The 72089-nt window shown below is 44.7% G+C and overlaps 3 protein-coding genes and 1 pseudogene across 3 annotated transcripts; 2 read left to right on the top strand and 2 right to left on the bottom strand.

Moving 5' to 3' along the window:
* The first annotated feature begins 21532 nt into the window (after positions 1–21532).
* On the top strand, positions 21533–31572 carry LOC136526381 (GDSL esterase/lipase EXL1-like; annotated as a pseudogene).
* Positions 31573–47870: 16298 nt separating this feature from the next.
* On the top strand, positions 47871–48481 carry LOC136529943 (SKP1-like protein 1). The gene has a single exon (XM_066522991.1). It carries the CDS (start codon positions 47871–47873, stop codon positions 48405–48407), a length of 537 nt encoding a protein of 178 aa, XP_066379088.1. The 3' UTR covers positions 48408–48481.
* Positions 48482–51875: 3394 nt separating this feature from the next.
* On the bottom strand, positions 51876–55095 carry LOC136526701 (uncharacterized). Its single transcript, XM_066519285.1, has 9 exons — positions 54897–55095; positions 54660–54777; positions 54085–54269; positions 53842–53987; positions 53594–53685; positions 53156–53403; positions 52709–52778; positions 52362–52424; positions 51876–52278 (listed from the first exon to the last, which is right to left on the bottom strand). The coding sequence occupies exons 1-9, from the start codon at positions 55052–55054 to the stop codon at positions 52090–52092; spliced, it is 1269 nt and encodes a 422-aa protein (XP_066375382.1). The 5' UTR covers positions 55055–55095; the 3' UTR covers positions 51876–52089.
* A 1861-nt stretch (positions 55096–56956) lies between these two features.
* Positions 56957–62514, bottom strand: LOC136526700 (probable serine/threonine-protein kinase PBL17). Its single transcript, XM_066519284.1, has 6 exons — positions 62045–62514; positions 60714–61024; positions 60287–60422; positions 59350–59486; positions 58029–58152; positions 56957–57914 (listed from the first exon to the last, which is right to left on the bottom strand). Exons 1-6 carry the CDS (start codon positions 62091–62093, stop codon positions 57274–57276), a joined length of 1398 nt encoding a protein of 465 aa, XP_066375381.1. The 5' UTR covers positions 62094–62514; the 3' UTR covers positions 56957–57273.
* Positions 62515–72089: the final 9575 nt, after the last annotated feature.

Genomic DNA, 72089 nt, shown 5'->3' on the forward strand with positions numbered 1-72089 from the left:
ATTCAGGTGGCCAACCGACGCCACGCCATGTAGGGACAAACCCAAAACCTGGGTCTGACCCCATGTAACAGACAAGCCACATGACACACACCCACAAACTATCAGCTATTGCTCGGATGCGCGTGCATCCAAGGAAGCGGACTCTCCGAACACACCACGCGCCGTGACGAGCGGATCGAACAACGTTGCACTCAAAGGCAGCTCCCATAGCAATAGGTCACGATGTCTCTCCGTCGAGAGCAAAAACTATGCCTAGAGGCAGGAACGTGATGACAACGATGTCATCGCACTGGGTGGGTTCGAGCATCGGAATGCATGAGCTCCTCCGGCCATAAACTACACCAAGTCGGACGCAAAGAGGCCTTCCTCGGGGGCTCGCGGGCCCATCGAGGATATTGAGCCGGCAAGGAATGACCCAAGGCTGCCCGAGGGGTCGATCCTCGCCAGCTATGACAACTCAGAGTGGTGGAGAAGCTACGACCACCCAGGGCCACGATAGCTCCAGCGCAAGCAAGCGCTCGGGAGCTCACAGTGCCTCGAGCAGCAACTCCACTATGAACAGATGCTTGAGGGCTTAATGCGCCCTGAGTTACGATAGCTAGATCCGCAACGGCTTCTGGCACATCAGTTAGTAATGTTATCTATGGCTCTAGCCGCTCTACCCAAACACATCCACATACACATGAAGGCTCAGCTCTAGCTTTAGAAAACCATGACCAACTCACGGAGCAAACCATGGGATAGTGCGCTCGAGCACTTCATCTAGGAGTTGCCGAGATCCCCGAGTGACCTGCTTCGGCTTGCGCCAGCAGCCGGACACGAGTCACCGAAGGAGGACGCATGCGAGGACACATATATGTGTCCCACGACGTAGCACTACTTGTCACCATCCCAGTAACCCCTTTCCCGAGCATCTTCTGATCGCTCCCCATGCCGCGATGAGCCAGTAACCCATGTCCTAACCTCTCGCTCGGGATGCCCGGCCAACCCAACGGACTAGCTCCAAGGCAAGGCTAGGCACCCACGCAAGAGCCTGAGAGGAAATGGGAAACCCATTTGCTCAGGACTAGAGGAGCAAAAGGAAGAGGGGCTCATGTCGTTCTCTCGCTTTCTTCTCGCATCATGCCAGATCCACGATCTTCCTCCGCTGTCCTGTTGTTCTAGCGGATCGTGCACATTTTAGCCCCATAGGCTAGCCCTCAGGCTAAGACATGCATTCGTAGGCACAGACCCTGGGGGATGAAGCACTTTCCAATTCGGATAGAAAGTAAGTAAAAGAACAGCGTAATGACAAGTGAATACGCCGATTGCACTCTAGGTGCAAAGACCCCAATCACCATCTATCGTTAGATGAGAGACCTGCTTTGAGCTTCTCCATGTATACCCGTGGTAGGATAGAACAATGAACTGTTTCCCAATCTCCCCACCGCAATGAGACGCCTCTTAGACCAAGCTTCCTAGACCAGCTCTAGGGCAAAGTCAGACACTCACATGGATAGGGAGTGAAAGGAAACAGAGCGCTGCTCTACCAAAGTGGGTGGAATAGGGAAAATCGAGGCCTACACTCTCTACTCGCTTTTCCCCCTTGCATCAAACTGGATCGGTGACCTGACCCTAATGCCCCGACCGCAACATCGGGCCACATAACGTTCAGCTCTATGGGCCAGCCCCCAGTCTAGAACATGCACCCACGTTCACAAGGCTAACAGAGAAGGAGCACATTCCAACCTGAACAAGAGGGACACAGGCAACAACACGACAATGTGGGATCACACGCCAACAACATCACATGTGGAAGCAGCAAGCATCGCAACAACCAAGTAGCCCTCAGCGCGCGTAGCGCTCGAGCAAGACGGCCTGCCCCAAGCTAGAAGCACACAGTCGCTCACAGCTGACCCCGCACATTCAAGAAAAGAAGACCGAGCAAACGACCTCGGCAAGAGCAAACCCCGCATGATGAGCTTGATAAGGCCTGAGTCAGTAGACGTGATTCATCTGCAAAGCATTTGCGCTCGCCCAAACGACCGCGGTGGACGCGTCATCTAGTCAAACGAAACCGTTGAGGACCCCTTATGATTCCAAGAAACATGACCCACTCGGGAACGCCAAGCGCCTTGGCGCACACCCAAACGGTCTACCAAGGCCACCTCATCTAGGTCTGCGGCAACCGCTCCTCCGAAAGGAGGCCTAGTGAGGAATGACAAATGTGCCGCCCCTCTCGATTGCGATGGGGCATGCCACAACACATGAACATGAGTTCCTACAATCTGACAACGGCTCCACGATGAGCCTAGCTAGACGGAACGATCCATGATAATCGACAACACAAGGAGCGAATAACTTGGGCAAAAACCCATCACGCCAAGGATCACTAAGATAAAATTGACATTGGCAATAACAAGGGGGAAATTTGAAAAAGTAATGCATACATCGGAGCCTCAAGGACTCATGCCCTTGCTGATTACAACACTGTCCTAAGACGTTAGTATCACCGGCTTTTAAAGCCACGAACAAAGATACCTAGTCTAGTGCATTACAAGACTAGATGGACCCGAGGTTACAATAATCGTTGGATCCCCTCCCACTCGCGATGGACATCTCATGAAGCGAAAAGACCGGTACAAGGTGTCTCTAGCCTTCAGAGCTACACCATGAGCAAGAGAGGACTATTGAAAGAAGCCTTAGGGATGACCGCCTCGCGGAGCTTCCTCTAACATCTAAGGAAGAGGAGCCCACCAGAAACTACTCTGATGTCGCTTCTGGTAGAGCGAGGGGTGAAAGACCTAGCGACGAGCCAGCGAGCAGGCCCCCGAGTCAATGCTTGAATGCTCCCAGACCTAGAGCTAGGAGCCACGTGCCTGCCAACCATGGGGGAACCTAGCAACCTGGGCCTCCCATGGCCACGTTCCTCTCCATATTTGTGGAATTTCCTCTAACACCAGTGGAGGACGAATGCGGTAGGGTGCAGCAGAGCCTAATCTCTGAAGATCCCTCCTAGGGCGGTGGAGCCGCTGGGACGGACCGTGAGCCATGGCGCTCAAAGAAGACAGTCGTTCTCTCATTCAAATTGGAGGCCAAGGAAATTTTAGAAGTGGGAGGAAAAGTGGGGATGAGACTCGCTACCCTCCTCTCCCTTGACTTAAATAGGCAGCACGAAGACAAAGGCAAAGAAGGCGGCGGTCGACATTCAAGACGAGCGCAAACCCTAAGACGCACTCGCAATCAAGAGGCAGAGGACATGGCGGTTCAGCCTCCTAGGCGGCATAATACCTAGCAACGGTCGTAGGAGGTACATCAAATGCATGCGATTTGATCCTCCAACTACTAACCATGTTCTCGCAGCGCAGGGGAGGTGGCTGGACGGGAGATTGAGCAGTGGGCACCAACATGGCAACATATCCCGAGTAAGCCTCGAACCTTTCCCCTTCATTATCTTTTGATTCACATGCCCGTGATCTATGGTGCACGACCATTTACAAGAGGGCATCTCCAAGACGCGACGTGGCCAGGGGAGGTCGACAACCCCTCAAGTTTACACGCTGAGCAACCCTCTGCATCCATGACCTTGCATTGTACTTAGGAAGCACACTCTTTGGCTAGTCCTTAGAAGGGACCAAGGCCACAAAAGGGATAGGGGCAGGGAGGAGATGGGCCCCTATGGCTCTAATCAGTGGTGCGGAGCCACACGACCATCTCTCCCTGTGTCTGAGTCATCCGCTTCAAAGTCTTTCGGGTTGCCCCCCTCTAGAGGGGAGGCATCTTTCCCTCTGGCCGCTGCGGAGGCGGTTGAGGACCAATGGGATTGATGGCTGATGATTTATGAGATGTCTCACATGAGGCACAACTGAACTCCACATCAATTGGGAAGGATATTGGGTCCCACTCGGATTACCCAAAGACACCAACGAGGCATACTGCTCCAAACATGTGGTTACGACAGACATGCCTCTCCCTACATGGGGCAAAACCAGACCCGCCTGTTACAAGGCAACACGACCTCTCAAGGTCGGCAAGGATGCCAGGGAAAAATAGAGTAGGGTCCCCACGACCCCAAAAGAGGTCATGGCCAAGCCCCAACCAACTCTGCCTTGCATCCTGGGTCTCAGACCTAAGGCCTGCTCCGGAGACTCACAAACCGTTCGGAGTCCATGACCTCCTCAGGAGAGATCAATGAAGAAAGAGGCCAGGGTGATGTGCAATATGGAACCCAAAGCATGATCGTGGCTCAGTCCCGTGAAAGAGACAGAAGGTCCAAGACCTATGAGCCAAATGGATGTTCGCAAAAAACCTCATGACCACAAAGGAAGAGGTCGAGAAAATGCTTTCTCACCGTGTGAGGTCAGGAGGATCGTGGCCCTCACAAAGGCAGAATTGTAGAAACATCGATAAGACTAGCCGATTTCGCTTGGGTCATAAACCCTGATGCACGACGCACTGGCAAGGCAAGGTTCAATGGTCATGAACCACAATGCCAGGACATCCTAGCAAAGCGGAACACAATGGCCACCCTCCACATTAAATGCGTTGGCACGCAAGAGGTCGAGCAACAAAGCTCGAATGGGCCACGATCACACGCCCATGTTCTGTCCAAGCACACACATCAGCGCTTTCATGATCACTTCATGATTGCAAAAATGCTTGGGGGCTACTATTAGGGTTATGACCTGAGGGTGTCTCAAGGCGCCAATTAGTTGGCAGGCCACGTGGCCTGCAACTCATCGGGTTAACATTGGCCTGAACGACCGAGGCCAAGCTAGGACGAGCGCACCAAGCCAACGCCTAGGCCAAGGTCAGCCACGACCCTTTCTCCTACCTCAACCACACGAAATACGCTCATCCTCTCCCCCATCACGACCCCTAGGTAGGACGAGGAGAGATTGAGCTCGGCTTAGTATGCTTGCTCTGACAAGAGCTAGCATGCCACACTGACCTCACAAGGACCGAGGGGACGGCAGTCACTGTGGTCTAGTCAAACGCCATCCCTATGCCACGCCGTACCAACGAGACAACACCGCACAATAATGGCAACATGTATGAAACCCATCGTCCGAATACGGATCGACGGGACGCGTGTACGATCCCACCCGCTATGGGATGGGATCCATGACAAGGGTCTCAACTTAGGGACCTTCCTAGCATGCGCTATGGGATGGGATCCATGACAAGGGTCTCAACTTAGGGACCTTCCTGGCTGGTGGAGTGCCATGATCCCAACAATTGGGGTTGTGGACCTTAGCCCCATGAAGCAACGAAGAGAACAATGACCTGAGGTGGCAACCTACTATAGGTATGATGTTCTGGGAAACCCGGAGATGATGACAAAGACCATGATGGATGCCATGTTGCACAAGATGGCTGACGAACCACCGATATGCCTATAGTGCCCACCACAGTTGGCACAGTAACACCACATCTCGTTCTACCGCAACATGGCCACAAGACCATGATGATGGCCATGCTCGGATGGACACTAGAAGATAGTGTAGCTTGCAAGCCAAGTTATTTAGGACCTCCCTCAGGCTCATGACCCTTCAGTCAGGGGAACCTCCTCTTTGTATCAAGCCCTAGCCCCAAACTCTATATAAGAGCAGCCAAGGCACCCATCTCGGGGGAGAGGGACACATTCTTCTTCATCCTCTATCATTCCATCCATAGTAGTAGGGCTCCTAGAGCTTCTCTTCGGGCTACCCCTCGTCTAACATAGGTTCTACCACCTCTTTCACCATTCTTGCATCCCCCATTGTAAGAACTTCAGAGCATTCAAGCGAGGAACACGCACTCAATCATCTTTGAGACTGGGCATAGGGCTCTAGCCTAAACCAGTATAAATCCTTGTGTCTATTGGATGCTACCATCGTCTTCCTAGAGTAGCGCGACAATCGTATAAATTTACTAGTCTAGTTTACGAAACACCGACAGTTATCTAGTAGTAATAGGTTTGGTCATTTAGTCATTTATGCATCCTAGTAGTATTAGTTAGTCAATGAAGAAAGAATCAAAGAGCCACCAGAAGACATTCCAACCTAGGAAAAAGGCAAGCTTGGGGGAGACATCTCTCCCCGCTCAGGTATGAAAAATCTTAAACTCTCTCTTTACATTCATGTTTGTTTTATAAGTCAATATCCATGATCATAGAATGTCGAGAGGAGTGCCTTGAAATTTATCCTAAAAGAAACTCTGCTCTAATAAATGATGATAAAGTTAATTGGAGATGATGAATAGTTGCTCTGTGATACTTTGCAAAAGCTTGTCATACAACCTGATACTTCTTAAGTTTTGAGCATGATAATGTAGAGTTTATCTTAAGTTGAATGTTTTTATGGGTTGCACATGCTAGAACCAAGTCAAAGTTCTTGTGAGATATGTTGTAGTTAAAACTAGAGTTAATCTTTGAACCTATCTAAGGAATGGTAAAAACAACCTAGAGTTTTGTTTTGCAAAATGCTAAAACTCTCTTGCTAGAAGTTCCTCAATGGTGATAAATTCCTAGTTCACTATTTGTAAAATTCATGAATTTTACCTTTGCTCTCTATGTGAGTTGCTTTGGGTAAAGAAAGAACTAGGAACCAAATATGGATCTTGGATGATCATAAGAGCTCTAATCCACCATGAGTCATCAAGTGAAGAACTATGGCTATCCAAATCATCAAGTCTCACTTATGATGGTCATATCAATGTGGTGATCTATCTACCTTGGTGGTGGTATGTTTCCTTGGCATAATTTCAATTGTTGCAAATTTATCATGCCATGGCCAAGATATAGGATGAACTCCACTTGACTCTTAAACCAATTCAAGTGCACTTCACAAAGTAATTCGAGTACTTGATGCACATATTAAGGGGGATCCCATTCTATGTCTTGTATCTTTTGAGAATAATCTTTTCTTCTAGTTAATTTATGTAGTCTCTTGGTGAGAATGAGTTTCTCATGGGTATGCTACATTGACTCAATCCAAATTGGTAAAGTTATCTCTCATATTTATTTGGATTGTAATTTTATCTCTTGTGTAGCTACCCTCCATAATATAGCTTAAATTCCCTTGTTTGGACTTAATTGACCAAAAGTGCATATGTTCTTGCCTTCCACATATATATGTATGCACTATCAAAATGGGGGAATTTAGTCTATGTTATGAGGTTTTGCAATTAGTGATCTACATGCCTTCCACATCCAAAATGATCACTAGTTGTGAAACTCTAACTTGTGCAATTTAATGCTATCTCTTGTCTTTATAAGCATTCCCTAGGTGACATTATGAGATACAAGAGTCCATTCCAATTGGCATCAACTTGTGAAGACTCTCCTTCAAGTGGTGTCAAAATAGTGAAGATCATATTTCAATTGGTATTAGTGGATAATCTTTCAATTCGATATATCAAGAAATATGTCTTTAGTTGGTATCTCAAAATGACAAGAAGAGCTATCAATGGACTTTCAGACGAGATCAAGCACAAGTTTGTGAAATCTTCATGAAGGTCATGATTAAAAGAGATGGGCACAAATGAAATCTTTTTGCATTATGCCAAGCCCATCAAAGCACTAAATCCAAAAAATCATGATCACGGTGGAGATTATGAGGCTTAGAACAAAGGTATATCGCTCCATGAACTCTTGCACTACTTTTGTGCATCTAGGCCCTTACATGCTAGTGTGTGCATGTGTATGCAATACTTTGAGTCACACCATGAGTTTGTTCTTATGGTGATGATTAGAGAATTATTTAGATATTTGGGTGATATCTCCTATGGTGATGTCATAAGTCAGTCTCATGTTAAAGGTGTCATCTAAGTGAGGTAAGAGCCAAATATGCTGACTTCTCAAGAATCTTGACTTAACATGTTGCATACTTTGTTTGGTAGAAAACTCAGGAGAGAAATCCTATACGCTGAACTTTTACCTACCTCTTGCCCTCATTTGTCTACCATTATTTCCTCCTTTTTGTGGAGAGATCTTTTTTGGAGATTAATGCCAAAGGGGAAGAAATATTGGGAGAGAGTGTAAGGGAAAGAGATTGATATGAGGATTTAAAGGGGTAAAAGGGAGGCATATAAGATTTTTTCAATTTTTATTGTGTTGTGTGTGCAAGGATAGTTTAAATTGATGCTCTTGATAAGGAGCATATATGCTAGTGTGTGATGTTCATGCTTTGAATGATATGTTGTTTATTTTCTCTGACTGCCTCGTGCGGCAGTGCCACGCTCACTCGCAGAAGTGCCACACATGACAACTTCAGAAACTTCTTAAGTGCATGAACTGCCATGAGCATCACGTTTATCATGATGACACCTTGCACCCCACGGATGCTAAGATATAGGAGAGTTTCCACACTTTATCTTGAATATGTGCATTTGACATTTGAGGCCAAAATTTGAATTCCTTTCAATGCACACATTTAGGGGGAGCTCACTATATCATAGAATTCAAAACCTTATTATTTATCAATCTCTTGTAAGATTTAATTGTGTTGTCATCAATCATCAAAAAGGGGGAATTTTGTAAGTACATCTAGCCCTTTAGTGGGTTTTGGTGAATTGAATGACAACACCATTAAAGGTCTAACAAGTTTGCTAAGTGTTGAACAGGAAATTGAGTTTATTGCATATACTTGTAGATTGTGGAATGAGAAGTGTATATAGGTTCAACAAGATGGCAAACTTGATGATATGCCACATAGTGTTGTAATGAAGGCCAAATTGTATATTGTTGTATTGAAAGATTGTGGAAACAATCTAGTTCAAGCAAAAGACAATAACGCAAATGGAATAAATGAAATGGCTTTTATGTTGTGGGATATCATGACATCATGTGAAATCAAGCATATTTGGTAAATGGCAAATGAGACATGAGTTGATGATTTTGGATTGGTCTCTATAATGGCTTGCTTTGCATGAACAAGAAGAGTTGGATAGTGGACTAGCTTTAATCAAGGATTGAATAATGAATCAAGAGTGTATAAGTGAACAAATGTTAAGCAAAAGTGAAATGACAAAGGAGACAATGTATAATGGATATAAGATGTTCTCTACATTGGTTTGCTTGTATGGATAAAGATTTGAAAAATCACTTTGCATTGACTTGATCAAGCTAGAAGTATGAAGATAGATATTGAAGTGAGTATTAAGAGTGTCAAGCCAAAATGAAGAGGATATATGGAATCGTGAATTGGCTTGACCATATTGATGTTGATTCATATATGTCTTTATGTGAATCAAACTAAAGCTTGATTGATCTCAACACATTCATATCTCGAAGATATTCAAGAAAGGATCATACTATTGAAGAAATGGTTTTTCAATGGATACTTAATATGATGTGACTTGAGTATGGCTTGATAAGGTGAAGATAGCAAGGAAAGGGCTTCGAGGGACTAAGCAAAGGTGAAGGGCAAGCGATGGCTTGAGGACCGAGGTACCATGGCTAAGGTGAAGAAGAGAGTACTTGCATTGAGTCGAGGAACTAATCGAGATATGAGTAGTCATATTATGTTGAGGATCAAATCATTAGTGAAAGTGACTTAAAGCCATTGAGGTGAACTCATATGTATGGAAATGGTTCAAGTCACATGCTCAAGGTGTATTTGCTCGAATAGATGAGATAAAAATGATTGCAACCCCTTATGAAGTGATATTGAGAAGAAATGGCATATGAAGACATTGAAGACTCAAGTGGTTAAAATTTTTCAAGTCACATGCTTAAGGCATAATGGGAATGAGGACAATACATTCGATGGTGGAGCCCCCTATTATAAAAAGGATGCGGTGACCAACTCAAAGGTGTTTAAATTCTTTGATATTTTGAATTTGAGTATATAAAAAGTCGTACTATAAAGAGGGACACAATGCTTTAGCTAACATGTGCTACTAAGTACTCAAACTTACACATGCATCCTTAGATTCACATTCAAGACATCCAACACTTCACTCTTACCCTTGTTGTCTTGCCTGGTGCGGCACTGCCGCACCTAAAGAGAGGCACTGCCGCGACTTAAGTGACCATTGGGGCTAGGGGGTATTTATACCTTTCCCCTTCATCCCCAACGTCTCTCTAGAGCACTCCACTCATTTAGCTCATCCAAGAATAGAAGAGAGCAGCTCTCTCTCTCCCTCACTCACCATTGGAGCCCCTCAAGCTTCTCCCTTTGATTCCCTTCCAAATCCAAGAGAGTTTGAGCCTCCAAACTGCATTAGAGAGCAGCCCCAACTGTTCTTCATCTCCTAGAACACTTGGTTCATGTTTTGGTCAGTGGTTGTGTTTATTACTCTTGGAGCCTTGCTCCTAGCAAGCTAGAGTGTCGCCCATGGAGCTTGCCAACTTGTGTGGCAGCCCTAGGAGGTTTGTAATCACCCCAAACAGCTAGTGAAATCACCCCTCGTCTCAAGAGTTCATTCTCTTAACTTGAGAACGAGGAAAGGGTTGAATGAGACCCAAAGCCTTTGTGGCAACCTCAACAACGTGGACATAGGCAAGCCTTAGTGGCGAGCTAAACCATAGGATAAATTGGTGTCTCACTTGTGTTCTTATGATTTGCATTGCTATACTTGTATTTGTGGTGATTCTAGGGTTTGGTCCCGATCTATTTGCTCGTGCACTTCCGCCAACATCCAGGTGGTGGAATAGGCTCTACACTACCCTAGGAACATCAGTAATTTGCTCGATCTACTTTTCCTTGGGCAGTTTTTGAATTGTAGTTCGAGCTTGTCTGTAGGCGCGACAGTGCCGCACTTTTGTGAGGCAGTACCGTAGTGCGGCAGTGCTGCACCTTGGGAGCAATAGTGCCACACCTAGAATTTAACTTCCGCTGTGAGTTTGTGTTAAACAGGCCTATTCACCCCCCCTCTTCGCGACATCAAGGTCCTTTCACTACGAAAAGAGAGAGAGAGAGAGAGAGAGAGAGAGAGAGAGAGAGAATAAAGAGCAAAAAGCTCTAGTGTTCAAAAGAGAGAGAGAGTGAAAAAAAGTAGCCATGCCCTCTTAAAAAGTAGCTAGAGAGAAGGAAAACTTCTCAAAGGAGTACCACTTCCACCAAATATACCACACACATGCACATCTTGATCAATTAGTATGATTGGTTGCTCCTTGTGATCCAAGTGTTTGACTTAGCAATAAATTCAATTCAAGTAGGCTATGCTTTTATCCCCTACCTTGAGCTCCACATAAGCTTTAGGATAGATATTAAGGCTAAGACCCATGGCCTTGGTGAGGTTTCAAACACAATTGAGTGACTTGAGTGTACCATCTGAGGAACTTAGGCAAGTTTTCTTTTCAAAATCTATTGAAAACCTCCAGGAAGTTTGAGCTAAACCAAAGTAAGGGAAAAAGTATCTGTCTAGCTGCACAATCTTGCAATTACTTGTGTCAAGGTGAAAGCTGTAAGTCCCACATTGCTAAGACTGATGATGGAGTTCTAAATGCTAACATGTTCAATTCAAGAGATGGTATATGTTTGTATATAAATTTTTGCAAAGCAGCTCCTGATCCGACACCTATACCATGCTAAACCCACATCTTTGCTCAGTACGAGCAAAGGGGTAGCTTGGGGGAGCTTGTTGACGGTCACTAACACATGTTTTGACCATCAATATTTCACCCAAAAGCATGTAAAGTGAGGTAAAACATCATCACATGTGTTGCATTTTGTTTATAATTCTTCTAGTTCCACTTGTACTCGTAGAATTATTTGTATGCAGGAATTATAGCAAAATTTGTGCAAAGTGGTGACAAAAATAGACAAAGGGAGCAAGTGGACATGGTAGGGGGGCCAGGGGCCCACATGCCACGTCGGCCAGCCCCATAGGGGCCCCGCTCGGGGTGCCAAGTGGCCCTGCCATGTCACTGATCCATGGGAGCTGCTGCACAAGCCTTCCTAAGCATCCATTCAACGTCGGTTTGCATCAAGGGATGAGATGGAGTGGCCTTGGTTCCATGGGCCCATTGTCATACACATAGAGGCCTCCAACCAACCTTCTGCCTGAATTTTGACATGTGTTGCTCTTACAACTACCTTTGGGAGCCAACCAGCACCGTAGGATGCAAAGGCGGTGCATCCTAGGGCTGGCCGGTGCCCTAGGGTGGCCACCGACCTCCTGGCTGCCTACAAGTCCCCCTGCCTCTCTACACTATAATAGAGGGTGTGGAGCTTGGTGGAGAAGTGCCTCATTCAATTCCAAGCTTCTCTAAGCTCTCTAGCTTAGTAGCTTAATAGTAAAAGTAGTCTAGTAGTGGAGGAGAGCAAGAGCGGAGCTTCTCTCGGAGTCCAGAAGAGTCTTTTGGGTCTGGTATAGTTCCTTTGTAATTCTTTCATTTCACATTTACTTTATTCAGTACTTTATTTAGTAATTATTGCTTTGCTTAGTCCAAGTTCTAGTTCATTATTGTTCATCATTAGTGAGCTTAGGTGCTTGCTCTCGGCATTAGTAGCATAGGTTATCTTCTAATTAGTAGTCTTTTGTTAGTACCGGTTCCACCGTCTGGCTAGGGTACTTTGATCCAATTTCATCGGAGCTCAGATCAAAGTAGTAAGCCTTAAGCGAGGTGCTTAGGATATAGATTACCTGTGGATATGGCTAGGCCTCCGGATAGATTGTGGTAGTCGGCAAGTGGTGATAGCCTTCTCCATCCTCTATATTCCACCATGTTAGGTCTAGTTATTAAATCGTAGGACTCGTGGCAGACCTTATCTATTTAACTCTCCTAGTTAGTAGGTGGGCTGTGCCCCGAAGTACTAGCGCGTTTCTCCTAGTCATTTGTTTACCCTTTATTACTGATCCCAACACCCCTCTAGTAGTCCTCTCTTGTACTTAAGGCTCCTAGAGCCGCCACTACTCAGTTGGGTTTTGTTTCATCGAGTTAGCCATTGCTACCGCCTTTCAGCGCGCATGTTGGATAAACAGCCCATCTGATTGTATTAGGAACCCTTCATCTTGTGTTTTAAGATCGAAACCTTCATATTTATCTTGCAATTGAGCGCTTGTTCAACTTGCTCTTGCTTGTTCTTCGATTGCTTGCAGGACGAGTGCCCTCATGGCCAGGTCGTGCACCACAAGAACGCAGTGATCCTTGGAGTCGGTGTATCGGTTGCTAAGGCGCACTATCCCTGGTCGGTTGTAGTCGGATTGTGAACGTCGTCTCCGTCCACTAAATCAAAGTTATCCCTCTCCACTGAAAGATGGGGACACCCTTACCCTTATCACCTTACCACTCATGCGATGCGTTGGAAATCCAATCCCATGCGCATCGCAACATGTGTGTGGACATGTGACTTGCTTTATATATTGCTTAAACTTACAATAAGTGTTTACAGCAGACAACAGTTTAAGTTGAGTCAATCTACTACCAGTTTCCCATGCAAGATTAATCCTTTGTTATAGTAGCATTAACCATGGGCCTAGAAATTTATATATTATTTTTAAAGTTCAGCCAAGTCTAACTAAATACAACAAAAATATTTAGCTCATTATCATTGGCAGGAGCACTGGTGCAACTAATTGCACTTACTTCCTCACCGCATCACTAGATCTAACATAATGCATTGTTAGCCCTCACTTAATGGCACTAGATAACCATATTTACCAAAGACTTCCCCTCTTTATAGTATGACTACATATCCTAAACTCGGCAATTCTCTTCTCTACAATACCTTGGCTGGTAAAAGCAAAGCCCTACTAGGTTATACCTTTGCCTTCAGGCTTGCCTACATTTCCATCATTCCATCACCTCCATCTCCATGTTGAGCACTTCACCTCCACATGGTCCTTGCCACCACTTCTCACGGCTCAACTTCACTCGCGGACTAAGTATCTATTCATCTCACATGAAAATCATTAGCCCACTTGATATTGTCACTCAATTACAAAAATCAAATCGGGACTTGCACCAGCTTTTTCTAATAGTAGCATCTCCTCCCTCTACATAAGTGCTACCCTTGGTTCATTTGAAGCTGCTCTTTAGCCCAAACAAGCTAGCACTTAGATAGAGAGAGGTCTATGAAGCAGTTGGAGAGCGACCCAAACCAAGAAGTGAGATCGAGTGTTAGCCCAAAGTGTTATTGGTGTTCTTGCTTGAGTTTTCTAGAGTTGAAGCTTGAAGACTTGTTACTCTTGATGGTCTGGAGAAGCATTTGGTGGCCTTCCTCAGAGGAGCTATTGTGAGGAGATATGTCATTAAAGTATAGACAATGAAACTTAAAATAACACGTTGGAGATAAGAGAAAATATATATAGAGAATATTTATGCGATGGTTCACTGAATAAAATATGGAGTTTAAAGTTTAGAGCGGTTCTTGAATTAGACCGGATCAAATGTCAGATTGAGCTAGAAAAAATAGTCAGGTAAAAATTTTGAGCTCAAGTCTAACTCGATGCACTGTGGGTCAGATCAGACAAAAAATTTATATCTTTCTACTTTAGGACGAGTTTTTCAAGCTAGATTGAGCCACGGAGCGAAAATCATGGCCTGACCCCGACGTCAGGTCAAGTTTTTTTTGGACGTGTTGGGTCGGCTGGCCAGGTGAGATGGCACGTGATCATATATAGCTATCTTGAATGTATGAGCCGTGAGACAGCTAGTTTGGTCACACGTCTCCTCCAGATCGCCTAAAATAGCAACATCGTATCGCAGTACGTAGTTTCATACTCTTCTTCCCACATGCATGCATGCACATAATAGCGGCGTTCGCTGGTCTTATCAGACCAGCCAGCCGGCTGATCCCTCCTCTCAATTTACTATTCATCAAATCAGCCAAACAATGTTTTTCTCTCACAACGAACCAGCCGAAACAGTGTTTTTCAGCCAAGTTTTAGCCAGCCGAACGGGACATCGCAAACTGCAAAATGATCGGCCGGAAGGGACCCACACATTAATAGCTGAAGCATCAAGCGACGGTGGATGCAACACGCAACTACCTTCACGCAAACCACGAGTCGAGTCGCGTCACGCACAACTGTTGCGGACATCGTCTTCAGTCTTCACAGCGAGCTATATAATGCGGGCGTGGTAGTATTTCAGCTGCGGCAGCCGCACCCATAGATTTTTTTTAATTTTAATATTTTTTGTAAACTAATTTTAAATCTAACACTTTTTTTTTCAAAACTAACACTTTTGGCCGCGCCTATTGCCATGGCGCGGCGAAATGCTTGTGTCGCCTTATGCATGGTGGCACGGCGAGTGGCTGACGTGGCGACGACCGGAAATGCTGACCGGTGATGTGGCAGGGCTTGCCGCGCCCTGATCGGTGGCGCGGCAGAGCCGAATAAAAGTCCCACCTACCCGAGCAGCAAGCCCACCTGGCCGTGCCCGCCCACGCTTGGCCGCCGCGCCCGCCGCCTCGCCAGCAAGCCCGCCTGCCCGCGGCCGCCCACGCCCACGCCCGCCTGCGCCGGTCGCCGGCAGGGCCTGCCCGCCGCCGAGCACGCCGGCCGCCGCGCGACGAACGCCGGCATGCCACCGTCGCCGAGGACGAGCACCGTTGCCGCAAGGTACTCCCCTAGTGTATTTGTTGATTGAATCGATATTGTTAGTATAGTAAGTTAGTAAAATAAATAAAGTTAGTATAATTAGTAAAGTATAGTTAATAAAGTTAGTTAGTTTAGTTGGTATAGGTAATATAGTAAGTTAGTATAGATAGTAAAGTTAGGTAGTTTAGTTAGTACAGTTAGTGAGTCAGTTATACATTGGATTTAGTCTAATTAGTTGTTGTAGTTAGCCTTGTATAGATGTTAATATTAGATTAGTTAGTATAGTTATAGTTAGAATATGTATTAATATTACTATGGACATTACGCACGACGATTTCGATGACTTGATGGAGTTTCTTGAAATGCTTTTGCAGATGGATTGTTGTGTTAGAGTTTTATACGAAGGAAGTGTTAGGAGAGAAGATGGTATGTATGAGGACATGGAAGAAGAATTGGAATGGTTTGATGAACCTCCTAGCTTCAATGACCTTTGTGTCCGTTTGAATGCAAAATTTGGCGGTGATTTCACACTGAAGGGGAGGTTTGATACTGGGAAGACTAGGGCACACTATGTCCTCATGCCCTTGCGCGACCCTACTCACTGGTCCCGCTACACTAGGGTGCTCCAAGGTTCCAATGTGCCTATGGCTGAGGTGGTGGTGGAGAATGGGTACAGGATGCAGGGTGTTTAGGATGGCCCGTCCATTGATGGTTTTGGAGGCAATGAACAAGAATTAGGGGTCGAAGGGGAAGCAACTCAGGATAACATGGATTTGGACGGTCAGTTGACGCAGGAGCAGTTTCATTCAATTGCAGTAGGCTGTATAAGCAATGACTTCGATATGAATGAGTTCAAACGGGAAGAGAAGGAGCAAGAGGAGGAGGATAGGATCAGTGATGTAGTTAGCAGTGATTCAGACGATTCTAATGATGACGAAGGAGGTACAGATGCTATGCCAACACCAGTTGATGCCATGCTAGTATCAGTTCATGCTATGCCATTACCAGTACCAACTGAGGTACTTCATGCTATGCTGGCTTAGGGAAGACTAGTCATAGATTTGCCAGAGGGTGGTATCCCCTATGATTCATGGGGTAGAATAGGAGGCGCTTCACAGTATGTTCCACCACCACCTTACACAGCGACTGAGCTTCAACAACTAAGGCCGATGAATGTACCTTTCAGGGGCGTTCCGAACTATAGGGATGTCAGCATGACCGATATGGCAGTTTATGACACCGGTCTCTAGATGTGTAGGAAATCATTGTATGACCATGGGAAAGAAACCCTTAGGAAGGGGATGATATTCAATACAATGTCAGGGATGAAGCTCTTTCTTCAGGACCATACTGTGTATCACCATAGGCCGTACATCATCACTTATTCGGATCAGGAGTTGAGGTACCACGTGATATGCAAAAACGGTTGTATGTGGAGGTTAAATGCATGAAAGAGACATAGTGATGGCAAGTGGAGGATAAGTAAAATTGTTGAACCCCATACTTGCCTATCAAATAGGGGGAAGAAAAATCATCAGCAGCTCACTACACGTTACCTTGCCCGTCGTATATTAGGGCTCGTTGATGACAATAATGACATTTTGGTGTCTTCTTTACAACAGTCTATATATGGATTCGTTAAGTACGATGTGAAGTATGGAAAGGCTTGGCATGCTAAGCAAATTGCCCTAGCGATTCAATGGGGTAGTTGGGAGGAAGCGTACAATAGGATGCCCCGCATCTTATGTGCAATGCATTACTACAACCCTGGCTTGAAATGGTTTGTGGACACCGGAGGGATGTGTTTTTGGGACCCGTTGAGGCATGTCCTCTATCGTGTGTTATGGTCGTTCGCGCAAATGGAACATGCGTTCCAGTTTTGTCGGCCAGTTGTACTTGTTGATGGCACTTTCCTGATAGGAAAGTACAGGGGCACCTTGATGATGGCTGCTGCTGTTGATCCTGAGGACCAGATAGTACCCATGGCTTTTGCTTTGGCAGAGGGAGAGAACAATGAATCGTGGTCATGGTTCATGCGGCTTCTACGTGTATAAGTGCTTGGCCCATCTCGCACTATATGTTTGATCTCGGACCATCACCTAGGGCTTCTTAATGTTGCAGCTGAGCATATAGATGGGTTCCTACCTCTAGCGCATAGATGGTGCATGAGACACTTTACTGCTAATTTTTGGTGGTGTCAGCGGAAGCAGGAGGTATGTGACAAGGTAAAGGCTCTATGTTGTGTACGTACAGAGCACCAGTTCAAGGAGACAAAGAGAAAACTAGACAAGATGGTAAATGAAGTGGGAAAGGCCTGGTTAGAGGCGCAAATGGAACAGAAGGCTCAGTGGGCGTTAGCATATGATGAGGGGGCTTTCAGGTATGGCATCATGACCACTAACTCCTCGGAGTCCTGCAACCGTGTATTCACCAGAGTTCGATCGTTGCCTGTGTCTGGAATTGTTGAGTTCTCCTTTCATAAGTGCAACGAATATTTTGTCAAGAGGTGGGAACTTGCGTAGAGGAATATAGCTGAGCAGGGGCATTTTGGAAAGGCTAGAGCTTATACCTTGACCTGACACAGTGGGCACCTTATAATGGTTATGACTACGTGCCGCATCCGGATCTAATGAAGATAGGGAAGGGTAGGAGGAAGAAGAAGCAACCCAAGGGGGACATGGACGCTATGAGAGAGTACGACGAAGACATGTACGGAGGGGGAGACTTCAACGAGACCCATGGCAGGAATCTTTGCTCCGTTTGCAAAGAATCTGGTCACAAGGCTAGCAGGCATAGAAGACGAGGGCAGCAGGTGCTTTCATATTGTGTTCATATTGCATAACAAGTAGTTCAAATTTTGCAATGCTACATAATGTTAATTTGAATATTGTTAATTTGAATACTCTAACCCTTTGTATATCAATTTGTAACAGGGTGGCCCCTCCCACGCTACACCAGATGTACCCCCTTCTTGAGGTGGAGTACGACAACCCCCTTCTTCCACCGGACGACGAGGTTTCCAAGAGGCGTTCAAGGGATCCTTACATTCCTAGGACTTAGTTCGTTATGTCGTACTTATATCAAACGAATATTGTCGTTCGAAACTTGCAGACTCATGAACCGATGAAAATGTTACGTGGCAACTTGTCGTCCATTTATCTGCTTCATATTCGTTTCAACTTGCGCACGGTCGCGGCAGCACTTGTAGTTGTTTAGAGCACCGACAGCGGCTCCTGTTCAGTTGCAATTAAGGCTGGTCGGTTTCTGTCCACGTCTAGGTGCTACCACGCCATAAGGCATGGCGTGTCACTGCTGCGCCATGGGCTATGGCGCGGCAGAACCAGTGCCGAATCGTATTCGAAATAATTTCACTCGATTATGTTCGTTTTAGAAATTCTCAACGCATAATACAAATAGATGGGATCACTTAAGATCGACCATGGGTAATCCGAGTACATGATACATGGGTACAATACATCAATAGTTCAAATGAAAAATAAGACAACACAATGAAATTTCTAGTACATAGCTACATTGATCATTAATAAAGCATGGAACTAATAGACGATGCAATAAAAAACCCTCAGTCAGAAACATACTGAGTAAGCAACTCATCGTCCGAGTACCAATCCTCAACCATAACCCTATTGCTATGGCTAGGCTCACCTGCATTGCCCTGATCTACCTTTCGCCTATAGTAAGCGGCCTTCGCTTCATCTGCGGCCTGAGACAAGATCACGTTCTCTTCCTCCTCCGCCTATAAGCCCGCCTCGGCTAGAGCGATGAGCTCGCTCAATCTGCCAGTGTTGTCCTCAGCCTCCTCCACCTGCAAGCCCACCTCTGCTAGAGCGATGAGCTCGTTGAGTCTAGCAGTGTCGTCCTCATCCTCGTCCCCCTCATCAGACAACACAATCGGTGATTCAACGGTGCGACCAGCTCGCTTTCTGTGCTCATCTAACTTCTTTTCCTCGTACCTTGCACGAGCCACCTCTGCAGCATATTCCTCGCTGCATCCAATCCCTTCATGTATAAAATGCAATCAGTTAGCAACGCGATTATATTATATTTAAAATCAGGCAACGAAAAAAAGACTTTCAAGCACTCACTGGCACATAATGCAACAACATGCTCGTTCAAGACCTGCATCTGTACTCTTGTCTCCTCCCTTGCCTCCTTCCTTGCCCTCTCCTCCTCTAACATCATCCGTCTCTCCAATCCCCATTTATCAAGCCCAATATCAATTGGGTTACAAATACCGCGCTGTCTAGCAGACTCACGCATCTTGTCTTTGTGATGTTTAACGAATAGGTTGACGTAGTCAGGTCCGTATCCTCTCTTCCATGCAATTACTTGCTTCCCCTTCAGTTCATCCAAGAACTTAGCTTGACCATCATAGCATTCCCACCTGCATTTCCTAGTGCCCTATTCAAACGAAAAATTATATCTTATGTCTTAGCAAAAGAAACAAAATACGATTTCATGGTTACCACAAAAATAACCAACCTAATCATAGTCAACCATATGGCCGCAATAATGGCATATTCCAAGCTTCGAAGAGACTAGACCGTAGTTGGATTTAACACCACATTCGCACTTGACTGGAGGTGCTTTGTAAATTAACATTTCTTTCTTCTTTTGCTTTGCCTTTGGAGGTTCTTCCGGCCATTGGTTCTTAGGATCATACAACCACTCCTTGAAACGACACTTCACCATTGAAAACACCTAAATAAATTGACATTAGTACATGAACACATATAGCTCAACATTTCAACACATACACTTTGCACTTACTTCGTGCTTGTTTGAACACACAAACTCCAACGTATTCTCAGGGTTTATCATAGCTCGATCTCCGCAATTGCACAGAGGAGGTTCCTCGAGTCGTCTAACTGCAGCTAAGTGCTTCTCCTTAGCCATCATTAGAGGGGGGTTAGGGGGAGGTGGAACCCACCGCTCGAAGTGCTCTCGTGGATGTCGCCCTCTCCACCAATCGTCGAAAAGAAGGTACCTGGGGTCAAACTTGTCTACACCGTCGATCCACTAAAAGAAAAAGCATCTCTCATAGGTCTACACAACAAAATTCCAATAAAATATTAGTAACCTAGTAATACAAATTAAGAAAAAAACATACGGAAACAATTACTTACATTAAAACGACTACATGTGTAGAAGCAACGAGTCGCTGTGTCCGGATGTCTCGATTGAAACACGTCGGCCGGACGACCATAGTCACAATTAGGGACAGGGAGATCAGGAGGGACGAGGGCATCTTTGCTAGACTCGTCGGGGTACAATTCTCTAGGACGACCCCGTTTTCACCACAACTGCTCACGAAACATGTCTTCCATCTAATAAAACGGTTCAAATTAAACATCAATCAAAACAACGCAAATTATTGTAAAATATAATCATTTGCATTGCAACTAAAATAATATAACCAACACTTATAGCAAAAAAAATATACATGGTAAACATACTTCTAACTAAATAATTAACCTTAACATTGATAAAATCAAACTAATATCTTCCTCCAAACCGTAGCCCATAGTTCCCAAACATAATTTTCCTCCTAACTTTAACTTCCATTCATAATATTCTTATCCACCATTCAAACAAAAAAAAGCGCGTCATTACCTTGAACGAGGCCGAGGAGGGAGGGAGGCGGCCGCGGGCAGGCGGGCTGGCGGTGGTGCGGCGGCGGGCGGCTAGGCGCGGGCGGGCTCTGGCAGGCGGGCTTGCTGCTCGAGCAGGTGGGCCTTTTTATTCGGCTCTGCCGCGCCACCTATCAGGGCGCGCCAAGATCGGTGGCGCCGCAAGCCCTGCCACATCACCGGTCAGCATTTCCGGTCGTCGCCACGTCAGCCACCCGCCGCGTCACCATGCATGGCGCGGCACAGGCATTTCGCCACGCCATGACAATAGGCGTGGCCAAAAGTGTTAGTTTTGAAAAAAAAAACAGTGTTAGATTTAAAATTAGTTTACAAAAAGTGTTAAAATTAAAAAAAAATACACCCATACAGCCGCTGCGACTGCGAGTGAGAGAAACAAGCTAGGTCAACAAGGTGCGAGGCAGTCAATAATGGCGTCTCGTCTGGCCTGCATCGTCGATCCTGACAACAACAACCACCGGCTGACGGAGGCAAAGGCCAACTTCCCTCCGTACGGGCAGGACTTCCCCGGCGGGGTTGCCACCGGGGAGGTACTCCAATGGTCTTGACCCCGGAGACCTATTAGGTATGTTGGCATCATATAGCGTTTAAATCTTTTTCATGCATGATAGTACTTGTTGGCTGGAGGTACTGCATGGAGTGGAAGAGGTTAAAATGGCAAATCTATCAAGAGGACAAGACGGCGGTATAAAGTTAGTGGTGTTTGATAAGGTGCCTATCATCATCTAATCGCTATACAGGGGCACGTTTGCATGGAACCCTGGCAGGCATTGCCTAGCCTAGCCAGGCAAGAGATCTTGGCCCTAGGCGTCCAAAATCGGATGCCTGGTGGCGCGGCATGGCTCAGACAACCTTTTGCAGCCGCCATCCAAACAGCTTTTACATGCATGGTAGCAGAAATATGCATACTTATTAATTAAATACTCTTCTGTTTTAAATTATAAATTGTTCTGACTTTTTAGATGCATAGCAATTATGTATTTATTAGTCATAGTCTACATCTAGACAATAGTAGAAACAATGTAGAGTACCTAGAAAAACCAGAACGAACTAATAATTTGTTGAGAAACAGAGGGAGTATTTAAGAATACTGTCAAAACTTTAAAGGTGCTCAAACTAACTTTCTAAATGAATGCTCTATAATGAGTCTAAGGCCTTGTTTAGATTGCAAGTTTTTTCACTCTCTCTCCATCACATCAAATCTTTGGACACATGTATGGAGTATTAAATGTAGATAAAAAAAAATAACTAATTACACAATTTGATTGTAAATTACGAGACGAATCTTTTGAGCCTAGTTGGGCCATGATTGGACAATAATTGTCAAATACAAACGAAAGTGCTACAGTGCCAAATACTGATTCCTAACATCAATCTAAACAAGGCCTAAGGCCATATTTGGTATAGCTTCGGCTCCTTCGTAACTGCAATATTTTTTTATTTCTCTTCTTAAAATAAACTAAAAGCCAATGAAGTCACTGTTTCTCTTCTTAAAATAAACTAAACAGCTGGTTTTAAGACAATATACTCTTGAACTAGTTTGATAAATTTGTATATTAGTCATTTTGTCTTAAAAAAGCAATTAATATAGAGAGTGGGCCAGATTATTACGAATGGCCATACTGCCATACTGGTGCCCAAGTATGGGCCGGACACAGGGCATTAAACATAAGTTATTTTAGTTATCTCATGAGTCTTCAAATGATTCTAGGAAATATTTTGAAACAACCAGCAGAAATGTATATACAAAAATTTTACGAACAAAATACCATTTCACGTTAAGAAAACAATGTCACGTTTTCCATACTGCCATATCTTATATTAGCTTGAATAATTCTGGCTTCTGCAGTCCTGCCGTAGCTCTGTCTTCACCAAACTTTAAATGCATGATAACATGATGCAGGGGAGGTTCGAGATGGTAGCTACTAAAAGCATAATGGGCGGCATTTACTCCCTCCGGAAAAGAACTCAATTTTAAAATAGTACCAAACCGAAGTATTTTTTAGTTAACTAAATTTAGATAAAAAGTATCAATATTTATTATACAGAATCATGTGATTAGATATATTTTAATAGTATACCTGTTTTGTGTTACAAATATTCATACTCTTTTTTCTATAAATTCAGTCAAGCTTTAGAAAGTTTGGCTAGAGATAGATTTAGAATTGCATCATTTTTCAAAGAGGTTAGCCAAGGTCTAAGAATTATGGCCGCTATGTTTATTTACATGAAATTTCAAAAGGAGAAGACTAGGACAATGCAAGAGCCCCCACACCAACCTCTTGAAAAAACAAATCATGTCATTGTACCCCATTCTATTCGCATGTTCTCTTCTTCCTCGCAACCATGCCATCCCTGCATCCCGCCTTGTTGTCGCTGCCTTAGATGTCAACAAGCATCGTCCCTTTTCCCATCCCTTCCCCCCCTCCTCCTTCGCCATAACTTGCTTGAATTTGATCCCAAGCCTCTACCATCACAGTTCCCGGCTTTGAAGGTGCCACAGCCACAACTACTATAAGGCTGTGTTTAGTTCCCAATTTCCAAAAAGTGTTATAGTAGTCATCACATCGAATCTTGCGATACGTGCATGAAGCATTAAATGTAGATGAAAAAAAACTAATTGCACAGTTTGGTTGAAAATCGCGAGACGAACGTTTTGAGCCTAATTAGTCCATGATTGAACACTAATTGCCAAATAAAAACGAAAGTGCTACCGTAGCCAAATTCTCAAATTTCGCGAACTAAACACAGCCTAAATGTTGTAGTGATGCTAATGATTGAGGACCACTTTTACCTTTCCCTTCCTCGGCTTCCGCCTCCACCCCCCCCCCCCCCCCCCCCCCCCCCCCGATCCGACATGGCACCGTCGCCCCTATATCTGTAGCCCTCCATCATGCCATCATAATTCCTATGGATCCAATGCGCCACCGACCCTCTCCAACAGGCCTCCAACACCATCTCAGCAGTGGCGCTACCAGTGCCCACCATTTCGGCCGACACATCATCACCATCTGTGGTCTGGCTGCCTCCCTAGGCATCCCTTTTGACCTAGAAGCCAATGATTCCCTCCCCATCCCCAAAACCCAACTCTGTAACCCTAACCCGAGCTAGATTCTTCACCAGAGAAGACAAGATGGTCATCAGAGAAGAAGAGGAGTTTGTCGGAGTTGGAGTTGTCAAAGTTGATCCGCATTGGATTTTGATTTCATATTTCTTCTTTATTCCCTCCTCTTCATCTCATTTTCTTTCTTTTTCTAGATAATCTTGATTCCAATGGTGATTTGATTTCCATATTTGCCAATAGTATGTTGTGAATACATGTGTGTACAGCACGAAGTAGAAAAACAGAGCTAAGGCATCTGTAGTTTTAGTTTGATCATGAAGCATATGATTGATTTCTTAAATATATACTGTCAGAGCTAGCTCCATTTATATCCTTAATAAAACTTCATTCTTTCTTATTATATATATTATTATAATTATTTGTGAGCAGCTTCTAAGTTGGGTGTTAAGGAACTACTGCCTCCTTACCTTGCTGACGACCTTCAACCAAATGGCCTACTCACTGGTGTGGCCTTTGCTTCTGGAGGCAGTGGATATGATCCACTCACATCTACGCTCTCGGTGCCATTTCTTTTCTTTTCACATATCAAGTAATTACAATCTGAAAATAGAATTAATTGTTTCTATGAATAATATCACCACTCCATATCCATAAATCAAGGAATACAAATGCATGTAGACTGCCAGGTCGAGTGCGGAGCAACTTGAATTATCCCATGACTACAAGGAGAAGGTAGCAGCTATTGTTGGAGAGGAGAAGATGACACATGTTATCTCTAAAGCCATCTTCTTTACAATCATGGGGGCCAATGATATTGTAAATAACTATTTTGCAGTTCCTTTAAGACGCCATGAATATGACCTTCCTTCTTATATTGACTTTCTTGTCTCTTCGGCTATCAACTTCACAATGGTAATTGCTACGATTTTGAATATCTAAATTCTTTGAGAATGAGTTATATGAAACTTTTTAATATGTCTTTTCTATGTTCCATCGTCTCTATATTCATAAAAGCTTCATCACACTTTGACAATTTATTTGTGCATTTAGACATTTTTTAATTCCCTTATGTTTGCAGTAGAATTTATCCCTGCATGCACTACACATGTTTTTATTACAACATGAACTGTGCTACACAAAACATGCAAGACATAGACTTTTTTAATCTTTGGCAAACAAAAGATTATATTTAATTTATAAGTTCAATGTGGCATGCGATTATATTAGTAAAATCCATTTTCTCAGTACACAAACATTCATGCTCCATTTCTGTACAGACTCTGAACAATATGGGAACTAAGAAAATTGGAGTTGTTGGTGTTCCACCATTAGGCTGCTGTCCATCTCAAATAATACTTGGAGGAAGTCCATCAAGGGAATGCAAGCCACTAAGGAATCAAGCATCAGTATTATTTAATTCAAAGATCTCAAAGGAAATAGATAGACTAAATGCAGAATGGAATGGTTATGGGTCAAAGTTTGTTTATATTGATATATACTACATTTTACTTGACCTTATTCAGAATCCAGTTTTTTATGGTGAGTTTTATGTTTTCATTTGTTTTAATAACATGATATTCTTGCATTTACAATTTTAAATTATAAATTTAGACAACAAATCTTATAATTGGCATACCATCTAAAAATTGACCGCTAAAAGGATGTAGATACTTTTAGGTGAAGGTTCTACTCTTTGTATTAAGTAGGTACACGCACTTAGTTTAGCTGGAGAATATATGACAGATAATAATCTTTGCAGTTGCATGATCTATGTAATAAAAATCATGTGTAATATGATGATAGTTGGTATTTTCTCTTCTTCCTAAAGAGATGTTATTTGACATATTGTCATTAGAATAATTTTTGTACTGAATATTGTGTCACAATTATGTAGGTTTCAAGGAGGTCAAAGAAGGTTGTTGTGGTAGCACAGTGTTAAGTGCTGCCGTATTCATTGCATATCACAATGCATGTCCAAATGCAATCGATTATATTTTCTGGGACGGCTTCCATCCTACCGAGAAGACCTACAACATTTGTAACACCCCGGGTGTTTGCCACCAGCTAAGCCGTGGGTTTGAGCCCAAACATGACAGATCAAGTGGTGTTGAAGATGTCAAAGTCAAATGTATGAAATTGAGCTCAACTTGAATTTGGATAAAACACCTTGTTTACATGATAACCCTTTTCAAGATATATGTGTGAGTGATGTTAATGAAACTTGTTTCATGTGTCTCACATCACGCTCTATCTATAGTGATCACTGGAAAAGTTTCATGACAGTTGGAATCAAAAAGTCACATGAAATGATAAGTTATAATCTTTCTTGGATTGCTTTATTAAGTGAATGGAATTCTAGATCGTCAACCAAACCTTGGGACCTTGCCCAAATGACTCTAATTGAACTCTACCACAAAAGTCATGAAGGGTTCGTGTTGAGCAGAGATCAAGAAAATGCATCAATCGGTCTAAAACTCAGATTTAAGCATTACCGCGATGCTACTTGACCTATGTTGACCCATTGCTTACGGTGCTTGCATGGAGTTACACCTTAAATAAAAGTTGAAGTTTAAGTTGAATAGAACCAAATTTGTTTGATGCTCAAGAGCTAATTCAGTTCCTAGCTAGGTCAAATGGAGCTCACAAGAATCAACAAACTGCTGTTTTTGGACTTCGCAAATTTGGCTAAGTGTGGGAGCTGATTTCAGTTTCGTGTACCCCACTTTAGATCATTGTATCTCTCCAACCAGGCCTAATCAGACTTTGACGCTTTAAGAAAAATTGAAGCTGGTATGTAGATCTACAATTTTTACTAATAGAGTTTTTGCTAAATCATCGTGGTTTAGGAGTTAAAGAGGTACGAAATATGGGTCTCAGACGTATTTTTGAGGTAGTATTCATAAATTTGAATTTTGATTACTGTGGCCGACCAGCCCTAGACGCGCGCGCCGCGTGGCCTCCTATGCCTGCGCCGTCGCCACCTCGCCCAGGCGCATGAAAACCGAGCCGGAGCCCTGTTTTCTCCTGCTCTCTCCATTCACTCTCTCCCTCTCCCTTCCCCTTCCCTCTCCTGCTCTCTCCAGCTGGCACAATGACGCCGCGAGCTCGAGCATGGCCGTCGAGCGGAGCTTCCAGCCGGCCGTCGCAGCTCCTACAGACGGGCTGCGCCCTTCCTTCGTGGGCGCGAGGCTAGGGCCAGCCACACCTCCTCTCCTCCTCCCCAGCTCCTTTCCCGAGCGCCCTCTCGCCGTCGTGGCCTCGCCGCGGAAGCCGCTGTCGCCGGTGCCGCCTGCTCACGCGGCTAGCAAGCCACAGGCCACCCCAGGCCAAGCGGCGGTCGTTAGGAGGCGCGCCGGGATCCGGGACAGCCGGAGCCAGCATTGGTCATCGCTTCGCCACCGTCGTGCCCTCCCCTGCCGTGCCGCTCCACCGCCGAGCCGTGGGCTCGCGTGGCCGGGTCAACTCGGGCCGCCTCGGGCCGTGCCGAGCTGTCCCCTGGGTGCGCACGACTCCCCTTATGCTCCACCACCACTCCACCGCCGCCGAAAAGCCTCCTCCGGCCGGATTCGACGAAGTCCAGTGCATCCTCTGCTCCAAATCCCGTCAGGGACCACGTCTTAAAATTCGACTAAAGGGAAGGGCCTAAATGCGATGTCATTGACTCAAGTGAATAGTGCCTCGAGGGACCTATTTGTTGTAAATCGGGTGAAACTTTGGAAATTCATAGTAAATCGTAGAAAATTCGTAAAATAGTAAATGAGGACTTTTTGGAATCCTTGTGAAATTATCTATGCACTAGATCTATAATATGTCAGGTTTTAGTTTAAAGTTTTAGCTGTAAAAATGGATTTGTGCAGTCAGGGTTTGAATGCTAGTCTTACTTGTTTTTTTTTATAATTGCAGTTGATGTGCTCAAATAAATGTGAAATTTTTGTGGAGTGCTACTAAGGTGATTGTTGTTGTCTGGTAAAAATTTCATGAGTTTAGGATTTATAGTTTAAGAGTTATAAAAATAGCAAATGCCCTGTTTTGATTTGCTCCTATTCTGAATAGCTCTGCATGTTTGAATTAATTGGCTCAGTTAAGTTATGAATCATGATTTGATGACAATACATGAGTTTTAGTACTTTTCTTAAGCTTTCCAAAAAGTTAAATATCATGATTTTTGGCTAAGTAGATCTTGAGTTATACTTGCTTAAATCTCTGTGGCTGTTTCTGCCCAAACCCAGACAGGGTTTCCTTGTTCTTACTATAGGGCCTTCTTAGTAGTAGAATTACCTTTAGGTGTTTACAACAAAGTTGTTTAGAATTTGCTAAGATTTCTAAAGAGTCTAGAACCACATTTATTGGACATGTATAACTCCATTTATAGCTGTTTAAAGGGGCATGTCAGTTTCTGTCTATGTTTTGGATAGAGATGCAATTATTGGATTAGTTGACCCTTCTAACTATAGAATCATCTTAATATGAGAATAAGAAAGTTGTAGGTAACTTCCTAAGATTTTCAAAAAGTTATGTTTCATGTTTGTTGGAGGTCTAGAACTCCAGTTATGCTTCTCTAATGATGCTATCTGTTTTCTATACCACTGCTGTTGGGCTAGATTTGCAGTTTTGCTTTTGCAATTATTTTCGTGGTGTAAATGATGTTTGCTGTAACGTCCCGCCTCTCCGAGGCTGGGCCCGCTTACATCTGGCAGCTTCTCTAGGATATAGACTGCCCTCACAGACCAACACAGGTCTTTTCTACGCACTTTGTCCTCACTCATGCGCACCCGGGAAGAACTTCCCGGTCGGTCACCCATCGCTCCAGGCCAAGCACGCTTAACCTCGGAGTTATTTGCAGATGGGCTTCCGGAAAAGAAGTTGCAATTTATTGGTATGAGTATCCTATTAATCCTGTTAAGTCCTGTGCCGGGATGTTACATCTGCTATGGTTGTAGTGAATACAAAAGTTATAGCAAATTTCATAATCTTGCTTGTGTTCAAATTGTAAGACCATAGGCCTGATAGTTTAGGAGTTACATGACTTTTAAGTCTTCTATCAAGTTTTGATTTTATTCTGAGCAGATCTGAAAGATGCTAGTGTTTGATCTAGTTAGGATTTGAATGAGCTTTTGGTGATAATAACAAAGTTGTAGATAATTCATGTATCTAGATTCTGTTAAAATTTGGTGGTATTTGGCTAAGTAGTTTGTGAGTTATGCCTATTTAAAGTTGGGTTACAGAATTGATTACTCTCTGTCTTGTTTAGACCAGTTTCTATAAATGGGTATATTTGACTTAGTTAACTTGAGAATCATGCTAAGATGATTAAATATGAATTGTCGAAAATTTCATAAGCTTTCCAGAATGTCTTCTTGCAAGTCATTTGGATTTGTGTAACTCCAGTTATAGCTAAATCTTGTAGCTGCTGTTTGCATGTCCAGAAATTGACAGATTCCAATTATAGTTGTTTGCTTGTATATTGCTAAGTGTGGCTCATACCTTTGATGATGGTTGAGTTAGAGTACCTGAGATCTTGGGAAACTTGTGTCATGCTTGGTGTTATCATCTTCTTTGCTATCATGGCATTATAAATTGTGCGATATTTAAAGTAAGCAATGTGAAGTGCTTGTGCATGTTAACGTAACCTTGTGCTTGTCTTACTTACTGCATGCGCTGCATTATCTATTGCACTTCCATGTATTCATACACATGCATCTTGCATCTCATTTGGGTACGCTAGATGAACCACTTGAAGGATGTGATGTGGAGTCAAACCCGAAGACGGTGTTTGGTGGATCTATCCCGAAGATGGAAGGACTAAGCAAGTGCTAGGACCGGAGATGTCACCAAGTCGGTGCAAACTAACTAAACTGACTTGTGTCGGATCCTAGGCAAGCCCCGGAGCATTTTAAGTCTCCCAGTATTTTACAAATGATTACTTAAGTACTTATGATTGATGCATTAGGTTATAAGAATTGAATGGAACCACTTGATGCATATAAATTCCTTGTCCAGATATTACACCTTTAACCGGTATAAGTCCAGGATCGAATATATGCTTAGCCATGCTTAGACCGGTAGAAGTCGGGTGATATCCTGTCACCTGCGAGATATAGGTGGATACCGGAGCACGGTTGGCTATATTTGCTATCGTGGAAAAGAACCATGGGGTAAAAGTAAATCGAGGCCGGGCGGAGTCTATGTGTAGGTTGACTCATGTGATTCCGTCTGTGTCGATTAAGGACCGTACCATTGTTGGCGCTTCTGACAAGATTGAACGCATGCCTCTCACTTAGCTGGCCGGATAACTCGTTCCGACCGCGAAGCCGAGTAATTCAACTCAGGCCGGGAACCGTTCTGTTGTGCGCTCCTTCCGGGGAACGATTAGACTGAGCCCAAGGGCAGGCTTGGCCTGAGCATCCTGGCATCTAGTGTTCTAGATTGTGCGATGCAGTACGGACCCGCAAAATGTGTACCTGAGTTGTACCAAAGGTGACCTAAGACTATCGTGGCTGGTAGATCTAGGTTTGTGTTAGGAATAAATTCCCAGCTGGTTGAAAACAATTCGAATCGCCGTCTCTCCCGGATAGTGAGAAACTTGGCTAGTCCCAACATCGTAGTAATTGGATTATGGAATGTGATGGTTCGGATAAACATGGAATTACTATACCTGCTATGGTTACTATTATATGCTCTAAAAAGATATACCACATGTTTGGCACAGGATAGTTGCTAATCTAGATATGGATAGTTCTAATTAACTTGATGACAGAATTATAATTGTATAATTGAGTTAATCGCTTTTTATGCAAAATGTTGTCAAGCTACCTCCACTTATAAAGCCTTGCATACTCCTTGGAGTCAATTTTATTTCTGGTTATGACGGGTAAGTCTAGCTGAGTACATTCGAGTACTCAGGGTTTATCCCACCATGTTGCAGGTAAGGTTTGACCTGCTGAGGATGGTGGCTAACCACCGGTGGGCTCGGTGACTCTATATTCACTTCTCATCTACATGCTTTTGTCTGAGGACGTCACTTATGCTAGCAATGTATTTGGAACTCATATTAATGAAATCCTTTGAAAGCAATGTTGTTTTCACTAATCGGTTTTGAAATCCAAACTTGTATTATTATTTATGAATCTATTTGTAATATTATTTCCGCTGCAACTCTGCGTATGTGATGTGTATTTGCTTAATCACGCGATCTTAGTTGTGATGTTGATTTACCGAGGTCCTGCGTGACACTCGGCGGACTACCGGGTTTATATAAGTGAGAGTAAGCGTGTGTCAACGTGTTAAGCGGGGACAGCCGTACTTGATCTTGTATAAATTGGGCGGTTCTGTCACAACATTGTAGTCGACAAGCTCATCCAACAGAATAGGAAGTACCTAGCGTGAGGAAAAGGTCTTTGTATACGACTACTACAGAATTGTAATTGCACACTGTCAACATTGTTCTATAAATCATTATATATTAAAGAATGTTTGATGTCAGGTTTGACACTATTAAAACATTGTTCTCACTTGCGTATTTTCTCTATGATGTTTAAGCTTCCATGTCCTTTGGTTGGTAGATCCGTTTGGGTCTGGATCTAAACGTGCATTCTAACAGTAATATTGCCTTAGGCCCTGATGATAAATCCCACCGTCACTTCCCCAGGTGCTGACCATTAACCTAGAATTTCTGCATGTACACCGACATGACTAACAACGCATCCATCCTGACACCACCAAGAGACGACCAATGATCACCGGACTAAGACTAACAAACCTAGCTACTGTGGACTGCACCACCACGGAGATTAGGCAGTATGCACTCTCAAGTGATCCTAGGGGAAAGTAGAGACGAGCAACACAATGGCAGATCGGCGGTCACCGGGCTAAGACTAACAAACCATGGTTATTGTCGACTTCACCACCAAGGAGATTAGGCAGTATGCACCATGCCAGTAGAGGCGACAGATCAGTAGCTAGGGCGTGAAATCTATTCCCAGCGCCCTGAGCGAGCACTAGAGTCAAGACCGCCATAACACCTAATGGAGAGAAGGGTTCTCCAGGTGAGGAAAAATTCGCCCTGCCACCACATCACCTCCAGATAGATTTGTTTACTGACTGAGGGCTTAGGTGCATAGTTATTAGAAACAGGCCGAATCAGTGGTCTGACCAGAAAAAATCGGAACCAGAACGACAGAACCCCAATCGTTCGATTCACTTAAAAGATTGATATACAATCAAACTAGCAATAGATCGAAGGAACCGCCATTTTTTTTCCTCAAAAACCAATAAAAGCCACCCCCAATGAGTTGCTAACAAACCGAACGTGACGCGCTAAGCAGAGCAAGTCATGCGTGGGAAGTGAAAATACACAAAAAAAAGGTAGGCCACCAAGTGCAAAGAAGAGTTCCCACCACTGAGCTACACAATCTTTTGTGTTTTGCATACATGTATTATTATTATTATTATTAAAGGCTTTGAGCGGGTGATTCAACGGTTTGAACCAATCAAACCGTAAATTGAGATCTCAACCAGTTTGATATCTAGTCCGGTTCTAATAACTATGCTTAGGTGGCGGCAATGAGCAGAAACCAAATGGGGCAACAGGGTTGGACAGTGTCTAGGCTATATTTTCTCTAGCTCGGCAGCCATCTTCTAGATTCAAACTAGCACTAAATCTATGTGCTAGTGACAAACATTTTGTTAGGCACTTTGGTGCATAAGTAACGATGGGGTTGAAAGGATCAAGATGCCCAAGAGGGGGGTGAATTGGGCTAATTCTAAATTTTCTTGCAATAATCAAATCCTACGGATAGCCCAATTAACCCCTTGTGCCAAGAAAAGTGTTTCTATCAAATTAACGCACAAAAGACTTGTAACCTATGTTCTAAACTTACTCTAGCATGGCAATTCTATGAATGTAAAGACAAGTATTGAATTGCTCAAAGTAAATACTCAAAGTAAATGCTCAAAGTAAATGGAGAGAGGAACGCGGCGATGTTTTGCCGAGGTATCGGAGAGTCGCCACTCCCCACTAGTCCTCGTTGGAGCACCCGCACAAGGGTGTAGCTCCCCCTTGATCCGCGCAAGGATCAAGTGCTCTCTACGGGTTGATTCTTCGACACTCCGTCGCGGCGAATCACCCAAAGCCGCTCACAACTTGAGTTGGGTCACCCACAAGCTCCACCGGGTGAACACCAAGCTCCCAATCACCACCAAGCCATCTAGGTGATGGCGATCACCAAGAGTAACAAGCATGAACTCTCACTTGACCATGCGAAGCCTAATGAGAAGATGGATGCACACTTGTCTACTCTTGATTCACTAATGAGGTTTCACTCTTGGATTCTCAAATCACAAACACCTCACTAGGACCTTGCTCTTCTTGGCACTCACAAACGTGTTTCTCAGCTGTTGAAATGAGCAAAAGTGACTCCACACACGAGTGGAGCTTCTATTTATAAGGCAGCCTAAAAACGAATCGTTATGAGCTTCTGCGGGGTGACCGGACGCTCCGGTCAGTTCAACCCGCGAACCAGTAAAAAAGTATTGACCGGACGCTGGCAGGGTTCGGTCAGCACTGATCGGACGCATCCGGTCGCATAAAACCCTTACTGGAACCTTACTGGACTTGACCGGATGCTGAACCCTCAGGGTCCGGTCAGCACTGACCGGATGCGTCCGGTCGCAGATTCCCTTCTCTGGAACCTTACTGGAGTTAACCGGACGCTGCCTTTCAGCATCCGGTCACATGACCCCTTCAGCGTCCGGTCGCACCGAACGCAGACAGCTGAACAAATAAACTGACCGGACCCTGCGGCCAGCGTCCGGTCGCACCGGGGCCAGCGTCCGGTCAGCATTTGACCCTCCATTCACTTCCAACTCTTGATCATATATGAATGAAGTTTGCTCCAAAGGATCTTAGGCATTCATAGGAGCTACCTAGAGCTAGTTTTAACAACTGTGCACCACACCTAACTCACTAGGCTTAACTAGGTCAAGCTACCCGTCCATACCCCCTTAATAGTACGGCCAAAGGAAAAAAAAGTCCTAAACTACTCTAAGTGTCACTCCAACTCCAATCGACACTTAGAACTAGTCATCCTTAACCTTGTCATCCATCCTTTGAAAACCGAAACGATTTCCATCGTAGGGGCATGACAACTTTGATTGCTCGATTGATCTCCATTACTATGACCTAACTTAATTGCATCTGCAAAACATACGTTAGTCATAGTAATCTTATATTGTCATTAATCACCGAAACCCAACTAGGGGCCTAGATGCTTTCAATCTTCCCCTTTTTGGTGATTGATGACAATACCACCTCGAATATGTGAAAGAGTGAGGTTTTTGACGGGCTTAGTTCATATAAGCTTTTGTCTATAAGAACAAAAGTGTTAGTCAAGCTTATATGACCCAAGCCAACACAGTGTACTCAAAGAATATGAATTAAGCATGAGTACGAGTAACAAAGCTCATTTGCATCGGAGTAAAACTATGGAAGCAAAGGCAAATAAGCATAACACAAGTGATATGACACATAAATAATGTAAAGTAGAGAGCACACATGTCATATATCACAATCACGTAGATAGCATTGTCACATAGATATAATAATATGCATGAAAGTAATCACACGAATGCATAAGTAAGTGTATCTCACAAATAAAACTCCAAATGTATATAATATGCTACTACTATATAACTAGCTCCCCCTAGATCACACTCTCCCTGAGTCTACATACTCAAACCCTCTCCCCCTTTGGCGTCAAACACCAAAAAGCTAAGGGTCGGTCGGCGGGGCTGCAGTGGATGAGTCGGGCGCTGAAGTACGTGGGGCAAGCTGGAACTAGGCACCATCATCGTCTAACCCTGAGCTCTAAACTGACTGACCCTCTGTGGCAGGAAGTGTCGCTAAAGCGGTCTGGATCTAAGCTGGGACAGGTGCTGCCTGTGAAGCTGCTGGTACATCTATAGGATCTGATGATGCGACTGAGCTAGGAAGCCTCTGAGTAGTCACTGCAACTGGAGCTGCTGTAGAAGGACCGGCGGCATGCATATGAGGTGGTGTAGGCATACCGGTCAGCTCACTGAAAGATGCTCCAAGACTCCTGGAGACTGACGTGTCAGGCACAAATAGCGAGGGTGATGGCTCTGGTGAGAAACCCGTGTGATATGGAGTGAACTGCGGGGCAACCATCGATGAGGACAACCACTGGGACATCTGAACTGTAGGTGAAGCGAATGGAGCTAGAGGCTGTCCCTGACTCTGAAGCCCGCTGGGCTGTATAGCTGGAGTCATCATGGTGGAGGCAGGCTGAGCAAGCTGGGGCAAAGACTGTGGCAGTGGAGCCCCAAGTGCTGTCACGACATGCTGCATGAAGCCCATAAGCTGCTGCTGCATAAGTATCTGCTGGTGATGCATCTGCTGTTGCTGCTGCTGGAGAAGCTGCTGCTGCCTCTGGAACTCGTCCTGACGAGCCTAGAACTATGCGAAGTTGGCAGCGGTCTCCTGTGCCTGTCGTGCCTGGTCCTGCTACATCCGCTCAAGAATAGCTATCAATGCGGGATCCGTCTGCGGTGCTGGTGGAGCTGAGCTGGAACTACCGGCCTCTGCATCATGTCTGCGTGGAGGCATCTGAGGAATCGGTAGATAGTCATCATCCAAGCTATCACTGGACTCAGTCATCTCCTGCTGTGCCTCAAGCTGCTCCTCCTCTGTAGCGGCGATGCCTCTAATGATCTCGTCCTACTGAGCTGCTGACTTGGGAACATCTAGACGATGGCTGGGCCGAGCTGGTGCCTGTGGAGTGCTGTACCTGATCCTCTGTGCCATGTTGTATGCTGGAAACTCTGTGGTGGCAGCCCTGTACTCAGCAACTAACTCAGGAGTCCTGACCTGCACACACTTGAGCATCAAGAATGTGACCCAATGTGCATAAGGAAGCTGTCGGCGACCCTTGAAACCCTCAGCAATAGTATCCTCCATCTCTGATAGAAGGAGGTCCCAAATGTCGAATACGGTCTGCTGCATCAGAGCATTAAGAAGCTAGAGCTATAAGCGAGTCAGGCCCTCCCTGTATCCCAACCTAGGAAGCAGTGTCCTCCTAATAATGGCCTCTAGCACTCTCGCTGTAGGAGTCAAGTCACTAGGGTTCCTGCTCAACCCCTCACCAAAGGGCTCCTTGAAGCAATGTCGCACTAAATCTGTAGGGGGCACCAACCCTCCATGAGGACGCCTAGGAGGCTCCTGCTGTCCATAGCATACCTCATGTAGCTTGACAGGCTGATCCTATAGCCGCAGTATCTCCCGGGCCCTAGAGCTCCTCACCTGGTAATCTCTGCCGTTGAATGCAAAATGAATGAAGTTGTGATACGGATCAACGTAGAGTGAAGCATAGAACTGCTGGACCCAAGATGGTACATATACTCCTATCTGGCCAATCAGATCTGCAAGCCCCGGTAAATATAACAAGTAGGGGCGGATGTGCTCTCCAGCTGCTGCCACAATAGACTCCAAACTGCAAACCCTCTGTGATCTGAACACTGCCCCACTATTGATATAGGCATTGTAGAAGTCCTCCTAGAGCGGTGTATAGAACCCCTCAGCTGCTCTCTCATCCCTCCTCGGAGGGAACCACACGTCGAACTCAACAAAGCGCAGCTGGCGAACCTGCCTAGCTATAGCGGCCCTCAAGTCGAGGTGTACCACTAGAGGCGGACCCTGTGGTCTGGGCGGAGGGCGTGACCCCCTACGCTGTGTAGCTGGCCTCGGTGGAACTGTAGCACTGGTATGACCTGAGCGGCGTAGCTGGGGTGCCGGCTCGGTCACCTCGGTCTGCTGACTCTCCTGAGTCTCCTGGGCTGGCTAAGGCTCTGCTGGTGGGGGCTGCTGCTGTGCCTCATGCTGGGACTCCCCCTGATGCTGAGGCTCCTCAATGACCAGATGATGTCCTGCCATCATGACAGTCCCAGGTGGACTACCATGAAGCCGCTCAATCTCCCTTAGTCTGTCCTGCGCATCTGGTGCCAGCTAATCTGCTATGACGATTCCACTACGGGCACCGCCTCTCTCTGCACGCTCTACGGCCTCTACAACAACTGCTACTCTCGCTGTCTCTGCGTCGGGGTACTTGTGCTTCTTGGATGTCACCTGCTTGGTTGACTTGCCCTTCGATCCTACAGGCTGGCGAGGCGGGGGCCTCCATTCATCATCACCTGGGCCACCACCAACATTCTTGGTGCGAGCCATCTGATTTGACAAGAGGGTGAACTGCCGCTGATGAAGATCAACAGACAAACTGACACTCCCGAGGCTTGGCCTCGATCCTTACTCACGAGCTTGGCTCCGAGTTGACTGCCAACTGCCACAAAAACCACAACGGCACCGACTCGCTGCACGATAGAATAGATAGATATACGAATAAATACAATATATCTACTAGATGCGAAAGCCTAGGAAGCAAGCAATGTAGGTACGAAATTGAGACGACGGGCAAGCTACCTGATGATCCGACGATCCGAGAAAAGGAAAGACATCGCGCGGGGAACCTCGGAACCGACTAGGGTTAGGGATCGCGAACCGCTTCGAAGATTTCGGCGGCCCTGAATGATTTAGGTTAGAGCATTGAGATTTGGACTAGATCATGTGCGAAGCAATTTGAGGAAAAAAAATTTGCCCTTACCAATGGAGGGGGGGAGAGCAAGGGCAGAGCACTGGAATCGGCCTTGAGATCACTGGGAGCCGGAGGAGCCGACGGCGGCGCTGTCGTCGTGGGAGGTGCACGGGACAGTCGAGCGAGTGAGCTAGGGTTGACGCGGCTGTGGTGGCATGCTAAGCGGGCACAAAGTGCTCTGCAGCGACGGTGCGGTGAGCTTGGGAGCGGGATGGAGCTACGGTGGCGCGGCTAGCAGCGGCAGTGAAGGCGACGGCGCTAGCTAGGTCATGGCGGGATTCGGCGGCGCGGGTTAGGTCAAGGAGAAAGAACTCGAAGGCTGCGGTTATATGAGGGTCCCAAACGCGACAGAGAAGGAAACGGAGAAAAGAGTCCTGAAGTCACGCGAGATCCACTGACCGGACGCTCCGGTGGTAGCGACCGGACGCTACCACCCAGCGTCCGGTCGATTCCAGAGAGGTCCAATTCCTCTGGAATCAGGACCGGACGTGTCCGGTGGTCCATGATCGGACGCAGGCAGGGTCCGGTCAGTACAGCTTGTTCTTCCTTTGATCGACCGGACACTGGATCCCCTCCTGACCGGACACACAAACGCAGCGTCCGGTCACTCCTTCACCAGCAGTTCACCTCCTGTGAACTGACCGGACGCTGGATAGCAGCGTTCGGTGCAGCTTTTCTAGCAAATCTTCAACCTTCCTTCGCGCTGCCTGTTCCCAATCAAGTCCCAACTTGACTAAGACTCAAATAAACACCAATTGGGACTGATATGAGTGACATCTCTCAAACCCTCATATTTTTCAAAATATTTTGCCTTAGGCTATTATTCTTTTTAAGAAGATAGGCGATAAAAGGGCAAATGGAACAAAACGACAAAACAACATTCATGCATATGCAATACTTGTAAGTAAATCTAGTTGCTTGTCAAGTTTGATCCAAGGTTAAGCTTCTTCACACGCTTTTCAGCGGTTATCTTAACCATGTTAGACAAGCCCTATATGCATTGCCATAAATTTAAACATGTTGTATATTACAATGAATGCAAGGGACAACACAAGCTCAATTTTTAGTGAAGTTGCTAAAATCAAGTACATTGAGCTCATTCCGCAATCTACAAAATATTGCCTCATCTAGCGGTTTAGTGAAGATATCCGCTAATTGATCTTCGGATCTTACACCTTCTAGTGATATATCATTTTTAGCAACATGATCTCTTAGAAAGTGATGGCGGATATCTATGTGCTTGGTGCGAGAGTGTTGAACTGGATTATTTGCAAGTTTTACCGCACTTTCATTGTCGCACAAAAGAGGTACCTTCTCTAGAACTACTCTGTAGTCTAGCAAAGTTTGTTTCATGTATAATATTTGTGCACAACAAGCACCCGCGGCAATGTATTTCGCTTTGGCGGTGGACAAAGCCACACTATTTTGTTTCTTGGAGGACCAAGACACAAGTGATCTACCAAGCAAATGGCACCCTCCAAATGTGCTCTTTCTATCAACTTTGCATCCGGCGTAATCCGAATTGGAATAGCCAATTAATTCAAATAAAGCTCCTTTGGGATACCAAAGGCCAATGCTTGGTGTGTGCTTAAGATACCTAAGGATTCTTTTTACGGTAATTAAATATGTTTCCTTAGGACTAGCTTGAAATCTAGTACACATACACACACTAAACATGATGTCGGGCCAAGATGCGGTCAAATATAACAAGCTACCAATCATAGAACGGTAGAGAGTTTGATCAACCGGGTTACCTCCCTCATCTAGGTCGAGATGTCCATTGGTAGGCATTGGTGTCTTGATTGGCTTACATTCATCCATCTTGAATCTCTTAAGAAGATCTTTTGTGTATTTCTCTTGAGAAATGAAGATGCCTTCTTTCATTTGCTTGACTTGAAAACCAAGAAAGAATGTAAGCTCACCAATCATTGACATCTCGAACTCCTTCGACATCAATTCACCAAATTCTTTGCATGAGTCTTCATTTGATGATCCAAAGATGATATCATCAACATATACTTGAAAAATGAAGATATGCCCATCAAGCTTCTTGGTGAATAGTGTGGTGTCGACCTTCCCAATGGTGAAGCCCTTCTCAATAAGGAAGTCCCGAAGGCGCTCATACCAAGCTCTTGGGGCTTGCTTAAGCCCATATAGTGCCTTGGACAACCTATAAACATGATTAGGATATCTAGGGTCTTCAAACTCGGGAGGTTGATCAACATAGACTAGTTCATTAATAAAGCCATTTAAAAATGCACTTTTCACATCCATTTGATATAGTTTTATTTCATGATGTGATGCATATGCAAGAAGGATACGGATGGCTTCTAATCTTGCAACCGGTGCAAAGGTCTCTCCAAAATCCAAACCTTCAACTTGAGAGAACCCCTTTGCTACTAGTCTAGCCTTGTTCCTCACAACACCTTGATCATCTTGCTTGTTGCGGAACACCCACTTTGTTCCAATGACTCTTGCACCTTTTGGTCGCTCTTCAAGAGTCCAAACTTTATTGCGAGTGAAGTTGTTCAACTCTTCATGCATGGCATTGATCCAATCTGGATCTTTAAGAGCTTCTTCTACTTTGGTAGGCTCATAGCAAGAGACAAAAGAGTGATGAGCAATAAATGAAGTAAGTTTTTTAGATCGAGTCATTACACCCTTTGATGGACTCCCTATGATGAGATCTTGTGGATGATCTTGTAGGAGAGGTGTATTTCTTCTATTGACCACTTAAGGAGGAGGTTGTGGAGCATCAACATCTTGTGCTTGTACCACCATTTGCTCATGGGAGATATGAGTATCTTCATTTTCCACTCTCCCATCTTTTTCACCATCTTGTGGTACACTTGATGAAGAAGGTTGGTTAATGACTTCTACATCATCTTCATCATCTTTTGGCTTGATGTCTCCCATCGGAATATTCTTCATAGCCTCTCTCAACGGTTCATCACCTACATCATCAAGATTCTCATGTGCTCCTTGAGAGCCGTTAGATTCATCAAATTCCACATCATATGTTTCTTCAACCAAGCCAGTGGCATGATTAAATACTCTATATGCTTTGGACTTCAATGAGTAACCAACAAGAAAACCTATATCACAACATCTTTGAAACTTCCCTAGGTGTTGCCGCTTCTTATAGATGTAGCATTTGCAACCAAACACCCTAAAGAATGAGATGTCCGGCTTCTTCCCATTGAGCAACTCATAAGGTGTCTTGCCAAGGAACTTTTGAAGGAATGGGTAGTTGGATACATAACATGCGGTGTTGATTGCTTCTGCCCATAGAGCTTCAGAGGTGTTGTACTCATCTAGCATTGTCCTTGCAAGAGTGATCAAAGTCCGGTTCTTCCTCTCAACTACACCATTTTGTTGAGGAGTATAAGTTGCGGAGACTTCATGTTTGATTCTAACTTCATCACAATAAGCTTCTATGTTTGTGTTGTCAAACTCTTTGCCATTGTCACTTCTTATCTTCTTGAGCTTCACTTCAAATTCATTTTGAGCTCTCTTGGTAAACTTCTTGAAGCAAGAGGCAACTTTGGATTTGTCATGAAGGAAGAACACCCATGTATACCTTGAATAGTCATCCACAATCATAAGACAATAGAGATTTCCTCCCAAACTCTTGTATGTTGTTGGTCCAAATAAATCCATGTGTAGGAGTTCTAGCACTCTTGTGATTGATATGAAAGCTTTGGTTGGATGAGTGTTTGCAACTTGCTTGCCGGCTTGACATGCACTACAAAGCTTGTCCTTTTCAAACTTCACATCCTTCAACCCTCTCACTAAATCATTCTTCATAAGCTTCTTGAGTGAGCTCATCCCAACATGAGCAAGTCTTCTATGCCATAGCCACCCAAGATTTGTTTTGGTGAATAGGCAAGTCTTCAAATTTGCATCTTCGGAGGTGAAGTCAACTAGATATAAGTTGTTGTATCTAAATCCATTAAATATCACTTGATTGTCATCTACCTTGGATACAACAACCTCTTTCTCGGTGAACAAGCATTGAAAGCCAAGATCACACAATTGCCCAACGGATAGCAAGTTGAAGCTCAATGAAGCAATATAGAGCACATTGGAGATGGAATGATCATTTGATATTGCCACTTTGCCCAATCCTTTAACTTTGCCCTTTGAATTATCTCCAAATGTTATTTTCTCTTGTCCATCTACCTCTTCATCTAGTGAGGTGAATATACGAGGATCACCGGTCATATGTTGAGTGCAACCACTATCAATAACCCAATGACTTCCACCGGTCTTGTAGTTCACCTACACACATGAGATTCAAACTTTAGGAATCCAAACTTGTTGAGGACCCTTCACCTTCTCAACAAGTGACTTAGCCACCCAAATCTTCTTAGGCCTACTCTTGTTAGGGGTCCTAAGAACATAACTTTCATCTTTCCACTAGAATCTTTTCTAAGCATGTAGTGAGCATTGAAAGCAAAAGGTCTAGCATGCTTGGGCAAGGGTTGTGGCGGTAGAGTTTGACACTCATGAGCAAAGTGGCCTTCTTGTCCACACTCAAAACATCTCTTTGACTTTGGCTTTGGCTTTGATTGTTGATGTTGAGCTTGAGCCTTCTTCTTCTCTACACTTGCCACATATCCAATGCCACTTCTATCCATCTTCATGATGGTGTTCATGAGTAGCTCACTTTGGAGATGCTTGCCTCTAGCAAACTTGCTCAATCCCACCTTAAGATGCTCTTTTTCCATCTTGAGCTTCTTGTTCTCTTCCTTGAGAACATCATTGTTCTTCTCTTCCTTGAGCTTCTTGTTTTCTTCTTTGAGCTTCTCATTCTCAAGGATTAACTCTTTGTCATGATCAAGAGTTTCTAGCACAATGGTGTTATGGCTTTTCATCTCTTCAAGATCTTTTATGAGCTTCTCATTATCACTCTTGAGCTTGACATACTCATTATAATCATTGCACTCAACCACTTGCTTGCCTTTGCTACTAGATCCATGCTCAATGCTTTCATCAATTAAATCATCACATGAAATAGCTATATCAATCTTGACAACATGGTTAGTAGCATCATGTGGCTCATTTGGTAAAAATTCTTGAGCAATAACGAGAGTATCATGATTAATCTTAAGAGTAGTGTATTTATCTTTTAGCTTGTTGTGGCTAGTGATGAGTTCATTGTGCACCTACTCAAGTTTATCATGTTTATCTTTAAGCTCTTTCTTGGAGGATTTGAGCTCCTTGAGTTTGGATGATATAGCATCATTAGTTTCTCGAAGCTCATCATTAGCCTTTTCCAATGTATCACACTTAGCTAAGAGTGAATCATTTTTAGCATCAAACTTTTCATTTGTAGCTCTACTCTTTCTAATAATCTTAGTGTATTTTCTTAATATTTTGACAAGATCATCATATGTGGGTGAGTCGTCATCATCGCTATCGCTATCATCATCACTAGCATGTTCATCATCACTACTATCATCACTCTTAGTTACCTTGCGTTCACCTTTGGCCATAAGGCATAGGTGTGTAGAGGATGATGGCTATGGTGGTAGTGAAGATGCAAGATCAATAGCAATGGCGGCCACCTTTTCATCATCACTATCTTCATCGGATGATCCACTTGATGAATCTATGTCCGTGAGCCAATCACCGACAATGTAGGCCTTTCCACTCTTCTTCTTCTTGTGGAAGTCCCTCTTCTTGCCATCTCTCTTCTTGTATGGCTTGTTCTTTTTCTTCTCATCTTCATCTTCATTGCTTGAGTCATCTTTCTTGCCCTTGTTCTTGTTCTTGAACTTGTTTTTCTTGGGCTTTGTGCATTGATGAGCAAGATGGCCAAGTTCACCACAATTGTAGCAATCCATCTCGGAGATTGGCTTTCTTCTTGAGCTAGTGAAGAACTTCTTCTTCTTGCCATCAAACTTGATTCCACTCTTGTTTAGCTTCTTTAGCATCTTGGCGGTCTTCTTCACCATGAGAGCAAGACTTTCTTCATCATCTTCTTCATCACTTGAGCTCTCATACTCAAGTTTAGCTTTGCCCTTATCTTGACTCGCTTTGAATGATAAGTCCTTCTCTTTCTTCTTTGTAGAGGATGAGCCATCTTGTGGGGTGATGTGCATGTACATCTCATGAGCATTGATCTTTCCTAAGATTTGTGTCGGTGTAGCGGTGGAAAGATCACCTTGGTGTAGCACGGTCACAATATGGCCATATTTGTCAATGGGGAGGACACTCAAGATCTTTCTCACAACGTCGGATGGCGACATTTGAGTAAGTCCAAGCCCATTGACTTCCTCTACAAGAACATTCAAACGTGAATACATCTCATTAGCACATTCTTTGGGAAGCATCTCAAATGAATTTAGCTTTTTAATCACAAGATGATAGCATTCCTCACGCTCACTCTTAGTTTCCTCATGGAGCGCACGAATGTCCGACCATAGTACATGGGCGTCTTTGTGGTTCCTTACGCGGTTGAACACATCTTTGCAAAGACCTCTAAAGATGGTGTTGCGAGCCTTTGTATTCCATTTTTCATAGTTCACTTCATCGCCTTGAAGTTGTGCGGGATTCTTAGGTGTTGGGAACCTTTGAGAGGCGGCTCTAAGTATTCCAACGTCTAGAGCTTCTAGATATGCCTCCATGCGAATTTTCCAATATGGAAAATCATCCCCCTCGAAGATAGGAGGAGGTCCATCCCCGTGAGACATCTTACTCTAAGCGGTTAAGCTTAAAAACGTGAGCACGAGGCTTCGATACTAATTGAAAGGATTAAGATGCCCAAGAGGGAGGGTGAATTGGGCTAATTCTAAATTTTTTTTGCAATAATCAAATCCTACGGATAGCCCAATTAACCCCTTGTGCCTAGAAAAATGTTTCTATCAAATTAACGCACAAAAGACTTGCAACCTATGTTTTAAACTTACTCTAGCATGGCAATTCTATGAATGTAAAGACAAGTATTGAATTGCTCAAAGTAAATACTCAAAGTAAATGCTCAAAGTAAATGGAGAGAGGAACGCAGCGATGTTTTACCGAGGTATCGGAGAGTCGCCACTCCCCACTAGTCCTCGTTGGAGCACCCGCGCAAGGGTGTAGCTCCCCCTTGATCCGCGCAAGGATCAAGTGCTCTCTACGGGTTGATTCTTCGACACTCCATTGCGGCGAATCACCCAAAGCCGCTCACAACTTGAGTTGGGTCACCCACAAGCTCCACCGGGTGAACACCAAGCTCCCAATCACCACCAAGCCATCTAGGTGATGGCGATCACCAAGAGTAACAAGCACGAACTCTCACTTGACCACGCGAAGCCTAATGAGAAGATGGATGCACACTTGTCTACTCTTGATTCACTAATGAGGTTTCACTCTTGGATTCTCAAATCACAAACACCTCACTAGGACCTTGCTCTTCTTGGCACTCACAAACGTGTTTCTCAGCTGTTGAAATGAGCAAAAGTGACTCCACACACGAGTGGAGCTTCTATTTATAAGGTAGCCTAAAAAACGAACCGTTATGAGCTTCTGTAGGGTGACCGGACGCTCCGGTCGTGTTGACCGGACGCTCCGGTCAGTTCAACCCGTGAACGAGTAAAAATGTATTGACCAGACGCTGGCAGGGTCCGGTCAGCACTGACCGGACGCGTCTGGTCGCATAAAACCCTTACTGGACTTGACCGGACGCTAAACCCTCAGGGTCCGGTCAGCACTGACCGGATGCGTCCGGTCGCAGATTCTCTTCTCTAGAACCTTACTGGAGTCGACCGGACGCTGCCTTTCAGCGTCCGGTCACATGACCCCTTCAGCGTCCGGTCGCACCGAACGTAGACAGCTAATCAAATGAACTGACCGGACCCTGCGGCCAGTGTCCGGTCGCACCGGGGCCAGCGTCCGGTCAGCATTTGACCCTCCATTCACTTCCAACTCTCGATCATATGTGAATGAAGTTTGCTCCAAAGGATCTTAGGCATTCATAGGAGCTACCTAGAGCTAGTTTTAATAAGTGTGCACCACACCTAACTCACTAGGCTTAACTAGGTCAAGCTACCCGTCCATACCCCCCTTAATAGTACGGCCAAAGGAAAAACAAAGTCCTAAACTACTCTAAGTGTCACTCCAACTCCAATCGACACTTAGAACTAGTCATCCTTAACCTTGTCGTCCATCCTTTGAAAACCGAAACGATTTCCATCATAGGGGCATGACAACTTTGATTGCCCGATTGATCTCCATTACTATGACCTAACTTAATTGCATCTGTAAAACATACGTTAGTCATAGTAATCTTGTATTGTCATTAATCACCGAAACCCAACTAGGGGCCTAGATGCTTTCAGGGGTGTTGAAGTACGAAGTTTTAAATAGCGGGCTAAGCCTTTTAGTGTCAGACTCCTCCAAAAGCTATAAAAACTATAGTAAGCTATAGCAGGAACTATTTCATTTACATTGCGTTTGGATGTAGATATTCAACCACCGAATTTGGAATTGGTATTGGCTAGCACTGAATGGATGGTTTGGAATTCGAAAGTGGAAATCAAGTTCAATACCAACCGGTATTCGCAGCACCTCCATGCCCTGTTCCTCAATACGAAGCCTCACCCCAAAGTCCACGAGAGGACATGGACCGAGCTCCTCCATCTTTCACACCAGCGATTGAGCTTCTTCGCTCTAGTCCTGCTCCGTCTCCGACGCCGAAGAACCAAGCTCTGCCACATCTTCCACCCTCGTCTTTGAAGTTAACAAACCGAGCTCCTCCGTCTTTGTCGATCTGCCGGTGGTAACGTCGATCCGGTGGTCTCCTCCTCCTCCTCCAGCTCCAGCGTGCCATGGCTGCCGTCGAGGGGCCTAGCTCCTCCCCGTCGTGGCCTCCATCATCGCACTCTGCCCGAGCTCCCTGCCATGGCCTCCGTTGAGCTCCACCTAGCTCCAACCTGCCATGGCCATAGTAGAGGTGCCCAACTACTCCCCACCATGGCCTCTATCACGCTCTGCCCGAGCTCCGCCTAGCTCTGACCAGCCATGGCCACCGTCGAGGGGACTCCACCCCGCCATGGCCGTTGCCAGGCATCACCCTACCATAGCCGTCGTTGACATCCGCCTAAGTTATGCCCAACTCCACCCACCACAGAGATCCTCGGGCATGTGAGAGAGAGGAGAGGATTTTCAAGTCCATGCTTTTGCATCCAAACAGGAAATGGATTTGACCTACTTCATAGAATTCCAAAAGTTGATTCAATGGCCATCCAAACAACAATATTTGATTTGGGGCTATTCCAATACTATTGATAATTTGGTATTAAACCCAATTCATGTCTCCAATGTCTACATCCAAACGAACTCGTAGAGATTATAATTACTTATGCACAGAAAACATGTAATTAAGAAAAATTCATGGCTGAAACTTGGCTGAAACTGGCTGAAAAACACTGTTTCGGCTGAATTGTTGTGAGAGAAAAACACTGTTACGGCTGAAAAAAGAAGCCGAACAAACCGAATATGGGGTAAGCCGAACATGGCCATACTCAAATACATATACAGGGCTCTTGAAGAACATATCTCCTAATCCATTTTATAGTATTCATTCAACATTCATCAACAATCAATAATTAGTCTATCGTCCATTACCTCATTTTTTAAGTAAAGAATTACCTAAAGAATTACCTTGATCAACATTAACAGCGCTAAAAGTATTTTGCGGTCCCCTAAAAAAAGTATTTTTCGGTCAGCCCGTCTTTCGCGTTTAGCCTTTCGCGTGGGGCGTGCGTGGCTCGAAGAAACTCTTTTACCTGACACGAACGACTTCAAGATTTTAGCTGGGGCCGCCAGCCCGTCACGGCCTGATTTCCAATTTTCGCTTCACGAGCCTCTTTTCGCTTCCCCGAGGCACGTCCTGATTTCCGATAATCCAATCTACTACTAAATCTGATTTCCAATCTTCTACGGAGTACTAAATCTCAGGAGAGACCAGACCACCAACTCACCAAGCCACCTATCCGGCGACCCAGGGCGACTCTGACGAGGCAAGCAGCGGCGGCGATGGCTGCCGCGGCGGACTCTGGCGGCGACGGCGGCACCAGCAGCGGGGAGAAGACGATCGTGCTCGTCAGCTCAGACAACAGCGCGCGCTTCGAGGTGAGGGAGGCGGCGGCGTTGCTGTCGCAGACCGTGCGCCGCATGATCGACGAGGCCGGAGCCGACGCTAGCGGCGACGGTATCACACTCCCCGACGTCGACGCAAAGACCCTAGCCAAGGTGCTCGAGTACTGCAACAAGCACGCCCCCGCGAGCTCGAGCTCTTCCGCGGCGGAGGCCGCCCCGCCGGCCGAGGGCGAGGAGGACCTAGAGCGCTTCGACAGGGAGTTCGTGCGCGTCGACATGGGCACGCTCTACTCGCTCGTCACGGCCGCTAGTTACCTCAAGATCGAGGGCCTGCTGAACCTCACCTGCCAGACCATCGCCGACATGATCAAGGGCAAGACGCCGGAGCAGATAAGAAAGACGCTCGGGATCACGAGCGAATTCACGCCCGAGGAGGAGGACGAGGCGCGCCGCGAGAATGCCTGGGCCTTCTAGTGTGGTTGCCGTGGCCTCTGCGCTCTGGAAGATCGATGATCCTGCGCGTCTATCATCATAGTATAATATAGGAGTACGTAGATCGCTTGTTCTAGCTAGTCCGTCCGATTTTCTTTTTTGACGCAAATTCTAGCTCGTTCATACATACTTCAACTGTTTCTCAGTCGACAATTATAATCAAATTAGGGATCTCTTTCGAAGTTCGTCTGGCACAGTTTTGTCAAAACATATTTGCAATCTGTCGTTTTCAAATTTGCATTACATCTGTCTTTCTAATTTGCTTGTCGATTTTCTGTCTTTTTGCGAATTAGTTGTCCATCACCGCACTAGTGCAGTTTCATCTCAGTTGTCCATCAGTAGAAGATACAGACATGTAGAGGCTAGTGCTGGTGTGTTAGTTATACTTAAATCAAATTAATGATCAAATCTAGTAACTTTAGTTTATATTAGATTATTACATTGCACAACCCTTTTCTTGCGACTGTTTGGTGACAGGTGATTGATAAAGGCAAATAGCAGTGGAGATCTTGGTGGTACTTTGTTTTGTGGCGCGCGTGTCAATCAACCGTGTCGTTTTTGGGGGTGTGGGTGTGGGTGTGTGTGTGGGGTGGGGTGGGGTGGGGGGGGGGGGGGGGGTGTCTTGCTATATATATACTGTGGTGTTTGTTATTTGGGACTGCTCCACAAGCTCCACCGTGGAGCAGCTTCATAAAAAACTGGAGTTTGTGGAGCACTTATATTTCATAACTTTACTCTTTTTCTGGATAGAGTGCGTGGAGCTGAAATCGTTTGGCTAAAAAACGTGGAGCAGAGTTGAAAAACATGAAGCACAGCAGTCCCAAACACCCACTAAACATTGTGTTTGCAGTTTGTTGTTGCCTTCCTCTCCTCTCTAGTGGAGATGATGTTTGCTCAAAAAAAAAACTTCTGTAATACTTTTTTAGTGAGATCTTATAATCAGCAATGTGAAACATGCGTTCCAGTTATGGTTCCGTTCGGTTTGCTGAAACTTGGTTGAAACTGGTTAGAAAACACTGTTCTGACTGAATTATTGTGAGAGAAAAATACTGTTTCGGCTGAAAAAACAAGCCGAACAAAATCGATTTCTGGGTAAGCCAAACAAGTGTGTTGATTGTCACTTGCGTTCTAGTTATATCTGAAGGAAAATGCCTTAGAGCTTGAGACCTCCTGCTCGGAAAATTCTAATCAGTTGATGACATGCATGACAGAGCATCAAAAGTACACTACCAAATTATATTTTTAAAAAAGAACCACAAATTACAAATAGGCGACTCGTAGCAACCAAAAATAGCCGACTAAATAACAGCAACATGGCTTGGTCACTTGGAAACGACATGCATGAAATATTCCTGCACATTGCAGGACTGCCGTATGTTCGCATCACACGCCATTTACCGAATGTACAGCGGGAAACTCGATGTAGCACAATAGTCAGGTCGGAAAACAGCTAGGGCCATGTTTAGATTGCAAAAAATTTTAACCCGATGAATAGTAGCACTTTCGTCTTATTTGGTAAATATTGTCCAATCGTGGACCAACTAAGCTCAAAAGATTCATCTCGTGATTTCCAACTAAACTGTGCAATTAGTTATTTTTTTACCTACATTTAATGCTCCATGCAAGCGGCTAAAAATTGATGTGATGGAGAGAGTGAAAAAATTTAAAATTTGGAGGTAATCTAAACAAGGCCCAGAGAACGAAAAAACATCAGTACTGTACGACCGTCCGGATGCCATTAAAATGTCGGACGCACGCCTGACGCTCTCTTAACATCGGTCTCTCACGTCACTATTCACTCATTCTTATCCACATTTTTCATCACACATCAAAATCTTTCTAGTCCCACTAGTATTCACCAAAACATACACTCGTTGACCTCTCCCCTCCCCTCCTCTCTCTTGTGTTCTCATAGCACAGTAGCCCTTCAAGACGACAACGCTTGAGCCCGGCGTGGCGCAGCATGGATCCTCTGATCAGGTCCCTCACTCTTCCTCGTTCGTGAACTCCTTCCTGGTGGGAGCGTCCTCTCTAGTAATAAGCTCGCCCATGGCGAGATCCATGGAGGTGGTGTTGTAGGAAAGTGGGTGGCTCTCCTCCACCCCGGCGCGGCGCCTCCCCACCCTCGGCGGCACCCTCTCTTACCACAACGACCGAGCTCCCCCACCCAGCGACCATGGCGCTCCTCGCCCCCACCCCCTGTCGTCGCCGACCCAAGCCCGGCACTGGTGGTGGTGGTGGTGGTGCTCATGCGCCACCGCTCGCCGCCGACTGGAATCGACCGGCCTAGGTTTCCCCTCCCCAATGTTGCAAATGTATATTTCATCAGGTGTTTCAATCGTTTTAAAGGTATGTTGCAGTTGCTTCTTATATAAGTAGATCAGTGGATGTTGCATAGGTTGCAAGTGTTTTATAAGCATGTTGTAAGTGTTTGTTCAAAATGTTTCATCTGTTTAAAGACGTATGTTGCAATCGTTTTTTATCTGTATGTTGCATATGTTTTCACAAATATGTTGCAACAGTATGTTCCAAATGTTTCAACTATTTTAGTATTATGTTGCAGTAAGTGTTTTTTCATGTTGCAATTATTTTATCAGGATGTTGCATATGTGTTCACACACATGTTGCAAGCGTATGTCTCAAATATTTCATCTGTTTTAAATGTATGTTGCACTTGAGTGTTTCATGTTGCAAGTGCAGGCCGCTGGCATTGGTCTCCATGAGGGTGGGCAGGGCTAAGCCGCGACCACCACCGGCGGTGTGGGGAGGAGGCACAGGCCGTGTGGTGTTGTTGTGGAAGAGGCGGGGGCGAGTCTTCCCGACGGCCTGGAAGAGACGGGCATCGCACCGGAGTGAAAGAGGCGGGGACAAGTCATCCGAGCAGCGTGGGCAGCTGATCTGAAGCGGGCAGTTCAGATGCGAGCGCAGAAAACAAAGCTGGCACAGGCGGCACGTGAATCCGAGCGGACGGAGCGGAGCAGCCACGGGCGTCTGGACAGATGCAGGTGTTTGGACCTCCGGGCGCTGGTGCTAACAAAAAAACATAAACAGCGAAAGGAGCTGCTGACAAAAAAAACACGTGCGTCGTGTTATGCAACTATTCGCTCAAAGTGGAAACCTGACAGATAATATTAGGTTATGCAATTATTCAACCTATTCGCTAGTTGATTTATGAACTGATAAGCTCGGTTGATGTTGGCTTGTTGTAAGAGAAAAATAATATACCATAACTGATAAACCCTGACTGAAACCAACAAACGAACATGCTAATTTAGTCAAGTGCAAACCTGACAGATAATTGCGGTGCTAACTTCAGAAATCCTATATGTTTCAATTTGATTTCCACCTCAGCATGGGCCCAACGTTACTGCTCTCTACTATACGCCAGCTTCAAAATTTCGATTGGTGAATACAAAGAATGGTGCGGAATAGGTCATGTTCGGAGTGAACAAGCATGCAGATATAGGGCCAAAATCTAAACCGAGAGGCTTTGTTATCTTGTCAGCAACCTGGAGTAACCAAATTCCTCAATTGTTCAACCGTGCATCTTGTATTCCTCTAACAAAAAGATATGGAATAACTTTCACTCTTTTTCCTTTTGCGAGAAACGGCACGGACAAACACTCAAACGCAGACACAGTCACCCCTAGAAAGAATAGTTTCTTTAATCAACTATGAAGCACCTCTGTTTATTAAAATCTTCGTAACCAACATCTACGAGGCAGAGGCCCTCTGGCGGTGCCGGAGGTGCTGTGGCTCGCCTGTCAGTGGCTTCCATTAGGTTCAGCAAAGCATCGTCACCAGCACCAGCAGCAGCCTCTCTTATGGCAGTGGCAACAAGAACCCTGACCATCTGTACATTGAAATATAGTGAGAACAAGTAGTCATATGATGATCGAGGTAGGCCAAAGGTCACATCATAGCTTGCTGTATTACCTTGCGTAGAAACCTGTTCGCAACTAGCTCAACACACATGACCATCATACCTTCTTTGTAATCCTGAGAAGGGGAAACAAAAATCAAACATAATACTTTCAGTTGAAACCATAAATATGTAGGTGGTATGGAAAGTATTAGATCAAAATATTCAATAGTGGTAACTAACAATCCAGGTTTAGTCAGATATTCATTTGTTCTGGGATCAGCAAAAAAATAAATTTGTCGCACCAGTGTTACGCTGCAACACATTTGTGGAGTAACTCACAGCAAGCAAACGCTACATAGCTCTTTAGTTGATAAATGCATACCATTGAACAATTAGAGACAAAATAATCTGCTCTCACCTCATTAGCAGAATGTAGTTTGGCCACTGCAGCTCGGGAATGGAACATGAAACATTCTGTAGGTGGGCCACTGAAAAAACAATAGAGCATCGAGACAAGTGGTGACTTTAATGACCTCGAGAACAAGTGCCAACATAGAGACATGCATTCCCACTCATATTGCCAGGTAGTGATGACTATGGTAGACAATTTCAGAGAAGGGCACGAATGTAATCTCAGAAACATGGGTGTGGGTGTGTGTTGTAAGGGTTCTTGCCCTTTTTTCTTCTTAATATAAAGATACATAACTCTCTTTCGAGAAAAAAAAAATGCTGCCAATTTTCATATGGTTCTGATGAACATCTATGCCAGGATCAGGAAATAAAACTGCTAGTGATTAATCTGTAAGAACCCATTTTTGTACTTATAAATGCACATGTTAGGAACTTGTGATTGGATGAAACTTACACACTTCGTGAAGCTTGCGTATCACGTGCAAACATCTTGTAGGATAATGTCTTTCCAGCAAGAGTTTTAAGAATTTCGTCAACCTTAGCCACATCAAAGCTTTGAGGTTTTATGTTGTGTTCAGAATTCTCTAGTATTTTTGAGGACTGTGCTTTCCCTAAGATCAAGTTAGCATCCTCATCAAGAGGAAAAATATACATGTACCTCCTCCATTTCGCTGCAAAATTAGGATGAAACTCACGTGCAACCTGCAAATTGTCATAAGTTAATACCGACCATGGCATCATTTACAGTTGAGGTCCTGGCATTCTCAGAAATTTCATGAACAAAAATAAACTGCTCTAAGACTGTTGTATGATTAAATGACATGATAGGAGGCATCACTAGCAGCATCAATATTAAGTGCATTGGTATATTGGGCAAAACATGAAAATATACCTCTGACACATGCAAAGGTTTTAGTTTATCTGGAGCAGCCTCATTTATTGCACCTTTTAGATCTCCAGATTTCACATCCTTTCTCCATGTATCTAATTTTTTAAAAAAACAAAAAACAAAAAAAGTGCCGAATAAAGAAATGTCAGCCTATAGAAGTTGATATGCTGCACAATAAATTTAAAAATGTGACAGAATTAGGAAAAACAACAATGATAGTGACAATATGTGTATTCTCAAGGTTAACTAACAAAATGAGCAAACTTGCTGAAGAGCAGTCACCCCTTTGTCAGTGCGCCCAGCAACAACTGCACAGCCTTCTATTGGCAAAGATCTTGCTTCAAGTTGTTTAGCTTTTCGCTCATCAACAAATTGTCCAAGATGTTTCTCCACTAACCTGCAAATCAATAAGAAGTTTAAAAAACAGTACCCAGTGATTGTTTTCCATTACTACATGTGAATGGAGTGAAGAGTAATAGGTCGAACAAAATTACCCTTGAACAGTATTGAGGCCCGGCTGTTTCTGCCAGCCATCAAACGACCTCCCATGGTACGAAATAACAACTTTAAATGTTACTCTCTCCCATCTTCCTCCACGGTCTTTGGAGGAAGGAGTTGCGGTTGGTTTTTCTGATGGTGTTAGATAATTTTCTCCAGCAGTATAAAGGGTGTAATCTTTCTGTGAAGTAAAATCTAAATGAGTTTCTCAGAATCGAAATATGTGAATAATAGGCCAGTTCTAACATTTTTTTTCTAGAAAAATCTGGCCTACACATCAATCTAAATCCCAGTTGATCCTGGAGCTTCTTTAGCTATTCCAGTATAGGCAGTTAGGCACATCTAGAGTAAATTTTAATCGTGCAATACTGGTATGGCTTGATTCAATCATCAGTCTGCATATAAAAGAAGATCTATTTACTGGACGACATTACAATTCGGCACAATATAGACAATTGTCAGGAAAAAAAAAACGATATTCTCTTCCTTCGTCCCTATCGAGAAAGTAAGAAAAATCACAACCTGTCTATCATAGCGTGGCTGGTGGCAATGGCAAAATGTTTGTTCTTACCTCATCTTTCCCAAATAGCTTGGCGAGCCCCGCGGCGCCGGCGCCGGCGCGCACGAGCTCGGCATAAAAGTCGACCACCCAGCTCCACGGCCGCGCGTACATGTACTCATAGCTTTCCCTGCCAAACCCATCAACCAACAAAGCTCTATGGATCAGGCTCAAAGCCCTAAGCGCTAGAGGAGAAAACGAGGCGAGATGCAAGAAGAAAAGAGAAAGGAGAAAGTAGGGGGCCGTTACTTGGCTGTCCACCGGAGTTGGTGGCACGCATCAGTGTGCTTGTAGTGCACGTGCTCCTCCCGCTCCACCACTGCCGCCGCCGCTGTGGAAGCCGTCACGGCCGGCGGCGCCCTTGCCTTCGCCGCCGTCGCCATGAGGGGACGGAACTTGGCGAGCATGTGCTGAAAGTTTGAGCCGATGTGTTCTTTCCTCTCGCAAAATGGCCCACATGGCAGTGGCCGCGTTCGCACGGCTGAAATTAGCTAAAAAATACGGTTTCGACTAAATTGCAGTGAGAAATAAGAGGCCGAATACACTGAAATGGTAAGCCGATGGAGGCCACTAGTGTTTTTTTTTTTCACTTTTCCTACCACGCCAAAATAGAACAAAAGAAGAATCGCATAAAACTTGAGTTCTTTACAGTTTTCAAAATCCATCCATAAAATCGCAGCTCACTCATCTAAAGGTCCTGGTCTTTAGATATTTACTAATAGCTTTCTCTTTTGTGTCAAAACATATGTAGCTAATTGTTAATTGAACCTCTAGATAATAATTGTCTCACTAGTTAAATCAATTGAGATAATAGTAGCTATTAGTTATCTTAGGCCCTATTCGCTTCGCTGAAAACATAAGCCGAAACACTGTTTCGGTTGATTTGTTGCGAGAGAAAAACACTGTTCCGGTTGAAAAAACAAGCTAAAAAGTACGGATTATAAGACGAGCGAACAAGGCCTTAGCATCATTTTTTATTATTTATGCATCCGAACACCCTTCAGCTAGCTAATATTGAACTATTAGCAAGCTAATAGATAGCTAGTTAATATTAGATATGAGCTATTAGCCAGCTACCGATAGAAATGAATCCAAATTCTATGTAGATAGGCTAACCGATAATAATCATTTCTTTTGGATCAAATAGCTATAGATAATATGTAGCTAGTCAATAGTTAGCTAACTAATATTAGCTATGTGTTATTAACTAGTTAACTATTATCGGCTAAATAACCTAATCAGCTGATCAGGTCATTTTTTATGTAATTGCTTTGTCTAGGTTAATGCATCGACTTACACGGACGCTTATATTTTTTATGATTTATTTCATGAGCCAACGAGGGTATTTTTTGGTACTCAACGTGCTCGACATGCGCAGCGATCGTAAAGGTTGTAGTGATTTTGTTAATTTCAAGCACCATGTTCGTTTGGGTTTGTTTGACTTATAAATCATATTTTTTCAGCTAATAAATAATATTTTTCTCTCACATTAAATTAGGCAACAGTACTTTTAGTCATAGTTTATCAGCCAAATAAACCTAAACAAAACAGGACGAAGATCTATCAACTTTGTTTTTTAGATATTTCTCCTAGGGTAGTGTGTCCAGTCAGTGTCCGTGTATTTATAAAAGTAAGTATGCGTGTTCATGTATGTATATCAATCTCGAGATTAGAATATGTGCGTATGTTCATAGAACTAGAAATATGCTTGCATGTATATGGCCATTTACATTTGTACTCTGATTCTAAAGAAGAAATAGAAAAAACTACTCCATTCGTTTTAAATTATAAACCGTTTTATTTTTTCCAAATACATATTATATATACTATATCTGAATACATAGCAAATAAAGAAAACCAAAATGACACAATAAAACTAAAACACCATTATAAATCATTGTCTTTTCTACATATATTATATACGCTATATCTAGATACATAGCAAAATATAAAAAAGTCAAAATGACAAGAAAAATCAAAAGGCCATGTTTGTTTTCACTTAGGTTATGTTTGATAAGACTCATCTCTAGCTCCGGCTACTTCAAAGGAGCCCTATCAACATCTGTTTTTTTAGCTCCAGCTACTCGGAACGAGCCCTATCAAACATCTATTTTCAGTGAAAACGGAAGAGTCAGAGTCCGTTTTGAAAGAGCCAAGATGCCTCCTGCTCCTCCAGAGGACCACCCCTTATTTCACGAGCTTACCACTCTGGCTGTGCACAGAACAAAAAAACCTTACCGCTCTTGGAGTTTTGAACAAATTGACAACACAGTAAATAATCTATCAATTTCCCGCAGGACTGTTCAAGATTACAACGAAGAACAAGCATCTTTACAAGTAACTCAACAGACGGGTAACGGCACCAATTGTCAGGACACATCTCTCCACTTCCTTTTTTGGAGTGGAAATCTCCCCAGAAAGAAGTGTATCAGGTTGGCAGGCACTCACACATGCTTTCCATCACAACTCTCCTCTACGTACAATTGCTAATCGGAAGAATAAGAACCCTAGCGTGGCCGGTGGCCATCAGAGAAAAATTTATAACTGACTTATCTTTGAGAACAAGGGTGCAGGCGCAAAAGGCGAGCAACGAGGGCTCACGTTGTCAAAAAAAACTGCTCTGGTGTTATATCTTGTACAAATCCTCATCAGGAGGGTCCTTTATGCTTCCATTTGGGGATGCGAATGCCTCCAGGCCGAGCTGCTGTCCGTCAGAGTCTGGTGACGGGATGTACAACTTACACTCCAACGATGGCTCGCTCTTGCTCCGGCCATTCCCAGGCCGTGTTCGCCTGCTCTGGGGGACTGGCTTTCCATTCACGGGCGGCATTGCAGCAGTCTTTACTGCCGGTTCCTGCTTGGCCTTCTCCAACTCAACTCTGTCTGCAGGCTCCTTTGGGACCTCGTAGAGCGTCACAGCACCTGTGATACTGTTCTGGAGGAGTATGTCTTGGCACTCAGGCATGTTCTGCACCGCCTCAAAGATCTCAACAACTTGGCTCATGGTTGGTCGTCCTTTGGGATTCTGGCTCAGGCAGCGGTATGCAAGGCTTGCCACCTCAATGGCAGCCTTGGTGGAGTATTGCCCTTCCATTCTTGGATCGATTATTCGGAACAGCTTCCTGTTATGGACGAGGACGGGCCGTGCCCAATCAACTAGGTTATGCTCGCGGCTAGGCCGGCTCTTGTCCACAGCCCTTCTTCCAATAATCATCTCTAGAAGCACAACTCCAAAGCCATAAACATCACTTCGTGCCGTCAGATGGCCTGCGTCAAGTTAATTGGTGATTGAGGATTAACATATTTGGATTAAGTACCATGAGTAACAAGGTCATTTTTATGCTCAAATTGTTAGCTTGATGATAGGAAATCCTTGCTTACCAGTCATGACATATTCTGGAGCTGCATATCCATAAGTTCCCATGACCCGAGTTGACACATGGGTTTGGTCTCCACTAGGACCTGTTCTTGCGAGACCAAAGTCTGAAAGCTTAGCATTGTAATCCTGCAACAGCGGTAAAGAGTGGCAATGAGAAGCTATCAGAAGTATATATTAATACATAACATATCAAGATCTGCAGTGAGAAACTTAGATCAGCATTCCTTGTGCAACATTTTGTTGAAAAGCAGAAGCCGGAAGTGGGTTTTTTCAAAGCTTTGTTGTATCAACTCGATGTATTGCTCTTGAGAAAGTAATAAAAGCTTCCTTTATTAAAAAAAAACATTTTGTTTCTACAAGATGGGCAAGGCAAAAGTAATTAAGTGTCTTTACTAGCCTCAAAAAACATGGATGCATTTTGGAGGCACGGTAAATTGCATGTGCGGGGGACTTAGTACAATGTATACACACTCATAGAGTAGTTCCTCTAGATGTTGAGATAAACACATTGTGATATATAGACATAATGTGTCACAGGCTCACAGCATCCCACAGAATTGTTCAGCGGTGAAAATATCAGGATTATCAGGGAAGCAAGGCGAGGCGTGGCGACTCAATACCACCTTACCGCTTTGGCAAGTGAGGCATGACGCAAGGCGACGCCATACCAAGGTAAGGAAATGCAAGACATCAGCGTGGAGGAAGAAAAGGAGAAAAGAAAAGAAAATGGAGGAAGGAAGAAAGGGAGTAAGAAGTGGGCTGGCCAGCCCACAAGGCAGCCCATGTGCCCCTCCCCTACATATACATCACCATCCAGAAGCATCTAGCGCCATCACCCTGGTTCTTGCATCTCTCGCGCTCTCATTCTCAGAGCCGTCGTTCCGCTTCCACCTCCGCCTCCGCCTCCACCCCCGCCGTCGCTCACAACCTCTCCGCTTCCTTTCACTTCCCTCACTGTCCTGTGCCCTCAGACCGACCACCACCACAGTCCCCTTCCTGATTGAGCGATTGGCAAGCAGGGATTGAAGAAATCAAGCGAACAGCAGTGGAATCGAGCAGAAGGCAGAATCGAGTGGGAGATGCACAAAAGCGGGCAGCGGCATGTGTGTCCGGCGACAGGGTGACACCTTGCCTCTATGGCAACACCTAACAGCTTCGGCACTTAAGCGAGGCCTTAATAACCTTGGAAAATATGTTACAAAATATAATTTGGTAGGTAATGAAAGAAGTTTTACACAGAAACAACCGTAAACATGTAGTTGAAATACAGCATAAATACAACAATACTATCAACACTTTAAAAATAATATATGAAACACAAACCGCATCTAGCAAGATGTTTGATGTCTTGAAATCTCGATAAATGATGGATCTCTCAGCTCCGTGAAGGTATTCGAGCCCCCTTGCAGCACCCAATGCAATCTTCATGCGTGTTGACCATGGCATATTAAGGCAAACCCCTGCAATGGTACAGGCAAGATAAAATCAATGGGAACGCCCTCTCAAATGGAAATATAGATATAATAACTAACAATCAAATATGTGAAGCTTGATTAGCAAATTTTCCTGTCACCACTTGAATAAGAACTTCTCTTACAGGGAAAAATAGCAAGCGTGCTTTTCAGATCAATCAATAAGGGCGTACCCAGTGCAGAGAGCTCCCGCTCTGTGCGGGGTCTGGGGAAGGGTGTCAGTGGCAAGCCTTACCCTCGCCTGTGCAATGCGAGGAGACCGCGACTCGAACCTGGGACCTTCCGGTCACAGGCGGTAAGACTCTACCGCTTGCACCAGGCCCGCCCTTCTTTTCAGATCAATCAATGATGTTGAAAATTAAACTCAGCACATACAAGACTACCATCCACTGTAATGACGGTGCAGTAACTATTTCCATTCATCTACTAATGTATATTTAATTTCATTTTCTTAATAATAAGGTTACCATAAGAACTCCAATCACATGATCACCTGGCCAACTTTGCTACAGGGTTTAGTACATAAATTGATGTGCTAGTTGGATCCAAAGACTTCCACAAGTTCAAACAAATACTACCCACTATCATTTCAAAAACAAACCCTAACATTTGGAGATTACATTTGTAGTGTAGATGGCTGGTTAAGCGAACATGCACAATAGTCACTGAAACAAATACCAATTTCCTTCCTACTGATGATTTGTCCCAAGGCAAAAAATAATACACCCCTACACTATGAGGAACAATGAATGTTAAATAGGTAGTGCAAATAGCCAGTTAGAGCTTACGGCGAAAAAGGTGCTTTTCGAGGCTTCCACAAGCCATGTACTCATAGACAAGCAGTCTATGTGAACCCTCACAGCAATAGCCAATCAGTTCAACGAGATTTGGATGACTAAGTTGCCCAAGATAGTTGACTTCTGCCTGGAAACACATCAGAAACCATTAGTGCTCCAACAATCGCAAGTAGATTTTCAGCCTAGTTTTCACTCTTCTACCTCTAGTGCGATGTGAAGTTATTTCTTAAAAGGTAAGCAAGGAAAATGGCTATCCAATACAGATTACAAAGAAAAATATTATCACTAAGTAAGTCTTCAAAGATACGATCAGCTAACCTCATGAAGATTTCACATGAGCAAGAAATCAAAAAGAATTTTTTTCAATGTACATTACCAAAGAAAGGTTTAGAAACAGGAACAGAACAATGATACTTACCAGCCACTCCTTGTCTCCTTGAAAGCCCTCTGGGTTTAGTTCTTTCACAGCAACCTGTCTGGATGGGAAACCTGCTCTAACATTTTCATCAATTACACCTTTGTAAACAACTCCAAACCCACCCTCTCCAAGAATTTGATCTGGTCGGAAGTTTTTTGTGGCTGCTCTCAATTCGTCATATGTGAAAATATTCACATTTCCATATCCTTCTACTTGCAGGTCCACCACATCTTTTGGAGGAGCAAGAACACTTGCTATAACTTTAGAATCGGATTTAGACTTCCGCGTTCCGTCTGGTCCAGCAGCTTCAGCTAATAGAAATTTTAGAAGTAACCATCAGAAGAGGATCAAAGCTTGTACATATAGTCAATGCATTTCTTTAAGATGCAATCATCAATCCTTCAGTCCCTGTAGACAATTCCTTTTTTTATTCACATTATTCCATGATGTGCATGCAAATGAACTGTATTGTGCATCATGCCAATAAGAAGGCCTTTTGGAACAGCTGCGAAGGCATAAGCATAACTGCACAGTCATAATGATCTTAAGGGAAGATTAAAATGGTTTTAAGAGAGCATTTATGGTCACAAGATAGCATAAGCAGGATAGTACACGTCATGTCTTCCCCTGAATTTTTGGACAAAGCAATTTCTACTAAAACTCATGAAGACATCAACACAACTGCAGAACTGCCCATTATCAAAGTTTGCTTTATCCATTAATTGTCTTCAGAATTAATTTGAGACACATGTTTGACTAACTTGTCAAGAATCAATTGAAGATAAGTTACCAGAATTGTTCAAGCACCGCCTGAGCAGGTACCAAATTATCTGAGAACTTAGTTGATGTTATTTGTACATAAAAAATATGAGCTGCAGTTGACTTATTCTTTCCCTAGACTAGGCCTTGCCCCAGAATGCAATTCTATAAGCAACGCATGGGTCTATTATGGTACCACATGTCTTCCACAGGACATCAATAAGCAAAATTACACCATGCAAAGTTTGCGCGAACAAAAGAAATTGGGCACTATAGAGCATGAAAATACAACATTGGATAGGAAAAAATTTGCGCCAAAAAGGCTATGCATGGCATATCCCATCACTTGTTACATGAGCTCACAAGCACAGATAGCAACATGCTACAATCGGGCATTCCAAACAATCAAAATCCATTATTTCCCCCCTTCTCAAAGTGATTTTACCAGAATCCATAAGCAACTGATAGCTAATCCACGACCCAATTACACAGGTAACCAGCCTAACCTGGACTCACGGATATATACAGTAAAATATACATGAAGGGGAGTAGAACAAGCATGGAGCCCGAACCTGGCCTGCTCTGGAGCCGGTGCTCCTCTTGCGAGAAGCATCCGCCCATGGGAACCCCCAAGATCGCGCCTTTCCCTCCAATCGAGCCCTAGTCCTTCCTTCCCATCGCCCGCCGCCGGCCAGATCCACACCCCCAACAACACCTTCTCTCACTCACCAACCGGAACCGCCCTACTCGCAAACTCCCGCCGCACCAACAGGCCACCTCGTCTGCCACAATTCCACCGGCGGCGGCCGCCTGAACCAGAGCACTCGCGGCTCGAATTCGCCGCAGGAGCTCCTGCTGCTCTCCACCCCGGGTGCGCGTCCTCCACCAACCTGTCCCTATCTCCCTCGGGCGCGTGGTTTTACTCCACTACCATCACTTCTTGGCCTTTATGTTCCGTGGGGGCGTTGGAACGGCGAAGCGAAAGCGAGGAGATTGAGGAGAAAAGGGCGAGGAGGGGGAACTAGCTGTGCCAGAGCTTAGAGGGTTGGAATAAGGCCATGTTTAGTTCCTTCATTTTCCAGAATTTGGCACTATGCAAAAAGAAGATTCCCCATCACATCAAATTTACGGTACATGCATGGAGTACTAAATGTTGACGAAATCAAAAATTAATTGCACAGTTTGATTGTACTTTACGAGACGAACATTTTGAGTCTAATTAGTCAACGATGGGACAATTATTACCAAATAAAAACAAAATGCTACAGCGTTCAACAGTGTAGCTACAGTACCCCGGAATCCGGCGGCGCCGAATCCGGGGCCGAACTAAACACGGCCTAAGTAAAAGGAAGCTGCTGCTTTGGATTAAATAAACGCCGCGTACAACAAAACGCGGCTAGGGGTTGAGCCGTTGAGGTTGAGGCGGTCTTTTCTTTTTTGTTTGATCATCATCATTTTTTTTTGGTTGCCATTGAGGTAATGAAAGTGGTTTGGACTGTAATTGAGTGAGGTTTAGTAGTTTCAGAGAAACGAGCATGGTTTTAGGATTGTTCGTCTAACTGCTTCAGATATATACTTATACATATTTTCTACAACTAAAAAGAATAAAACGTGGATATTTTTTGTACGATATTTATTTTGGTTCGTCCGTCTGCCCACGTCTGCGATACCCGCCTGCTTTGAAGGAAACAAATCGATCACCTGAGGCCACATGCATGGAAGAAAACAATAATCATGCATCGAAATCATGCTGCTCTGGAAGGAAGGTACGTTGATGTTCTTCAAAGGATCCTCGCCTGCTTTAAAGGAAACAAATCGATCACCTGAGGCCACATGCATAGAAGAAAACAATAATCATGCATCGAAATCATGATGCTCTGGAAGGGAGGTATGTTGATGTTCTTCAAAGGATCTCCGCCTGCTTTGAAGGAAATAAATCGATCACCTGAGGCCACATGCATGGAAGGAAACAATAATCATGCATCGACCCCTACGATATTTGTTTTGGTTCGTCCGTCTGTCCACTCCGACCCCTACGATACCGCAGCTAATAAAAAAAGAAAAATCTCCCCTCGTCTCTCTCGTGACCCGACGCCCAATGGCGCTCCCTCCCCCCGACGGCCGACGGCGCTCGTCCCTCCCGGCCGTGGCGACGCTCCTCCCTCGTCAGCGGCGGTGGCGCTCCTTCCTCACCGGCGATGGCGGCGCTCCTCCCTCGCTAGTGGCGCTCCCTCTCACGGTGGCCTCCCATCTCCAGCGAAGCTTTACGAGCTCGGCCTCAGCGCGACCAGATGCGCGGGCACGACGGGCCCTGGCTGCATCGCGTGGGGGCTAGGACAGCCGCACGGCAGGTACCTTCCTCTCCTAATCCCCATCTCTTCTTGCGTTGGATGCTTGATGTGTGAAACCTATCTGACTGAGGAGCTAATCTGGATGTGTTGCACATACTTCTTTGCCTACATTTGCTGATTATGTGTGAAACCTATCTGAATGAGGAGTGAAATGGCACGGTTGAAATTGAAACCAAATTGAAGTTGAATAATTCAGCTCTGTATGTTTCCATGGTAGCTTTGTATGTTTCCCCAATGCGCGGTTGAATAATTGGGACCAATCGATTTTGCTGATTATGCATTAGACATGTATCTTAGATATGTTTGGTAGATGATATGTATGCTGAAGCTGCTCCCATGGTATTGTTGCCGTACGTTAGATTTGTAGCTGCTATATTAAGAACATGTGAACTCCGATCAAACATTGTCGACTTCGGCAGGTATCCGCATGGACGACGAGTATTTTGGTCCTAACAGAAGCATGCAGCTTCTCATGAGAAGAACAAATTGAAGCAACGTGTGTGCAAGCCATCTGCAGTGTGCATGCATGACTGCATATACGTATATGCGATTAGAAGAGGTGGAAGGGAAAGAAACTGATCTAGAGTGTAAGTGCACACGACATATCAAAGATACATATATTATGAAGTAGCTCATTGTCCCCTCCTGTCCTCCATTTTCATTTTTCAGATATATATTATGAAGTAATTAGCTTGTTATAAACGTCATATATTTGAAAACGGAAACGGAGGGAGTACTTGTGCATTTTGTGTAGAGCCGCACTAGCCTAGGATAACACTGCAGCCTACATTCTTGTTGTTTTTGCATTCACGTGTATAACTTCAGAGGAAGTGTGTAGTGTGCTACATATAGGCTGTTTGGTCATGCTTTGCTTTGCAATGTTCCCTTTTCTTAATTCTCATGGCCTGGTTCGTTAGGTAATTCAGATAGATATGTCCAGTCAGTGGATATGGATTATAATAAAAGGGCTGAAACTGTATCTGAGGAAGAAGAAGAAGATGAAATGATGATGCTTGTTTTTCGGACGCTATATTTAGCTTCTATCAGAACTAGAACAAGAACTCCATGTTACACTTCAAAGCTTAGTGGTTCAGAATATACACGTGAATTTCTTGAGGGCCATCCACATCGTTCTTATCATAATTTGCGTATGGAGCCATGGATTTTCAAAGCACTTGCAGATTACCTTAGTTCAAGAGGGCTTTTAAAGAGTATAAGAGGGGTTACTGTAGAAGAACAACTCGCAATGTTCATGTACATGCTTGCGCGAAATGCAAGTTTTACTGCATTGTGTGATAGGTTTTAGCACAGTGGAGAGACAATACATAGACATATCGCAGCAGCCTTTGATGCAATCTCTTCATTGGCTTTTGATTTTGTGAAGCCCCCATCATCTGAGACCCATTGAAAAATATCGACCAATCCACATTTTGCACCTTACTTTCATGTACATATAACAAATATATGTATTGTTTCAAAATTCTTACCTTTTTCTTACATATATACTAATTACAAATAACACCTCTTCTCTCCCTTGCAGAACTGCTTAGGAGCGATAGATGGGACTCATGTTCCAATCACAATCAGTGTAAGTAAAGTAGCACCGTATCGGAATAGAAAAGGAACTCTTTCTCAAAATGTGATGCTTGCATGTGACTTTGACCTGAACTTCATTTATGTTTCCACTGGCTAGGAAGGTTCAGCATCAGACGCCGGGGTTCTACGTTCTGCCATTAGGTCTGGCCTGTCCCACCGCGCCACCGACACCTGCGGCGACTCCCAGGACAGGCACGGCAAGGTGTAGGGGCGATGGCGTGGCCACCCCACAGTGCATCGCCGACGGTGGTGCCCCCCTCAGATCCGATCGGCAGGCAGGAGGAGCCTCGAGCAAGATGAGGGGCGAGCAGATCGAGCGGGATGAGGAGCAAGCAGATCGACAAGGTACGCCCTTTCCTCCTCCCTAGCTCGACAAGGTGTGGCTAGGCCATCGAGCTCCGCGGCCCTCGGCGATAGCCTAGCCAAACCCGCATGCTCGGCAACCCCTAGCGGCGGTGTGGCCCCTGATCTAGCTACTTCAACCTTCCCCTTTCCATCGGTATCACAGGGGCGGCTCCCCCTTTTGTGGCTCCAGTCGGGCAAGCAGCAACTACAGCTCTGGCATGCTCAGCCCATATAACAGCCCATCATGTCCAGTACTTCTCTTCTCGTCTGACCCGTGCAAGCTTCCCCTGCTCTATCAGATTCCTTGTGATTCACTGATTTTTTACAGCATGCTGATACCCCGCTTGATTGTTGTAGTAGTGCTTCTCTTCTAGAATGTTGAAATTTTAATGGTGACGTGAAGTTGCAGCCTCCAAGAGCGACCAAGGATAAGGAGAAGTACCATCGGTGACTACTGTACACCGGCCACATAGGTGACGATTGCTATAGGGCATATCTTTTGTATTTTCTTGGACAAAGATTAAGGTCTGGCATCGGCAACTTCTCTAATGTGATCGAAGTCTATTAGTGTCCAAATTGCTATCCGGTGGATGCACAAATCATTTGACAATGTATAGTAAACTGAGAACTAGCTGCTTAGGAAAAACCTTAAAGAGTTCATGACAATTCTGATAGTTCTGTTGATCTATTTATCCTTTCTATCTTTACCACATCGATTCTTCTTTCTCTAAAACATACTTGATTACTCGTAAATTCATGGTTAATGCATTAAGTTTTGGATTGTTATAAGTATGGGCAAGGTTGTCGCTCGGCCCTTACCGAGTCGGTGAGCCTACGACGCCGCGCACTCCATGACGATGTTAATTTCATGAATTTTGCTTTTTAGATTAAATGTCACTTTAACATTTTCATAGTATTGTTATTTTATCGTGCGATCCTTATGTTTTTAGTACAAAAGTTTTACTATCCCGTAGCAACGCACGGGCACGTTACCTAGTACTAATATATAGGGCTATGATGATTATTGATTCCAATATTATTAAAAGTTTTATAAAATATGATTTAAATAAAAGAATAAACCCATCTTACTCCTATATGACTGTCGGTGTTTTCGGACCACCGACGAGTAAATTTGTATTTGTGCGTTTGGCTCGAATCGTGTGCTTAGAGGATACGAGGTTTATACTGGTTTGGGCAGAAAGTACCTATGTCTAGTTCATCGCTATTGCTCATGTTACTAGCACTGAAAGTTTGTAGTAGTGGTTACAAATAGGCGAGAGAGAGAAATGATCCCAAGTCTCTGGTGAAAGGAGTGAACGGGTGCTGAGAGCTCGATCGCTGCTCAGTCGTGTGCTCGTATCGTGCTCTTGTGTGGATCTGGCCCCCTTCATGGGTTGCCCTGCTTTTTCTTTTATAGGCGAAGGGAAAGTGTGGGTTACAGCGGAGAAAAAGGAGAAGAACGAGAGAGAAGAAGGTTTCCAGGATCGTTGGGTCCTTCTTCTCCTTCATGCGGGTCCCGTTGATCCTGTAGATGTCAACAGGGACAACTCCACGTCGTGGCCCTGTTCGTCACTAGCACCATGCGTAGGCATCATCTAGTGGTCATGGCATTCCATCCCATCTCAGCGGACGTCATGGTGAACTGACACGCCTGTCAGCATTCGTACGAGGGTTTGGCAGAACAGCACCGGTATGCCCGACGCTGTTCTTGATGTGAATCCTCAGGTATGGCCCATCATGGCCTCGGGTTACATCGAGCCATGCCCGTGTCTTCCTTGGTGTCAGAGTTTTGACCCAGGCCCATATGTTTGGATCTAGAGTGTTGGCGGCGATATGGGTCCCCGTCAGGCAAGACAGAGCTTTTGACCCTTCAGGGTCGGGCGAGACGGAGCCTGTGACCCTTGGGGTTGTGCAAGATGGAGCTCGCGACCCTTGGGGCGAACGAGACAAAGCACGCACCCAAGGGTCAGGCGAGACGGAGCCCGTGGCCTTGGGGTCAGGCGAGACAAAGCCTGTGACCCTTGGTGGTCGGACAAGACGGAGCATGCACCCAAGGGTCGGGCGAGAAGCCCGTAGCCTTGGGGTCAGGCGAGACGGAAATTGTGTCCTTGGGGTCGGGCGAGACGGAGCCCGTACCCAAGGGGTCAAGCAAGACATGTTAATACGTCTTGCTATTGCTCTATCTAGGAGAGTCAGCGTGGGCGCTAACTCCCTTGCTTTGAGTATCCCTAATATTAATACCCGATAGTAGACCCTGAGTCTACGGAGGAGTAGAATACTCCTTTGGAGGCTTTTTCGGATAGGAGGACTCTGAGGGCCTTGGCCTTCCTTTTTTAACCCACGACGTGTCCCGGTAGGATGGCAATTCCCTTTCATCGTGATCGAACTCCTCGGGAGTATTGCCGCGAGACTTGGTGGGTCGGAAAAGGTTTTTCCTAATTCCGACCCCTACGGGGGTCTGTCGTTCTACGACCATGCGTTCGGTCTCCTTGCGAGTCTAACTTTCCTCGAGCCCCTGCCCGTAGTAGGGGTCCGGTCGAGGGTCAGCTCGTCTTTGTGATCGTCTTCCCTCAAGCATTTTTTCGATAAAAATGGAGGGGCTGAGCCGTACCATGATTTTCCTCTATGGACAAATCATGGTGCTCGGTGAGCTGTTCCATTGATTCCCTGTAACACCCCAGGTGTTACAAGCTCGTTTAGCACCGAGATTTAGGCCTAAGAAAAATTTCTAGAACGAGTCTCTCGGATTTTAAACTTTAAAATATTTGAGCTTATGTTTAAAATGCCATTTTTGACAAACTATATTAGGAAAAGTAATTAAATAGCGCTTAAATATTTTGTCTCTATGGGTTAGTGTGAAGTATGAACTTTTGCGTGAAATAATTATTGGTGGAAGTTAATTGGATCAGACGACGCATAAACACACAATGTGATTAGATAGAAGCACATTATTTATTTAATTTTCTTGACTTCACTTGATTGGGTCTCATGAGATGTACTGTCATACTAGGCGTGCCTGCACTAGTGTATAGTATGTGTCCGTATATGATATATAACTGCACTGCACTCATGTCATTATCACCCCATCTCCCATCTATCCACCCAGCTCGTCATTCCTGGTAGTAAAATTTTGCAAGCTGCGGCTTTGGCTTGCAGCGTCGACAACCATCACATCTTCTCATGGTTCTTGGCACTAGTACTAGCTCTCCTACTTGTGGAGACCTTGGCCCATCGCTCCAATGCACTCTAGGCGAATAGAAGAAACATCGAAAGCGGTGTTTCACCTTCACTGCGTAGGGGCGTCAGAAGCACGTGGTCCTGCCCCTGCCTTGTGTCCTCTCACCTTCCTGTGCACACGCTGGAGCACCACTGTCGGCCACGCTGTGCCATGTTGTCTCTGCTTGCTTGCCTCTGCTGTCTCTGTCTGTCGCTGCCTACCTTCCTTTTTTCTATTTGCTCTTACGCTGGGCCATCCGTGTTGTAGCAGGCATTTTTCTTCCTTGCTTCTTCGCCTACCCCCTACGCTCGGAATTTAGGCGTTCACTCCCTTGCCTACACGCCCGCACCACCGTAGCCCACGTTGGGCCGTAGCCATAGCTCTGGCTCACCTCCTCTCCCCCATCTCTGCTTGCCTTCTTCATCGGGACGCCGTTGCCACGCCTCCCGCCATCGTCTGCCTCGCCTCACTACCTTGGGGCTCTGCCACATCGAGCCCCACCTCCTTCTTCCTTGTCTAGAGCCGCAGTTCGCGCCCTCCATTGTGCCCCACCATGCTCCTCCACCGGCGCAGTCCCGGGTGGGCGTCATCGACGCCTCCATGGCCGAAGCCCGCTGTGCCCCACCCCAGCACGTGGAGAGCCATGTCTGCCGGTGCCGAGGCGCTACCTACCGTGCATCCGCTAGGGTCACACACCGCCACGCTGCTCCTCCCATCGCCTGCTGCCGAGAGCGCCCGAGCCTGAGCTCGTGCCGCTTCACCTCCATTGCCATGCACCGCAGCGCCCTCTCCGCGTCGCGCGCCCTCGTGCTGCTGGCTACCGTTTCCCCACCGGGCTGCCAGCCAGCCACAGCTGCTCGCCTCCGCGGCTGCTGCTGGTCATGCCGCACATCCCATCATCGTCCGTGCTAGAGCCGCTTGCCTTCGCATCGCGTCCGTCCCGTGTCTCCTCTGTTTTGAGGAAGGGGAGAAGGGTAAGGTTTGAATAGAAAAATTGTACGGGGTTCTTATTGCGAAGTATGTGACTCAAATGAATAGTAGAAACGGTAGCATTCTAAATAGATAGAAACTTGGAGACATTTTTGCAAAACTGTCGGCGCACACTGGGCTTGCCCAGTTGGGCTGGCTACGTGCCTCTAGGCTGGCATGTGCCGCCCGCCTAGGCCGCTGACCCCCACGCCGTGCCTGGTCCGACCGAGTGTCGCCTAGGCCGTGCGCGTGTTTGTGGGCCGGAGCGCCGGTCACGGGCCACGCTGTGGCCGAGCGTTCGCTGGGCCAATTTTGATGGCTGCTGGCTCTGTTTTGTTTCTAAAGCATTTGTTAATTTAGTTTGAAAATAAACTTGTAAAATTTGTAGTAAACCATAGAAAAATTGTAAAAATGTCAAACCAGTTTTGTTGAGTTCCTAAAATCATGATCTACCTATTAGTATATTTTGTTCACATAGTTTGATAATATTCTTGGAAGCTATATGATTAAATTAGGGTACTTAATATTGTAAAAAGATAACTTGTAGGAATTGTTGTGATAAATTTGTAATAGTATTGGATCTAAAATTTCTACAGCAAGCTCCTATCAATATTAGGTACTCACTGTAGTTTTTGTAGTTCTAGAATAATTGGTTTGCTAGATAGATAATGATGCCCTATTTTGAATAGTGATTAAATCGTTAGAATGAAATAAAGAAACAACTTGGGTTTATATAACTAAAACATTGGTTGGGAAGTAACGCCTTATCCGACAACGTGTATATGTAGCCTAAGTACAGTCGTCGTTAGAACTAGCCCGTTAACTCAAGAGGCGTAAATCATATTTTACAAATCACGGTTGCAGTTGATTAATTGTGTTTTTGCATTGCATCGTATTGCATATCATATAGGTACGATGATGGATCAACGGATCAATTGAAGGATGATTGAGAATCTGAAGATGGTGTAATGGTATTCTCTCAAGGAGATGATGCAATGGGTTTTCTATTCAGATGATGGTGGATGATCTGAAGATGCAAATACTAACTTTTGGTTATATTTTACCTAGGCAAGCCCCGGTGCATAACTCCTACTTTTCTACAGTTTAAATTATATTTGTGCATTATGTTTTAAGGAGTTGAATGAAACCCACTTGCATATATATATATTTATCCTATGAGTCTTACTAGTATGACAGGATCGTGTAGATTGCTATGCTATAGGACTCCGGTAGAAGTCGAGTGATGGTTGTCACTCACGAGAGATAGGAAATATATTACTATATTATTATCACTGAAAAATATAAATGGTGGAAAAGAAAATGGTGACCGGGCAGGGATATGGTTTGGGTATTGGTGGGTGTAAGAAGTTGTGTCGCCGTGGACGTGGGGTATGACTTGGTTACACTGTTTTCCCTATCTGTGTCGGTTAAGGACCGATCATTGCATAAGCCTCTCGGCAAGTCATAGACTTATTATCCCGAGCACATACTTGAATATGGGCGCTTGGAAGACTCGTTGCTCTCTTGTCATGGATCTGGCTCTTTCCAGACCAACTGTCTCGGTGGTTCGTTTCTTTTGGGTTAGGAGGTCCTTGCACCGCACTGAGTCTAGGACTTAGGGGTGGGGGCTTGGAGTCCCAGTTTGGACGGGACCTAGACACCCAGGACAGGAGGGTGATGGGTTGGTCCTGCTTGTGCCTTGGGTACAAGCAGGGTGTGTGTTTTTAGGGTACCCAGCTGGGGGCATTGATTCGTGAATCGTCGGCGTTTCGGTACGGCTTGTCTATGGTTTAGCATCGTAGTAAGAACTAAAAGATGGAAGATGGAAAAAAGAAATCTGATTGCTTACCACTGGCTTGAAAGTTGCACAGGTGCTTACATAGAATGGTTAGTTAATGAACTAATGCGGCTATTAATAAAAATTGAATATAAGAATGCACGCTTAGTAATGCTTCCTGTAAATGCAATAAACCCACAAGTCAGATAGCCTTGCATATCCTTAGAGTCTTTTCTTTCCTCCTGCGGGTAAGTCTTGCTAAGTACAATTGAGTACTCAGGGTTTTTATTCCCCCTATTGCAGGTGACATGTGGATGCTAGAGCTGACCCTTGTGTGTGCATACCTCTTGGTGGGCTCAGCA

The sequence above is a fragment of the Miscanthus floridulus genome, chromosome 19 (assembly GCF_019320115.1).
Source record: "Miscanthus floridulus cultivar M001 chromosome 19, ASM1932011v1, whole genome shotgun sequence".
Lineage (NCBI taxonomy): Eukaryota > Viridiplantae > Streptophyta > Magnoliopsida > Poales > Poaceae > Miscanthus > Miscanthus floridulus.

What these genes read in the sequence shown, in the direction of transcription:
- LOC136529943 (XM_066522991.1), top strand. Translation starts at nt 47,871, where the DNA reads ATGGCTGCCGCGGCGGACTCTGGCGGCGACGGCGGCACCAGCAGCGGG.
- LOC136526700 (XM_066519284.1), bottom strand. Translation starts at nt 62,093, where the DNA reads ATGGGCGGATGCTTCTCGCAAGAGGAGCACCGGCTCCAGAGCAGGCCA. An exon ending in CAAACATCTTGCTAGATGCG is followed by an intron (nt 58,153 to 59,349) that starts GTTTGTGTTTCA and finishes CCGCTGTTGCAG; the next exon opens with GATTACAATGCTAAGCTTTC. An exon ending in TCCAGAATATGTCATGACTG is followed by an intron (nt 57,915 to 58,028) that starts GTAAGCAAGGAT and finishes AACTTGACGCAG; the next exon opens with GCCATCTGACGGCACGAAGT.
- LOC136526701 (XM_066519285.1), bottom strand. Translation starts at nt 55,054, where the DNA reads ATGCTCGCCAAGTTCCGTCCCCTCATGGCGACGGCGGCGAAGGCAAGG. An exon ending in AGCTATTTGGGAAAGATGAG is followed by an intron (nt 54,270 to 54,659) that starts GTAAGAACAAAC and finishes TTTACTTCACAG; the next exon opens with AAAGATTACACCCTTTATAC. An exon ending in CGAACAGGTTTCTACGCAAG is followed by an intron (nt 52,279 to 52,361) that starts GTAATACAGCAA and finishes TTCAATGTACAG; the next exon opens with ATGGTCAGGGTTCTTGTTGC.